The following is a 71709-nucleotide window of genomic DNA, read 5'->3' as shown; positions in this document are numbered from 1 at the left end:
TACAGCCTGTACTTCATTGTCCCCAAGAAAGGCGGGGGGTTGCGCCCTATCTTGGGTCTGTGTGTTCTGAACAGGCACCTACACAATAGCTGCCTTTCAGGTTGATCACGCAGAAGCGCATCCTGACGTCCATCAGGTGTCAGGACTGGTTCATGGCAATCGACCTGAAGGATGCGTACTTCATGTCTCCTTCCTCCCTCGACATTGGCCGTTCCTACAGTTCGCGTTCGAGGGACGGGCATATCAGTACAGGGTCCTCCCCTTCGGTCTGTCCCTGTCTCCACGAGTCTTTACGAAGGTTGTGGAAGCCGCCCTCCTTGTCAGTGTTGAACTGCCTGGAATATTTCAAGCAGTCAGCGGTCCCCCTGAAACAAATTCAGAGGCTCCTGGGCACATGGCATCCTCGGCGGTGGTGATACCCCTTGGGTTGATGCACATGAGACCGCTCCAACACTGGCTACAGAGTAGAGTTCCCTGGAGAGCGTCGCACACCGGCAGCAGGCGGATGGTCATTACGCCTCTCTGCCGACACATCCTAACCCCTTGGTCTTCAATGACCTTTCTACGGATGGGGGTCCCTCTCAGGCAGGTCACGAGGCACGTCATGGTGACGACAGACGCCTCCCTGCAGGGTTGGGGTGCCCTGTGCAACGGGCACGCTGTGTCGGGGCGATGGACGGGTCCCCGCCTACGCAGGCATATCAACTGCCTAGAGTTGTTGGATGTGCTACTTGCACTGAAGGGGCTACAACCTCTCATGCCGGACAAGCACGTGCTGGTCCGGTCGGACAGCACGACTGCCATAGCGTATATCAACCGCCAGGGTGGCATTCGCTCATGGCAGCTAACATGACTCACCCGACGCCTCCTCCTGTGGAGTCCGCAGGTGAGCAGATCCCTGCGAGCCACACATATCCCAGGCGACCTGAACCAGACAGCCGATGCGCTCTCTCATCAGTTGAAGCCTCGCGGAGAGTGGTGACTCCACCCCCGCGCAGTCCAGCTCATTTGGATAGAGTTCGGTCAGGCTCAGGTAGACCTGTTCACCTCCCTGGACACCACCCATTGCCCGCTATGATGCTCCCTGTCCGAGGCCCCCCTCGGCACGGATGCTCTAGCGCACAGCTGGCCGTGGGACAAGCGGAAGTGAGCCTCATTGCACAGACCCTGTGCAAGGTCAGGTAAGAGGAGCATCAAGTGTACTAGTTGTGCCATACTGGCCCAACCGGACTTGGTTCTCGGAGCTAATGATCTTGACGACAGCTCCCCCCGGCCGATTCCCCTGATGAAGGACCTGCTTTCCCAGGGGAAGGGCACGTTATGGCATCCCAGGCCAGACCTCTGGAACCTTCATGTCTGGCCCCTGGACGAGATGAGGAGATCCTGAGTGGCCTACCCCCTGCGGCGGTTAGGACCATCACTCAGGTTAGGGCCCTGGCCACTGCCCCTCTGCCCTCATCCTCTTAGGTGCCCCCCTCAACGCCACGTCCGGGCAGGCATCCATTCAAGATCCCCGCTTAAAGACGTCTATTAACACTCCACTAAACATCCTCTGATTCCACTTATCTGCTCCGTGTTTTCCCGCTCGCTCCCCAGTATCACTCACAGACAGTCTCTGTCGGAACGCTGGAGTGAAGACGACAGTATCAGAAGTTCATCCTATCACTGTAAGGACATTATTCATATTAAAGACAGTGCTTGCTAAGCAGAATAAATAATTTGATAGTTTGTTTTTTGTATCTTCATTGAGAATGTTTTGCTCCTGGTTTTCTATTATTGGTGCTAACTGCTAACAACTTGTACAAAATATCCATTCTCATAAGAAAATGAGAATTCTTGTCAAATCAAATTGATGTATCGATCTCATATGAATAGCACCGAATATGCTGTTATTGGCACAATTTGTAGAAAATGCCCTCACAAAGCTGACAGTTTGTCACACTGTAACTCCTGTGCAGTACATTTCCCCTTATCTATTTTCTCAGTTGAAACCAGTAATCTATAACTTATAGCCTATCATATAAATGACATTTTATTAAGACCATATTAAGAGTAGCCCAGATAGCAGGAGAGCATGTGAAAACCATTGAATCATCTGTTAATGTTAATGCATCAATACTCCCTGTAGCTCATTGGTTAGAGCATGGCACTATAGCAATGCCAATGTCAAGGGATTGCACATACTCAGAAACAAATGTATAGTATAATGCAATGTAATTCACGTTGGATGAAAGCGTCTGCCAAATGCATAAACGTAAATATCGCTTTTGCACCTGCAAATAATGTTGAAAAATTATTGTGACAATGCTGTATTGGCTATTATAAATGTTTTAAGAGTTGTACCTTAACATTGCACAACATAAAATATAGATTTACATATTTACTGAGTGCTACAGTGTCATAAGTTGAAAGACATCTCTAAGACCATGTAGTGTCTTCTCCTTCCCCAACCCTAAGTGCCCTTTTTTTGTTTCGGCCACTGCCCCTCAAAATGTCTGTGCACGGCCCTGCTTGTACAAGTAATTTATTTTTCCTTTACAAGGAATCCATCCCATGTTATAATCTCAGACATGGCCATGCACTAGTTTGGCCTTATTTATTGCATCGCATTTCTCCTTTGTGCTCTGCTAATTTAAAAACGCCTGTTATCATGTATATAATCAAATCATATTTTCCTAGTAAGATATGTAGTTCTTTTTAAAGAATAACAATTCTTTAGTTGTTTCACTTAAACAGAAAACAAAGTATATTTTGCTGACTATATTGCTTCTATCATGTTTCAGTTATGTAATATTGAGTATTTATTCATTTTTAATAATAAGTTGCCTAATATTGAGCTTTGATTATTAAAATCCACATGCAACTTAAATAATACATTAGCTGTTAAGACAATCATTTTTGATTTTTATATTTTTATAAATAAATTATAATTTTCTTAATTATACTATAATAATGCGTGGTGTGTTATCTGCATATCTTATATAGTCTGATATGCGATGTGTTAAAAATGTAATTTGGAAAACCTTTCAAAATAAAATTAAAACTAGGCCATTTCTTCTAAAATGTGAACTTAGTCTATGTGCTTGCATGTTTTAATAAACAATTACAGTGCATCTACATATTTGACCTTCTCATTACACCTATTTTATGACTAAAATTAACTAACATAGTTAGTTAGAATGAATTAATTTCCTTAGAACAACATGCCTCGGTTTCAAAGACAAGGCTTAAGACTAGTCCAAATATCTTAAAATATGTCAGTGGCATCTTTTTTGCCTTAAGATGCACATCAGTAATGTTTTTATGAAAGGCGTTTTAATAAACGTGACTTAATTAGACTAAATTGCCCGTGAAACCGGGCCTATATGTATCCATTTCAAAAACCTTCTGTTGTTCTTGTACAATAAATAAATAAGTTTACAGTTAATTTTTTTACTGTCTACCAATCAGTAATAAAACATGAATCAAAGGGACACAAGCTGTCAAACAAATGAACCATGAATGCTCCAATCCCTAAAGTAAAGAAACAAGTAGACAAAACAAATAAATTAAGTCTTAAGGGTAGCTAATGTATTGTTTTTGAACTTGGACAAGGCAACACGTTTCATATTTAATCGCCTATAGCCATGATTTAATTGGACATGAGTAGGTTTAAAGGAGTGATGTGGCTCCACCTTTCCAATTTGCCATTTCCCTAAGGGTGCAGGGCAGGTGTAACAACCTCTTAGACATGTGCTGACAAGTTTATGTTTCCATCTGAGGTGATTAAATAAGAACATAAGGTGTCATTCTGGAAAACAACAGCTGTATTAGCATTACATCATAATTAATTAACAGAATGACCTAGCATGCTAGACAGATGAGTGAAAGCTGAAATCAGAAACTGACAAGAAGTGCTTTGAGAATTGTCCTTTTCAATCAAAACATATTTAATGAATATGCGTCTGTTCAAGAGGTTGAACCCAGTGGGAAAAACTTCCCAAACAAAGCCTTGTCTAACCTCTTTGAAGTTTCTTTTCTTATACAGAAACCTTTTAACAATAAATAAGCAAGTTTGAATGTTGCTTTTTTAAAGTTCATGAAAGCCAAAATATGTATTGACCCAAAAACTGTTCTATATAAAGTTAAATGTTAATATGTCAGATTTTGTTGAAGGCAGTTTATGGTGAATTTAAATTTGGCATCAGATTTTATTTTGAGAAGTAATTTGTGTAAATAATCATTAACCTGTCAAAAAATGAGTCTTTTGAGAAGTCAAACCGAACAACAAACAAAAATGAGTAGGCCTAATGTGATGACCAGTGTTTTTGCATCTAGATTCATCCCACTATGAACATGAGAAAATCTAATGTTGTTGATGAATCACTAGAGGGCACTGCAGACCAGAACAGCAGGCAAACACACAGCTTGGTATAGTGTCAGTAAGAAGGACAGATTTTTGTGCAAGCAGACAGAACTGCCAACAATGATTTTTACTTTTCTTTTTTGACTCGTAACCTATGACATTTATACTGAGAAAAAATAAAAGTAATTGATTAATATTTGCATTGTTACTATTAAAGCTCAGTTGAATTTTTATTCATAAAATGCTGACTGGTCAGCAATGCAGTAATGCAGCTGCCATAGAGCAGGAAACAAGAGATAAGGAGCAAATGGTGTTAACTACATAACACAAATAGTTGTGTTAATGGCCTTTAAAGTTGCTTGGGGTATTCCAGAAAGCTGGTTATGTGAAATACCCGGGTAAGTTTAAGGCTAGGTTAGCTGAAAACCTCAACTTTCGGTTCCAAAAAACAGAGGTAACTTTCTGGGTATGTAAGTAACCATACCAACTCGCAATATTACAATTACATTTCCATTCTCACCTATCGCAATTCAGCATTCACAACTAATTTTACTATTAACTGTATTATTTAACCTTTTAAAATGAAATAATATTTAAATAAAATAATGTAAGCTGTTATTATTAAACTAATAATAAGGCTTTATGTAATTATATTGAATACTGTATATACTTTGAATTAGGTTTATTTAAACATCTCCAAATATCACTAGATGTATATGCACACCTTACAATTTCCAACAGTTAAAGGATGTTAATAGTGAAGAATTTTAACTCCAGAACAATTTATTGAGCAATTGCATATCATTACTCTTGTCCACTTATTAGGCAATATTTGATGCATTGGGTCAAATGGTCAGAGAGCCAGACTTAAAACTCAAAGGTTGCAAGTTCGTTTCCCAGGCTGGCAGGTTTCCAAGGCTTTATTAGGTGACCCCTAATGGGATCACCTATGGTATACTGTTCACATGTTTCAGTTCTTATTATAACTTTAAATCGATTTACATAATAAAATCCATCATACTGACTGTATTCCTTCAAAATGTCTTTCTTATCCTCAGCCTCTTCCTACAGTTTAGTATTGAAAGGCCTTTCTCCAAATTACAACTAGCCTTTCAGGATAGGCCTTTTCCATCTCTTTTAACATCTGGGAAGCCATGGTCTTTTAGCTAACAAAGTCAAACCAGCTTGAATGGCTGATAATTTCTAACATTAGCTAATTTCACAACATTCAGTATGCTCATCTTCTGTGCTGTTTGGATCACATTTATCCCAAACCTCAAGCTTTGGTTTATCATTCTGCATTTTTGCACCAAGATGTTCAGGCTCACAGGGTGATGTAACAGAAAACAAAGCAACATGTAATAGGAAACAAACAACATCTAAGTCTGAGTAAGAAATAAATATTTGCATGTTATTCTACACGTTTCATGTTGTTCATATGAAACAAATTGTTTCATTGTAAACTAATGTAATTCAATCATCGTTTCTACAAATGCAAGGCTATTTTGAAGGCCAGATCATAACTTCCTGCTTCTTTTTTTGTTGTTTATTTTTTGGTTTGCTGATCAATGGGTGAGGGTCAATCTGAATTGACAAGCTTTACTTAACTTTGACATTACAAACTGAACAACAAGATGATGCAAAGGCTCCACTGGCATTAAGTCACAGGGGAGCTAATTTAATAGTTGCCTTCACAAACATGGCAAACCACATAAGAAAGTAATTAAATAAACGCTGGAGGCTATACAATATTAATGTCATAAACCTCCAAGGGCTAAAAATGGTAAAAACAACTAAGGCAAAGAAAAACACCGGAAGCAACATATATTTTATTAGATTTCTTTCATTTATTTTGAAATGTGACAAACACAATTTGCCATGCATGTCAGGCCTGAATAAGGTAAAAAAATAAATAACAATAAAAGTGAAAATAAAATTAATAGAATGAAGAGGTTATAGGCTATGTATTAGTTATATACTTTAAAAAATGAATGTTTCCACAAAAAACATAAAAAATGCATTAAAAAGCTTCAAACTATACAGATTTTTAGCATTCACACTAGTATACTGTTTAATTTACAAATTAATTTCCCAGAAGGAAGCAAGTCATACTGAACATGCAATGGTTGAAATTGGTCACACACAAAATCTTTTGCATTTGGTTAAGAATACATTGACCACAAATTGTTCATTCCTAATCAGATTTATAAGCCTAAATTTAAGTTGACAGTGAAGGACAATATGTCACGGGTCCTCTGTTTTAAGATTTATCATTAGAATGTATTTTTGCATCAGTCCGCAAATTGGCTTATTTCTGACTAGAAAATTGCACTACAAAGTAAACTTAAAGTAATAGTTCCTTAAAAAATTAAATACTGTCAAAATTGTTAAAAACCTGAATCTTTATTATTACATATTTTGAGAAATGTCTCTGTGGTTTTGTGTTCATACAGTGGAAATTTGGGCCAGTGTTGTTTGGTTACCAACATATTTCAAAATATCTTATTTTGTGTTATGCAGAAGAAAATGTCATACAGGTTTGACATGACATTGGTAAACTGACACTGCCCTGTTGAACTGGATAGATAAAAATAGAATTTAATAAAAACAAGTACCACACATTTTTGTTTACTCTTGTAAATACAGTATTTTTGTTTATTTCAAACATTTAGGCAATTGGAACTAATTAGCATGACAATTCTGCATACTTGACCTGAGTCATGTCTTGACCTCTGAGGTCATTGGCTGCATTCTCAATCATTCATTCTTATAGTGATGTCTGTAAAAGTATAAATACTGTATCAGGTCATTGACATTTAGAAGCTCCATCTGAGGTCATTGGGATGCATATCTATCTTTACACAACCATTGTTTTTCATTGCCTTTATACTAAGGTCGAAAACGCTCTTTGTCGAATGATGGGAGACCCAAAGTACCCATTGCTGTTCAAGGAGGGAGACATAACTATCGGAGCACTTTTGTCAATTCACAGTAAAGAAACATCACCATCATTCGAGTTTACACAAAAACCTCAGATTCTGTTATGCTCTAGGTTTGTTACATTTTATATTATTTGAGAAAAGGCAGGGTGAATAATTCATTTAACACATGAATACATAAATATATTGAACTTTTTTTTACTACTTCTAAAATGTGACAGTGTAAATCTTAGAGACTTGCGGCTGGCTCAAACTATAATCTTTGCAATTGAGGAGATTAACAGAAGTGACACGTTGCTTCCAAATATATCTGTTGGCTACAAAATTTATGATACGTGTGCTTCAAGACTGTCTTCAATGAGTGCAACTATGGCATTGATGAATGGAGCGGCATTTACACCAAGAGAAACATGCAGTGGACAGACACCTATACATGCTATCATAGGAGAAACAGAGTCTTCTTCCACAATAGTTCTTTCCAGAACCACAGGACCTTTTAAAATTCCAGTGGTAAGAGGCAATAAACGTAAAAGTTTGACACAAGCACAGTTTTTCTGCATCAACATTTTACTGTTTCATATGCTTTCTTTTTCAGATAAGTCCTTCAGCAACATGTGAATGTCTCAGTAATAGGAAAGAATACCCATCATTCTTCAGGACTATTGCTAGTGATTATCACCAGAGCAGAGCACTTGCATACATAGTCAAACACTTTGGTTGGTCTTGGGTTGGAGCTGTGAACAGTGACAATGACTATGGAAACAATGGAATGGCCATATTTCTGAATACAGCACATGAGGAGGGCATTTGTGTAGAGTACTCTGTGAAATTCTACCGAACAGAGCCTGAAAAACTGCAGTATGTGGTAAACATAATAAAGCAAAGCACTGCTAAAGTCATTGTTGCATTTCTATCCCATGTTGAAATGGGATATCTGCTTGAGCAGTTGAGTATTCAGAAAATTACAGGCCTCCAAATGATTGGTGTAGAAGGATGGATAACATCAAAGAGTTTATTCACTCCAAACAGTTTTCATGTGCTCGGAGGATCGCTGGGTTTTGCGGTGAAAAACATTAACATCGCTGGATTTTCAGATTATGTTATAAAAGCATTTTGGGACACAGCTTTTCCATGCTCACAAGAAGATGGGAATTCATCTCAAGGTCAAGTAGATTGCAGTAGATATCAGGATCTACTTGTGCTAAAAAAGTATATTGAAGAACGACCTGAACAAACATATTCAGGTAACATCTATAAAGCAGTATATGCTGTGGCCTATTCACTACACAATCTACTCATGTGCAAAGAAAAAGAAGGTTGTGAGAAAGACCTGACAATACAACCACATCAGGTAAAACAGAAATAGAAAGAGAGTGAAGGTAATACTATTTTTGTTTATGCATTAATGTTTGTTAGAATTACTTTTTGCCAGGTTATTGAGGCTCTGAAAAGGGTCAATTTCACAGTTAAATTTGGAGATCGTGTGTGGTTTGACAGCACTGGTGGTGCAGTAGCCCAGTATGAAGTTGTGAACTGGCAGCAGGACTCTGATGGATCAATTCAGTTTAAAGCAGTGGGTTACTATGATGCCTCACTGCCCCCTGACCAGCGCTTTGTTCTTGATACCGAAATCATAATCTGGGCTGGAGGACAGGTAAATATAATGCTGATCTATCTAGCTTTGGTTCCTAAGTGTTATAACCAAAGTTTTATCCCAAAACACCCATTTTGATCGACTTGGTTCTAAGTGGACAACGTGAATGTATTTAAAACGAATGTCTTCCATGTAGAAGCCAAGGTCTGTGTGCAGTGAGAGTTGTCCTCCAGGCACTAGGAAGGCTGGACAGAAAGGAAGACCTGTCTGCTGTTATGACTGTATTCCATGTGCAGATGGAGAAATCAGTAATGAGACAGGTAAACTTCAGCCCAAATCAAAGTTTTATAGGAAACTGATTAGTTGCTTTTTTTGTATTTTTCTTTTACTGTTCAGGAAGCAGTTTCTTAGCAAAGGAGTTCAAAACTGAAGTTTCGATTTGTTTCTAATTCTTGCAAACACAACTTCCTTTCCAGATTCAAATAACTGCATGCAGTGTCCAGGGGAATTCTGGTCTAATGCTGAGAGAAATAAATGTGTGTTAAAGGCTGTAGAGTTTCTGTCATTCACAGAAGTTATGGGTATAGTGCTGGTCTTTTTCTCACTGTTTGGAGTAGGAATAACTGTACTGGTCACAGTCCTGTTCTACAGTAAGAAGGACACCCCCATAGTAAAAGCCAACAACTCAGAGCTGAGCTTCCTGCTGCTCTTCTCATTGACTCTGTGTTTTCTCTGTTCACTTACTTTCATTGGTCGTCCCACTGAGTGGTCCTGTATGTTACGTCACACAGCGTTTGGGATCACTTTTGTCCTCTGTATCTCTTGTGTTCTGGGGAAAACAATAGTTGTGTTAATGGCCTTCAAGGCCACACTTCCAGGAAGTAATGTCATGAAATGGTTTGGGCCTGTACAACAGAGACTCAGTGTTCTTGCCTTTACACTTATACAGGTTCTTATCTGTGTGCTTTGGCTAACAATATCTCCTCCTTTTCCCTATAAAAATATGATATATTATAAAGAGAAGATCATTCTTGAGTGCAGTCTGGGTTCTAATGTAGGTTTCTGGGCTGTAATGGGTTATATAGGACTACTGGCTCTATTGTGCTTAAATCTAGCTTTTCTGGCTCGGACGCTGCCTGATAACTTCAATGAAGCTAAATTCATCACATTCAGTATGCTCATATTCTGTGCCGTGTGGATTACATTTATTCCAGGTTATGTCAGTTCTCCTGGAAAATTTACTGTAGCTGTGGAGATATTTGCCATTTTAGCTTCAAGCTTTGGTTTATTATTCTGTATATTTGCACCTAAATGTTTCATCATCCTGTTTAAGCCTGAACAAAATACAAAACAACATTTGATGGGAAAAACACAATCTAAGCCCCACTGAGAAATAAACTGACAGGGCTATATTTGCATGGAAGTTGTCTATGGTTCATGTTTTTTTCATATTTGAGCATGTTATAATCAGACTACTGTCATATACAGTATATGCTGTTACACTGGTGCTTTACCACAAGGCTTTTTTGAGGGTCAGAAATACATATCTTACTTTCTGGCATTTGTTTGTGAGAGGGTGAAATTAAAGTGACATGCAGTAACACAAAGGACTTTCACATGTCACAACCTGAAAAACAGCTTGATGCAACAGCTCCACTGACATGTATTCACACGGGAGCAAATTTAATAGGTGCCTTCACAAAGCAAAAGAGAAACCCATTAATTAAAGCATAGCCGCAGGCTACAGGATGTTTATGTCATGGACATCTAAAGGGATGAATTGGTTTTTAAACAACTAATAAAATTAACAAACATATGATGCAACTGACTCTTAAATTAAATCTGGAGGGATTATACTGTTTTTGTGTTTTTCTGTTCATGAAATCTTGGAAGTGGTATCATTCAGGCCACATGGACTCACAACGCCTCTGAATGAGTCTTGTGGTTTGTGGCACCAAAATAGCCGATTCTTTAAACGGATACTCCACCCAGAAATGAAAATTCTGTCATCAATTATTTCCCCTTAAATTGTACCAAACTGTTGAACACAAAGAAAGATATTTGGGAAAATATTATAAACAAACATTTCTAGGACATCATTGACTGCCATAGTAGGAAAAATGAAAATGGTAGTCAAAGGTGCCCCAGAACTGTTTGCTTACCTATATTCTTAAAAATATCTAATTTTATAATGAACAGAACAAAAAAAATATATATATATAGAGGCCTATATATACAATCATTTTTCTTAATATGGTAGTCAATGATGTCCCAGAAATATCAGTTGATAACATTTTTCCAAATATCTTTCTTTGTGTTCATCAGAACAAAGACATTTATACAGGTTTGGAACAACTTGAGGGTGAGTAAACAGAATTGACAGAATGTTCATTTTTGTGTGGAGTAAATTTGAAGTAGCAAGGTGGGACCTAAACCGATTTGTTGGTCCAGCACATACCACACATGATTAAGATCTGAGGACTTTGGTGGCCAAGGTAAAACCTTCTTGAAGAAGCCATCTTGATGAGGATGACTGGCGTCTCTGAGGGGCTCGAAAGGGGCCGTACCAAGGCCCTGCAAGACCACATTAAGGTGCCAAGAGGGTACGGAGCGCGGTCGAGGTGGATTCACCCAATAGCGGCTACATACACTTTCAACGTGGATGGGGAGAGGTTACTCTATAGTCTCTCTTGTAGGAAGGCCAACACTGACCCGATCGAGCAATTCCGTGTGTTCTCCCTGTGGGAAGAACACCAGAACGAGAAGAGACGCCACTTATAAGCGTATAGACGCCTACTGGCGGGGGCTCTAGCCTGCAGGACGGTCTCTCTGAGCACCGGCAGCAAGCCACTCAAGGTCTCCTCGTCCCGTCCAGGGGCCAGACATGGAGATTCCAGAGGCCTGGCTTGGGGTGCCACACTGTGCCCTTCCCCTGCGACAGAAGGTCCTTCATCAGGGGAATCGGCCAGGGGGAACTGTCGTCAGAGCCACCAGGTCTGAGAACCAAGTCTGGTTAGGCCAGTAAGGCACAACTACCAGTACTTCATGTCCCTCTTCCGTGACCTGTGCAAGGAGGCTCACTGGGGGGAAGGCGTACTTCCGCTTGTCCCACGGCCAGCTTTGTGCTAAGGCATCCGTGCCGAGGGGTCTCATGCGCCTGGCCGAACTGCTCCCATATGAGTCGGACTGCGCGGGGATGGAGTTGCCAATCTCCGTGGGGCATCCCCTGATGAGAGAGTGCATCGACTGTCTGGTTCAGGTTACCTGGGATAAAACTGGCTCGCAGGGACTTGGTCACCTGCTGACTCCAGAAGAGGAGGCGTCGGGTGAGTCGTGACATCTGCCGTGAGCGTATGCTGCCTTGCTGATTGATGTACGCCATCAATGTACGCTGTCCGACCGGACCAGCACGTGTTTGTCCTGCACGAGGGGACGGAGCCTCCTCAGTGCCAAAAAGACAGCCAGCAACTCTAGGAAGTTGATGTGCCACCGCAGCTGGGGACCCGTCCACTGCCCCGATACTGCGTGCCCGTTGCACACGGCACCCCACCCCTGCAGGGAGGCATCTGTTGTGACCACGACGCACCTCAAAACCTGCCTGAGTGGAACCCATTACTCGGAGAAAGGCCAGATCTGACCAGGGGTTGAGGGTGCGAAGACACTGAGGCGTTACCGTAATGCGCCTGGTGCCGGTGTGCCACGCCGTCCAGGGAACACGACTCTGAAACCAATGCTGAAGCGGCCGCATGTGCATCAACCCGAGAGGGATTACCCCTGTCGAGGACGCCATGTGCCCCAGGAGCCTCTGAAAATGTTTCAGCGGGACCGCTGGAGTCCGCCTGACCAATTTCAGACAGTTCAGCACAGACTGCGCACGCTCATTGGTGAGATGCGCTGACATACGGATAGAGTCTAGTTCCATACCGAGATAAGAGAAACCCAGGGAAAAACTCTCTCTTTGTGAGAATGTGGGCGCCAGGCCCTGATAACGTAAGGTAAGGCCGGGGTCGGGCCCTATGTTAGTTTCCCCGGGTTCTTCCCATCAGGGCTGCTTAGAGGTCCTCTTAGCGGATTGCTGATGGGGGAGCAGATGCTTTCCTCCACGGGGGCCTGCGTCTCGGGTGGGCCGTCGTCTGGGAGGGCCCTGGAACCGGAGGAGCCGCCGCGGGTGGGCGGGGCTGCTGGGAAGCAGGCTGCACTCAGGACCGTGACGACTGATTGGTGGTCACGTCGCAGCAGGATCTGTTTGATCACCTCAGTCTGCTTCTGCACTGTGGAGAACTGTTGTGACACGTCCTCCAAACAGCCCAGCTTGTGAGATGGGTGCATCCAGAAGGCGGGCCTTCTGGGTGTCGCCCATCTGCGCAAGGTTGAGCCACAGATGCCTCTCTTGGACCACGAGTGTGGACATCAACCGACCCAAGGCACGTGCCGTGGCATTCGTCACCCGGAGCGCGAGGTCAGTGGCAGTGCGTAACTTGCTCATGCGAGTTGAGTCAGCCTTCCCATCGTCCAGGTCTTTCAGGGCTGTAGCCATAGCGTGTCGCCATGTCCAGCAGCATTGTAAGACATGAGTGTCAAAGAAAGTTTACAAGCTTTGGATGAAAGTCTAGGTCGACCCCTCTAGGTGGCAGCTGTCTGCGGGCACAGGTGCACCGCGACTGCACGCTCCACCTGGAGGATGTCGACATAGCCTTTGGTCGCCCCGCCATCCAGGGAAGTAACAGCCACCGAGCCCGCTAGCCTGCAACGTGCCGAGAACGGTGCATGAGACAGAACGCTGAGACAGAACTGCACCTATCCCGACATCGGATGCATCGACCTCGACAATGAATTGCCGCTCGGGTTCTGGAAAACAAAGCACAGGAGCAGAGACAAAATGGGACTTGAGGTTATCAAAGGCTACCTGAGCTTGGGAATTCCACCTGAAAGAAACCTTGGTGGAGGTCAATGTGGTGAGCGGAACAGCAATCTGGCCGAAACGCTGGATAAATCACCGGTAAAAATTGGCGAAATTGTGACGGCGTGGAATTCGCACTTCTCCGCCTTAACAAAAAGCTGATTTTCTAATAACCGCTGGAGAACCTCCCTGACTCGTTCCTGGAGAGAAGGGGGGAAAAATAAGAATGTCATCCAGGTACACATAAACAAACCGATTAATCATGTCTCCCAACACGGCATTGACGAGGCCCTGGAAGACGGCAGGAGAATTGGTTAAACCAAACAGGAGACCCAAATACTTGTAGTGTCCCGAGGGTGTATTAAATGCCGTCTTCCACTCGTCCCCTCTCGGATACGAACCAGGTGATAGGCATTGCATAGGTCTAGCTTGGTAAAGACCCGAGCTCTCTGCAAGAGTTTGAAGGCAGTTGACATGAGAGGCCAGGGGTACTTATTTTTAACAGTAATCTCATTCAAACCTCGATAATCAATACATGGGTGCAGGGAGCCGTCCTTCTGGACAAAGAAGAAGCCCGCACCTGCCGGTGAGGAGGAGTGGCGAATGAGCCCAGCTTGTAGACACTCGTGAATGAATTAATTCATGGCCTCTCTTTCAGGACCGGACAATGAATAGAGATGCCCCTTGGGCGGAGAAGTGCCCGGGAGGAGGTCAATGGCGCAGTCGTAGGGGCGATGCAGAGGGAGAGAGGTGGCTCGCGACCTGCTGAACACCGTGCGCAGATCGTGGTACTCCTCCAGGACCCCAGTCAAATCGGTGGCTTCGACCTGCAACACAGAAGGCACAGAGACAGGAGAAGGGGCAGAACCAAGACAAGACGCATGACAAGAAGAGCTCCAGGCCAAAATAGAATTCTTAACCCAATCAATGTGAGGATTGTGCTGTGACAACCAAGGATGCCCTAATATGAGGGGAGTATTGGGGGAATCGAGGATGTACAGCTCAATACACTCACACTGATTCCCAGAAAAGAAAGAGTCTTACGTGAGGGGTGACGTGAGTTACGGTTACGGCTTGGCGAGGAGCTTAACTGGGATCTTCCACCGGCTTGCTGTGGCTGCATTGAGAAAATTTCCCTCAGGTCCTGAGTCGAGAAGCACTCGACCGGTGTGACCAGCAAATGAAATCCGGAATGGCAGCAGGTTGCGGGAGACAGGAGAGGTAATAGGAATGGTGCCCATCCGGACTCTCCGCATTACGGATGGGCGGGATCTTTTAACGGGCACTGTTACTGACACGGATTTCCCACATTAGAAGCAAAGTCATCCTAGCAGACGCTGCTGCTTCTGCTGCGGAGACAAACGTGAGTGTTCTAGTTGCATCGGTTCATCATCGGTGCCTGCTCCGACTGTTCTCTGAGGAGTGTTGGCGTCCCGGACAAGCCAGGAGGGCGGTGAGGCGCCGGCGGTTGTTAATCTGGCTCTCGACCTGAAGACACAAGTTGGTGAGAGCTTCCAGATCCCGAGGTGCGTTGAGAATGGCGTTCGTCTGCGATGGTGGAATTCAGCCCGTCGAGGAATCGAGCGCTTAGCGCCCCTTCGTTCCATTCGCAGATGGCTGCTAGCATCTGCAATTTGATAGAGTAGTCCGTGATCGAATTCCTGCCTTGAGTCAAATGAGAGAGCTGTGCCGCTGCCTGCTCACCTTGGGCCGACCGGTCGAACAGCCTCATCATCTCTGTTCGGAACTCCCCAAAGGAGTGACAACACGGAGCGTGGGCATCCCATACGGCAGTCCCCCATTCACGTGCTCGACCCGTTGGAAGAGTTAAGACAAATGCCACTATCGCCTCTTCGGCATGGCTGGAGAGAGAACACCAGAGTGCACTGCGAAAGAAATGGTCGGCAGGCATTGGTATCTCCGCTGTAGATCGGAGGACTATTGATGTGAGGCTCCGACTCCACTGAAAGTCCTCGTGGCAAAGAGCTGGCAGCAGCCCGGGTTATGGTGAGCTCTCGTCGTAGTTAAGCAATAGCCGGAGTGAAGAGAGCAGGATGGTCCGGGACACCAAAAGAAACATGGGAAAACAGAGCTTGAGAACAATGGAACTAGGCACTGGAGACTTGGACTAAAGGAATACTACCAGAGAGTTAAATTAGAGACTTCCCAACTTCAAACGAAAACACACCCACACAAGACACAAAGCCGTGACAAGACTGAGATCACGACAAGTACCAGAGAAAAAAAGGTCTTAAATTGAAATATTGTGTATAAAGTTATAAGAGAAAACAATTAATAGTATGATAAACCATACAACAAAATATAGAGTTCTTTCATATAAAGAAGAATTCACAAAGCAGTGTTTGTGAGTCTTTCAGCATTTGATAGGCATTACATTTCAGAATAAATAAAAGTTTGTTCTGATTTTAGAATCTGATTGGCCGAGCTGCATTTCTGAAGAGCTGATATACAGAAGTGATATTTCTGTTACACCTTTAATCCATTTTATGACTTGAATTAAACAAACTGACACAACTTTGAGTGGTTCGGGTAGATTTTATGTTCACCCTCAGTGGATGTATTGTGGTGACTGATCGGTGTATACCTGGACTATTCGAACAATATAAACACAAGCAAATGTTTAGGTGCCACTGTGTAGTAAATCGTCTTGATTACGGATGTAACGTCTTGGTTACGGATGTAACCTCAGTTCCCTGATGGATGGAACGAGACGTTGTGTCGAGCCGACAGATGGGGTTCGCTCTTGAGAACCTAGCGGACTGAAGTAGTTAACCGCAAGGTGGGAGTCCACCTAGGGAGGTCATGGGTTACTGAGGTGGGAACCATGCATGAGGATACATCAGACGGAACCACCCAAGGGGGGGGTTACCACGTCTGGAGCACAAGGTCCGGTTAGAGCTATGTGGTAGATAACTCAACTGTTCCCCGGCCTAATGGGGCAGGGCTGCTCTGCCCAGCCTTCCCCCCAGGAAGGTGCTTAATGATGGATGGAATGCCTGTTCTTTACCCAGTGGGGAAAGAAGGGAGGCGGAAATAGCCGCTGACCCACCTAAGGAAGGGGGGAAGGGCTTTCGCAGGCGTACGGCCTACCGGCTGCCGGTCCTACATGTTGCCATGCAGAACACGGGCTGTCACCGGTTCTACACGGAGGTTGTATAACCTCGCGAAGGTGTTGAGTGTAGCCCAACCCGCAGCTCTGCATATGTCTGTCAGAGAGGCGCAGGTGGAGTGAGCTCTCACTGCTAATGGGCAAGGGCAGTTTTGGGATTGGTAGGCCGTCGTGACAGCGTCCACAATCCAGTGCGCCAACCTCTGTTTGGAGATAGCCCTCCCCTTCTGCTGTCCTCCGAAACAGACAAAGAGCTGATCCGAGCTCCTGAAGCTCTGTGTGCGGTCTAAGTAGAGGCGCAGTGCACGTACTGGACACAACACGGACGGGGTTGGGTCTTCCTCCCCAGTGGAGAGCACCTGTAAGTTCACCACCTGGTCCCAAAAAGGAGTGGTGGTAACTTTGGGCACGTAGCCGGGCCGAGGTCTCAGGATAATGTGAGAATCCCTGGGTCCGAATTCTAGGCAGTCAGGGGACACTGAGAATGCTTGACGGTCCCCTACCCTCTTGATGGAGGCGAGCGCCATCAGGAGTACCGTCTTCATCGTGAGATGAGAAAGAGCGGTATCTCCTAGGGGCTCGAAGGGGGGCCTGATGAGCCATCAAGGTCCCAAGAGGGTATGAAACGCGGATGAGGCGGATTCCGCCTTCTCGCGCCCCTAGGAACCTGATGACCTGGGATGCCATAACGTGCCCTTCCCCTGGGAAAGCAGGTCCTTCGTCAGGGGAATCGGCCAGCGGAGAGCTGTCGTCAAGAGCATTTTCTCCGAGAACCAAGTCCGGTTGGGCCAGCGTGGCACAACGAGTAACACTTGATGCTCCTCTTCCCTGACCTTGCACAGAGTCTGTGCAATGAGGCTCACTGGGGGGAAGGCGTACTTCCGTTTGTCCTGCGGCCAGCTGTGTGCTAGGGCATCCGTGCCGAGGGGAGCCTCGAAAAGGGAGAACCAAAGCGGGCAATTGGTGGTTTCCAGGGAGGCGAACAGGTCTACCTGAGGGGAGTGAGGGCGGCTTCCATAATCTTCGTAAAGACTCGTGGGGACAGGGACAGACCGAAGGGGAGGACTCTGTACTGATATGCCTGACCCTCGAAAGCGAACCGTTGGAACGGGCGATGACGAGGGAGAATCGAGACTTGAAAGTAAGCGTCCTTCAGGTCGATTGCCATGAACCAATCCTGACATCTGACAGATGTCGAACCACCCGGGGGGTGGTTCGATGGCTGGCAGTGCGGGTCTCTCGCCGGGGGCGGACCCCCGGGGAGGAGACTGGCTCAGCTGGTTTGCCTGCCTGGCGATGCAGCTCCACGCACCGTCGATTTGAGAGTGCTCAGGGCTGCAATGTATATTCGATGTTGCGCCTCGCCAGGACGCAACGTCGAGTAGCCGAACACTGTCTTGCAGAGGGTGAGAGCGGCTGTGAGAAACACCCAGGGAGATTGGAAACTCTCTTTGTGAGAAAGTGGGTGATAGCCCCCCCGGCCATGGCGTGGAGAGAGGAGGCAGCTTGGCCCGCAGCAGCGTAGGCCTTCGACACCAGTGATGCCGAAGTCCTACACGCTTTGGACGGGAGTTTTGGTCGGCCTCTCCAGGTGGACGCCGCCTGCGGGCACAGGTGCACCACGACTGCACGTTCCACATGGGGCACGTCGACGTAGCCTTTAGCTGCCCCACCATCGAGGGAAGAAAGAGTGACTGAACTGGTCTGACGTGTACGAGCCGAAAAAGGGGCGTTCCACGTCTTCGTCAGTTCCTCATGCACCTCTGGGAAGAACGGAACCGGGGTTGGGCGCGGCTTGGAGTCGCGTTCAGAGCCCAAGAACCATGTGTCCAGCCGTGAGCGCTGGGGGAGAGGCACTGGAGTGCACTCTAACCCAATGCTCACGGCGGCCCGGGAAAGCAGGCTGACATCTCGAAATCCGCTTCTTCCTGAGCTCGACCCCCGTGGGGGGGAGCTGCAAGAAATCGTCGGCATCGGATGTTAGCAAATCGCTCTCCGATGCTGCGAAAGACATCTCATCTTCTTCACACAACGTTTCCGAATGCGTGAATGAGGATGCAGACGGTATGGTACCACCTGCTAGGGAACGGTCAGGCGAGCGAGACGGGGTGTGAGCGATCCGCTAGCGCTTGGCTAATGGATTTACGCTCGCAGTGGCCCCCATATCACCCTCACCGCTCGCCTTGGCGGACGGTATGGCCTTAGCCATTCTCTTCATGGCCCGGGAAGCATGCACCATGACCGCAACGTCTGAATGACCATCCGCCAGCAGTGAGGGCAAGATGAGTCAACGAAGGATGCCTCAGTGTGCTGGAGACCCAAACACTTGAGGCAGACATCGTGTCCATCCCCCTCCTCGATGAGGGTACCGCACCCATGAGAACAGTGGGACATGCCACGCTGGAGAAATTTGCTCTTTTAGATATCTCGAAAACCTCTAGAACCGCCGAGACACCCAGGGGAAGTTTGCCGCAGGAAGGGACAGTCCGCTGCACCACGTCGTAGAACCGGCAGTCTGTGTTGCTAAGTAGTAGCGAAGGTCTGCAATCCACGAGCGAAGGCTTCGAAGAACAAAAGGTGAATGAATGAGGCACGCCATCTCCCTTTTATACCCAGATATCCGGGGGCGGAGTCCGGCATGCAAATTTCATTCGCCAATTTCATTGGGCTTTTCTAAGTAGTCGGAAGTGATTGGTTCTCAAGGACGAACCCCATCTGTCGGCTCGACACAACGTCGAGAGACCGACAGAAAGGGAACATATGTTTAGGCCACAATGGATTTGTCTTTGGCAGTTTGGGACTCCTAAACAACAAGAGCAAGAAACAAAGGTTTTGACAGGTTTTTAGACCAGGAGAATAGATAGAATAGATAGTTCTTATTTGCTTTGCATTGAACAAGAAATAGTGATGCATTGAACAAGATGCAAAAGGAGTATACAGTACAGTAGAAATAAAGATATATACAAAAAAAATTCCCAAACAAGCAACCAACTAATCAAGCACAGAAGTGTAAATATTAAACTTGCTTTGGACTAGGCAAAGTTTGAAAGACTATTAGAGGCTATTACAGGAGATCGCTTTCAACTGACACTGGGAAACTTTTATGCATTTTGGCTCTTCATTTACGAAAGAACAATGTTTTGGGGAACTGAAAACGCAAAGGAAAACGGGTCTCAAAGTGTAAGGTTTTGAAAACGACAGCGTTATCTTCTACATGTAACTTCAAAGCTGAAACTTTCTGAAAATTCTGACGTCATACATGAATATTCACATTACAATACTGACGGCTTCCAGTAGGCTACTGTGCGTCTGTGCTACGTGCCATTAACATTTCTCCAGCAAAAAGTAGATTTACTGCAACACTATGATGCGGATAGATATTATTTACATAGACCAAACTTTAAACACAAATACACACAGACAAATGGTATTTAAAAACAGGCTATGCATATGTGCGCAGGCATGTAGAGTTTCTTTACAATATGACATTGCCATCCACTGGTCTGGCATGCGCACTACAGTGTTTTTACTTGTTTTCACGAAATCAAGTAAACACAGATCGTTTTGACAATGGCTTCGTTTATTTGTGAAACTTTTATAAAAAAGCTAAGGAAAAACTTTTCTATTCCATTTTTGTTGCATAAATGTGCTCTTAGACACTACACTCTTAAATCATCGCTTCATGATGCCATAGAAGAACCTATTTTGTCTAAATGGTTCCATAAGCAACATTTAACATCTGAAGAACCTTTCTGTTTCACAAAAGGTTACTTGTGGTGAAGAAGTTTCTTCAGATTATAAAAACGTAAGAAACAGATGGTTCTTTAAAGAACCTTTGACTGAATGGTTCTTTGTGGAACCAGAATGGTTCTTCTATGGCATTGCTGAGTGTATGTTATCCAAATCTGAGAGTACACAAATGCCAATGTTCAATGGTTTAAGAAAATCTGATTAGTTTTGATTGTAATTTTGAACTAGTTGACCTGGCTCATGCTGTGCCCTAGGAGGTCATTGGCTACATTTGCAATCATTCAACCATGTTAATTGTGCCTACAAAGCAAATGCAAATACCGTATCAGTTTAGTTGCATTTGCTAACCACAGCTGAGCTCAGTCTTAGGGATGCTGATCTTTCTATACACACTCCTGATTTTCCATCATCCTTATGCGAGGGCGGAAAACACTCTTTGCCAAATGATGGGTGACCCTAAATACCCTCTGCTGTACAAGAATGGGGACGTAACTATTGGGGGACTTTTTGCAATACATAGTAAAGAAACCTTATCTTCATTTGAGTTTACACAGAAACCTCAGGTTTTATCATGCTCCAGGTGTGTTTTATAGGAATTCAGCCAATGTATTTAAATTTTTTTTGAAGTATTTAAATGAAGTTATAACATCTTGATTCAAGTATTTTGTTATGATATTTTTAGGTATCAGTCATATATAACATTTAAAAAAGAACAGGAACAGATACTTAATATGTTTAATTATTTGGTTACTATTTAGCCCAATGCTTCCTTGTTTCCACAGTGTGAATCTAAGAGACTTTCGTCTGGCTCAGATCATGACATTTGCTATTGAGGAGATTAATAGAAGTGCAATTTTGCTCCCCAATGTTTCTATTGGCTACAGAATCTATGATACCTGTGCTTCAAGATTGTCTTCTATGAGTGCAACTATGGCAGTGATGAATGATCAGGAGTTTGCAGAAGAAGACAAATGCAATGGACAGACTCCTATACATGCTATCATAGGAGAAACAGAGTCTTCTGCCACAGTGATGCTGTCCAGAACCACAGGACCTTTTAAAATCCCAGTGGTAAGAGGCAATAACATGTAGAGTTTGACCCAGTTAACTACATGACCATTTCACTATTTTCTGTGCTTTCTTTCGTCAGATAAGTCACTCAGCAACATGTGAATGTCTCAGTAATAAGAAAGCTTACCCATCATTCTTCAGAACTATCGCTAGTGATTATCACCAGAGCAGAGCACTTGCATATATAGTCAAACACTTCGGCTGGTCTTGGGTTGGAGCTGTGAACAGTGACAATGACTATGGAAACAATGGAATGGCCATATTTCTGAATACAGCCAAAAAGGAGGGGATATGTGTAGAGTACTCTGTGAAATTCTACCGAACAGAGCCTGAAAAACTCCAAAAAGCAGTAGACATAATAAAAAAAGGCACTGCGAAAGTGATTGTTGCATTTATTTCAGTTTTTGAGATGGGATTACTTATTGAGCAGCTACGCATTCAGAACATTACAGGCCTACAAATTATTGGCGTAGAGGCATGGATAACTTCAAAGAGTTTGATTAATCCAAACACTTTTCATGTTCTGGGAGGGTCACTGGGGTTTGCAGTAAGAAAAATTGCTGTTGAAGGGTTTTCAGATTATGTTACAAAAACATTTTGGGACACAGTTATTCCATGTTCACAGAGCGATGACAATTCATCTAAAACTGAACTAAATTGCAACACATATCAGGATCTACTTGTGTTGAGAAATTACAATGAAGATGTGTCTGAACAAAGATTTTCAAGCAATGTCTACAAAGCAGTTTATGCTGTGGCTTATTCATTACACAATCTACTCAAATGTACAGAACATGAAGGTTGTGAGAAAGAACTGACAATACAACCACAGCAGGTAAAAAGGCAAAGAGAATGTGATATTAAAAGAAAAGGGAACCCCATTACTGTTTCTGCCTCAATGACTGCTATTTTAATATTTTGCTAGGTTGCTGAGGCTCTGAAAAAAGTCAACTTCACTGTAAAGTTTGGAGATCATGTGTGGTTTGACGACACTGGTTCAACAATAGCCCAGTATGAAGTTGTGAACTGGCAGCAAAACAAAAATGGATCAATTCAGTTTAAAGCAGTGGGTTACTATGATGCCTCACTGCCCCCTGACCAGCGCTTTGTACTTAACACTGAAAACATCATCTGGACTGGAGGACAGCTGCAGGTAAATGATAAAATACAACGTTTAATTTGTTTTAAAAGTGAAAAAAGCAATGGCAAGTGTTTTTAAAAAAAATAATACAACCTTTATTTCTTTATTCGATTTTTAAAAGAAATTGTATGTGTTTGCTTGTAGAAGCCAAGGTCTGTGTGCAGTGAGAGTTGTCCTCCAGGCACTAGGAAGGCTGGACAGAAAGGAAGACCTGTCTGCTGTTATGACTGTATTCCATGTGCAGATGGAGAAATCAGTAATGAGACAGGTAAACTTCAGCCCAAATCAAAGATTCAAAGAAAACTGGTTAGTTGCTCCTTCTGTGCTTTCCTTTTCCTGTTCAGGCTACAGTTTCTGATCAAAGGAGTTCATAATTAAAGTACTTCAATTACCTCTAAATATGGTAATCATATCTTTCTTTCCAGATTCAAATAACTGCATGCAGTGTCCAGGGGAATACTGGTCTAATGCTGAAAAAAGTAAATGTGTGTTAAAGACTGTAGAGTTTCTGTCATTCACAGAATTTATGGGTATAGTGCTAGTCTTTTTCTCACTGTTTGGAGTAGGAATAACTGTACTGGTCACAGTCCTGTTTTACAGTAAGAAGGACACCCCCATAGTAAAAGCCAACAACTCAGAGCTGAGCTTCCTGCTGCTCTTCTCATTGATTCTCTGTTTTCTCTGTTCACTTACTTTCATTGGTCGCGCCACTGAGTGGTCCTGTATGTTACGTCACACAGCGTTTGGGATCACTTTTGTCCTCTGTATCTCTTGTGTTCTGGGGAAAAACAATAGTTGTGTTAATGGCCTTCAAGGCCACACTTCCAGGAAGTAATGTCATGAAATGGTTTGGGCCTGTACAACAGAGACTCAGTGTTCTTGCCTTTACACTTATACAGGTTCTTATCTGTGTGCTTTGGCTAACAATTTCTCCTCCTTTTCCCATTAAAAATATGAAATATTATAAAGAGAAGCATTTTTGAGTGCAGTCTGGGTTCTCTGTGGTTTCTGGGCTGTACTGGGTTATATTGGTCTCTGGCTCTCTGTGCTTCATTCTGGCTTTTCTGGCTCGGAGCTGCCTGATAACTTCAATGAAGCTAAATTCATCACATTCAGTATGCTCATATTCTGTGCTGTGTGGATCACATTTATTCCACTTATTCAGTTCTCCTGGAAAATTTACTGTAGCTGTGGAGATATTTGCCATTTTAGCCTCAAGCTTTGGTTTATTATTTTGTATATTTGCACCTAAATGTTACATCATCTGTTTAACCTGAACAAAATACAAAACAACATTTGATGGGAAAACACAAAGCATCCTACTGAGAAATAAACACATGATGGGTAAAAACAACATGTGTTAATTTTGTAGTTGTGTGTTAGAAAGCATGTCGCAAGAGCATGCACAACACACGCACACGCACACACGCACACCACACACCACACACACCACACACACACACACCGCACACGCAAGCACAGCAACGCACACACAGCCCGACAGAACGCAACAAACACCACCACACGCCACCCAACCACAATATACTGTATACCATCAATAACTTCGATTTACTAAAATAGACCATGTGATTTCATGGTTAAATTTTAGTTAAACTAATTATACTATTGTACAAATTCAGGATATGTGTTATGAACACTGGACAATCAATCACCCACTATGTAGCTGTATTTGACATTTTCAGTTAATCGCAATGTTCTTCAGGTCTATGAAATAAGGGAGTGTGTCTTCGATACTAAATAAAAATGATGCCATTATGTTTAATTAATGGTCGAAGGTTATTTCTTACAAATGACCTCAGTGGGATTTGATATTTTGGTTGTTTGTGAATAGTAAACTTTTAAAAATAAAGGTGCTTAAAAGGTTCTTCGCAGCGATGCCATAGGAGAACCATTTTTGGTTCCACAAAGAACCATTCAGTCAAAGGTCTTTTAAAGAACCATCTCTTTCTTGCTTTTTCATAATCTGAAGAACCTTTTTTGCCACAAAGAACCTTTTGTGAAACAAAAAGGTTGTTCAGATGTTAAAGGTTTTTTATGGAGCCACAAGGTTCTTCTATGGCATTGAAGAACCGTTTGAAGCACCTTTTTTAAGCATGTACTGCAGCAACAGTGGAGTTGCTAGGCACTTTTTAGGTGGGCTTTAGCCGATTCACACATACTCACGTATGCAGTACAGATCCGTCAATGGCCATTGTGCTTCCACACATACTACGTTTGCAGCGTGCTAGCGGTCCGCATCTTCTGTGTTGATTCAGTCAACAATGGGTAACAATGGGTGTTTCCAATATATGATTAATCGAAGTGTAAGTTTTTAAAAAGGGTTTATGAAACGCCATTTTCTTCATTGTGATTCTCTGTTTTATGTTTAGTGCGAGTGGTTGATAGATATAAATAACAACTTCCATGTATCCAGATGACTTTGAATTAAGTGTAGGACACAGAAATAAAATTATAAACCCTTTCAGGACTAAACATGTTATGTCCTCATGTAGACAAGAAACTGGAAACTGTAAATCCTTCTTATGTACTTTATTAACAAGCACTAACAGTCAGCATAATATGCAGGCACATGTTCAGTATTCTTCTCACTAGTCTCTCTCCTTCCTATGCACATCTATATAACTCAGGAAGCTTGAGTGCCATCTAGTGGTGCATTAATGTAACAACACCACAAAACACAATAGCTGAAAAGAACGAACTATTTAAATGATATTTTATCTGTAGTTTTGATGTTAGGATGGTACTTCAAAACATTTGAGGCTTACGTGGGGTTTTATTAGCCCACACTGAAAAAATATATATTTTAAACGAACTTAATTAAATTATGGACGGTGGTTCCACACAACAGAAATATGTTATCTCTACTCAAATGCTTAATGTATGATGAACTAAACTGAACTGAGTAAACTTAAACAACCATGTCCAAATAACTTAAATCAAATAAGTTCATCCTACTAAATGTATTTAAGTAGAGATAACATGTCTCCATTATGTGGAACCACTGTCCATAATTGAATTAAGTTAGTTTAAGGTAAGATATTAGCTGTTATTTTTAACACACAAAAAAGCTAAATAAAGCTCTTATTGTTCGGAGTCAGCCAGATGTTGGTTTTGTTAAACTTTCGGCATACACCAAGTACCTGCTTTTTTTATTAAAGCAAATTTAAATCTGGTTAGCAGGTGCTCAACCCAAGCACATGCTCTACACTTTACCACAATGGTAACCCCCCAAAAACATTAACATACCAGAAACTCTTTTAAATACAAACATATAGAATATAGAAATATAGAATATATAGAAAATAGTATTAAACATGAACAAATATCCCTGTTTCATCATTTCGATAAAAGATGTATGAAATAACATTTTATTGCAACTTTTACTCTCCCTATTCAGCCCCGTGCAAAGCATGATGGGAAGTGGAAATCCTGTTCCTAGTTAATAATGGTATTTTAATACAACTAAATTCATTTATGTTGTGTTAACTTGATTTATTTTAGTATATTGAACAAGCATCAAATATGATTTTGATCTACTGGATTGAAACATGTTAATTTAAAATGTAAACATTTAGTTAAGCCAAAGCATTACTGTTTTTAGTCCGTTTAACACAATGCAATTGTGTTTGAACATAAAACCTAACACAATGGTGTTAAAACTAAATTAATTGTTTAAATAAAGTGAACAGTATCGTAAAATCATTTTTTTGAGTTTATAGCCTATTAAAAGAGTTTCAAAATAACTTACCATCCATTCCAGTGGCCGATAAAACCGCCTCTAATGCATTTTCTTTAGCATCCATGTCTCTATAAAACAGTCCTGTGGGTCATAAATCAATTTGTATTTCTCTACCTCAATAATTAGCCACGTGTCATCCATCACGCTGCCGTGTACTTTCTGGACCACCTGCTTGTCACTATCTGCATAGAAGCACCTTCCTCATTTATTATATGGATTTGTGGCTGTTGTTGTTACTTTGAATTATAAATGCATGTTGCAGCTTGATTGATTTATTAATGTACTATTAATTTTAATAATTAATAACTTGTCTTTATTCTTCATATTCTTTCTTAATTATTTATTTTAGTAATGTACAGTATGTGGTGCTTAAAGAGTGGCTATAAATATATATATATATACATAGGCTGGGTCCCCCTAGTATTGAAAATCTAGAATTGCCCCTGTGCAGCAATATGAATAAAAATGAGTTTTGGAATAGATTAAAGATTATACTTTTATTACAGATTAATCAGTGGCTGGTTGCATAAACTAGACTAGTCTTAGAAGTTAGTCATCATTTTTTTTGTTCATAACTTCTTTAAATCAGTTACATAAAAAGGTAGATTGGGCTAATTGAAATATGAAAAATTTGACTGATTAGTTATAACTAATTGCTAGTCTGTGAGAATAGTTGTTAAGATGCAGTCTTAATTTATAGCGGCTAAGTTTATGCAACTGGGCCCAGTTGTTTAAAGTAAAGTGGCTAATATAAATTAATAAAATCTTAATTTATCCTAAACATGTCAAAAAAATATCATTCCAGTTAGTTGAGTTATGTCAAAAAGAGTTTGTGTAGATTGACATAATGTTCTAATGTATGGCATAGATAGCCATTAGCGATTCTGCTTACGTGTATTGGTATAGTTAACAGACAATATTTAAAATAAAAAATAAACAGATGTAACATTAAACCAAACCAAAAGCAGGTTGTCACCGTTGAAGGTCAACAAGGTCAACTACTGGTAAATTAATGATTTTCAAATAAATGTTGTGGAAAGATTAGGGGTGTCACAACATACCTATTAAACACTACTGATGTTGCATTTAATCTATACATATATGATCATATCGTAAATAATTCAGCACCCGTTTTGCGCCAGAAGCCACAATGGTTACAAACTCTTTCTCTCTGTCTCCCTACAGTCATATTCCGAGTTAGAAAAAAAGAAAAGAAAAAAGATTGATTTTAAACAGATAACATTATTTATTTCTATCACTAATTTTTTGTGTATTAAAAATCTGATATCATGACTACCCCAGGAAGAATGTTTAATTATTGTATTGAATTGACATAGCCCATGTGTTTTCTGTAATTGAATGGTTTAAGAATAGTATGAATCACATGTGTACATTTATAAAAAAAAAAATCTGCAATTGCACAGCTGATCAATTAGTTCAATGTGTTAAAACGTTTGTTAAAATGTGTTCACAGTGGTTATTATTATTATTGCAGGAGCTTTTCCATTGTAGCAAAATCAATTTAGGAAATGCATAATTGACTGATACACTTCACTAAAATCAGCCATACTTGTTGCTTGTCTTGTACTATTTATCCATTTAAACATACACTATATCTTGTATGAAACATTATTTGTCTATCCTCTGTTTATTTACTCTTTGACCTTTGTTTGTGATCAGTGAGAGTGGTTCACACTGAAGTGACTGAAGCAGAAACATGTTGATCCTGTTCCAACCTGTAAACGAAGCTGATGCAATGTGTCATGGCTCTGCCTCATTTAGTCATGTTTTTCTTGGTCCTGTGGCAGAGCCATGACAAAGCCTTTGGTTTTGTGTGAGAAAACCATGGGGTGTTTATCTTTTGACACTCCATGTGTTTTCTCATGTCTTGTCATTGGCCCCGCCCCTCTCGTTTCATGTATTGTTTCCCACCTGCTCTGTGTCATTATCCCTCGTTTGTCTTGCCCTATTTATTGCCCTCTTGTTTCATTGTCCTGTGCTCTTGCGTTGTATGTGTATCATGCCTGTCAATGTTCCTGTGGTCAATTCTACTGTTTGCTGTACCTACCTGTAGAAGGTGTTGTATTGTTTGCCTCCACTGCCTTGCTTGTCGTTGTGCCCTAGATCGTGGTCGCTTTATAGCCTGTATTTCCCCTTCCGTGTTTAGACATTGTGTCAAGTTGTATTTTGTTATTCTTTTGCCCCATCGTGGGAAGTGTTTTGTTCGTTTAGTATTTTAGTTTGTCTTCATGATTGACACCCCCTCGTGGGTTTTTGTTTTGTGTTTTTGTTTATTATTAAAAGTCTTGTGTTAAGACTTGTGTTCGCATGCCTGCAATTGGGATCTTCCGCTACGAATCGTGACAGAACGCAAGAGCCAATACTGAGCCCAGCAGGCAGCTCTGTGGAAATGGGGAGCCGGGCTAGGGAGACCCACCGCCTCCTTTCCCTCTGCCAGGGAGACACGAACATCTGGGTGTTCGCCAATCAGTTCTTGGCAGTAGCAGAGCGACGCTGCTTCGGGGAGGAGGAACTCAAGGTAATGTTCAATGGTTGCCTCGCGGAACCTCTCTCCCGGTCGGAGATGCGGATGCTGAGACCCCTGGACTTCTCGGAACTCGTTTGTTACGGTAACAATCGGGATCCGCCTGGGGCCTCAGCATGTCTTGCCTCTCCGATCGTCCTGGAGACGATTCCGGAGGAACAGGGCCTTAACATTGGTACCATTACCTTGGGTCCCTCCGAACCACCCGCCTTGGTGCATTATGCTGACCTCCTCGGCGACACCCGTGGCCAGCGGAGACGAAGGGAGTCGTGGGACTCCCAAGACGTTAAGAAAACGTCTTGGTTACGGATGTAACCTCAGTTCCCTGATGGAGGGAACGAGACGTTGTGTCGAGCCGACAGATGGGGTTCGCTCTTGAGAACCTATCAACTTCTGACTAGTTTAGAAAAGGCCAATGAAATTGGCAAATGAAATTTGCATGCCGGACTCCGCCCCCCAGATATCCGGGTATAAAAGGGAGACAGCGTGCTGCATTCATTCACCTTTTGGTCTGAGGAGCCTGAGCATCCCTCGACCGCTGCGGCGGGCGGCCAGCGTTGTGGCAAGAAGGACACAAAGTCTCGTTCCCTCCATCAGGGAACTGAGGTTACATTCGTAACCAAGACGTTCACTTTCTGTCGGTCTCTCGACGTTGTGTCGAGCCGACAGATGGGGTTCCTATGGAAAACGCCACAGCGCTGTGCCGCGTCACAATCTCCAGCGGAGCGACGTTGACTGGCCTGGGCGAGTCAGACGTGAGCGCTAGCGCGAAATTGTAACCGTCCAGTGGAGAGATAGGGGGTCCCAGAGCTTTTGAAGAAAAGGTGGGAAGCCCCTGCCACCGGCCATCATGGGCGGAGGCCTTGATTCTCTTACAGCGAGAAGCTGCCCGGCACCGTAATGGCCAATGGGTAAGCATTAATCCCCCCGCGGAAAAGACCCCCACTACAGAGACCACTATTCTGCCATCGGGAGGAATTAGTGGAGACACCACATGGTCTCACCAGTCAGGGGAGAACTCATGGGAAAACGTGCGGACTGAAGCAGTTAACCGCAAGGTGGAGGTCCACCTAGGGAGGTCATGGGTTGCCGAGGTGGGAATCATTCATGAGGATACATCAGACGGAACTGCCCACGGGGGGGGGGTATGGGGGATACCACGTCTGGAGCACTAGGTCCAATTAGAGCTATGTGGTAGATAACTCAACTGTTCCCCGGCCTAAGGGGGCAGGGTTGCTCTGCCCAGCCTGCCCCCAGGAAGGTGCTTAGTGATGGATGGAATGCCTGTTCTTTACCCAGTGGGGAAAGAAGGGAGGCGTAAATAGCCGCTGATCCCCCTAGAGGAAGGGCTTTTACAGGCGTACGCCCTACCGGCTGCCGGTCCTACACGTTGCCCTGCAGGACGCGGGCTGACACCGGTTCCACGCGTAGGTATTAGAACCTCGCGAAGGTGTTGTCCGCAGCTCTGCAGATGTCTGCCAGAGAGGCGCCCTGAGCCAGTGCACATGAGGAGTGTGCCTCACTCCTAACGGGCAGGGGCAATCTTGAGATCGGTATGTTGTAGCGACGGAATCCACGATCCAGTGCACCAGCCTCTGTTTGGAGACAGCCCTCCCCTTCTGCTGACCTTCAAAACAGACAAAGAGCTGGTCAGAGCATCTGAAGCTCTGCGTGCGGTCCAAGTAGAGGCGCAGTGCGCGTACTGGACACAACACGGATGGGGTTGGGTCTTCCTCCCCGGTGGGGAGCGCCTGCAGATTCACCACCTGGTCTCTCGGGAGAGTGGTGGGAACTTTGGGCACGTAGCCGGGACGGGGTCTCAGGATAACGTGAGAATCACCGGGCCGGAGTTCTAGGCAATCTGTGGAGACGGAGGGTGCTTGTAGGTCCCCTACCCTCTTGGAGGTGAGCGCCATCAAGAGAGCCGTCTTTATCGTGAGGTGAGAAAGAGCGGCAGCTCCGAGGGGCTCGAAGGGGGGGGGCCTCTTGAGGCCCGCCACCAATCGCAAGAGGGTATGGAGCGCTGATGAGGCGGTCGCCTTCTCGCGCCCCTTAGGAACCTAATGACCAGGTCGTGCTGTCCCAGAGGCTTCCCAGCAACTGGGTCGTGATGAGTGGCCGCAGTGGCTACATACACTCCCAGTGTGGAGGGGGGAGAGGTTACTTTCCAGTCTTTCTTGAGGAAGGGACAGCACATTCCCGATCGAGCAACTCCGCGGTTCTTCTCCCCGAGAATAGCACCAGGACGAGAAGAGGTGCCACTTATGGGCGTTTAGCCGCTTAGTGGCCGAGGACCTAGCCTGAGTGATGTCCCAACTACCGCAGGGGGTGGGCCACTCAGGATCTCCTCGTCCCGTTCAGACATGGAGGTTCCAGGGGTCTGCCTGGGATGCCGTAACGTGCCCCTTCCACTGGGAAAGCAGGTCCTTCACCAGGGGGAGCGGCCAGGGGGGAGTTGTTGTCAAGAGCCTTAGCGCTGAGAACCAAGTCAGGTTGGGCCAGTAAGGCGCAACTAGTACCACTTGATGCTCCTCTTCCCTGACCTTGCACAGGGTCTGTGCAATGAGGCTCACTGGGGGAAGGCATACTTCCGTTTGTCCCACGGCCAGCTGTGCACAAGGGCATCCGTGCCGAGGGGTGCCTTGGTCAGGGAGTACCAAAGCGGACAATGGGTGGAGTCCGGGGAGGCAAACAGATCCACCTGTGCCTGGCCGAACTGCTCCCAAATGAGGCAGACTGCATGGGGATGGAGTCGCCACTCTCTGCGAGGCGTCAACTGACGAGAGAGCGCATCAGCTGTCTGGTTCAGGACGCCTGGGGTGTGTGTGGCTCGCAAGGAGCTGATCACCTGCTGACTCCAGAGGAGGAGGCGCCGGGCGTGTTAGCTGCCGTTAGCGAATGCCACCCTGACGACTGATATACGCCACGGCAGCTGTGCTGTCTGACCGGATCAGCATGTGCTTGTCCTGCACGAGAGGTTGTAGCCTCCTCAGTGCAAGTAGCACAGCCAACAACTCTAGGCAGTTGATATGCCAACGCAGGCGGGGGGCCTTCCACTGCCCCAGCACTGCGTGCCCGTTGCACACGGTACCCCAACCCTGCAGGGAGGCATCCGTTGTCACCACGACGTGCCTTGACCACTGCCCTAGGGGGACACCTGTCCGCAAGAAGGTCATGGGAGATCAGGGGGTTAGGGTGCGTTGGCAGAAAGGCGTGATGACCATACGCCTGCTGCCGGTGTGCCACGCTCTCCATGGAACCCGACTCTGTAGCCAGTGTTGGAGCAGTCGCATGTGCATCGACCCGAGGGGGACCACCCCCGCCGAGGATGCCATGTATCCCAGGAGCCTCTGAAATTGTTTCAGGGGGACCGCTGACTGCCTGAAAAGCTGAACAGCTTCAGGCAGTTCAACACTGACTGGGTGCGCTGTCATGGAGACAGAGTCGAGTTCCATACCTAAAAAGAGGATGCTCTGCACAGGGGAGAGCTTGCTCTTTTCCCAGTTGACCTGTAGCCCCAACCAATCTAGGTGCCGGTGCACCAGGTCCCTGTGTGTACACAACAGATCTCGCGAGTGTGCCAAGATAGCCAGTCGTCAAGATAGTTCGGCACCCACACACCTCTTTCCCTGAGGGGAAGGAGGGCGGCTTCCACGATCTTCGTGAAGACACGTGGAGACAGGGACAGACCGAAGGGGAGGACCCTGTACTGATATGCCCACCCCTCGAAATCAAACCGCAGGAACGGCCGATGACAAGGGAGGGTCGAGACATGAAAGTACACGTCCTTCAGGTCGATTGCCATGAACCAATCCTGACATCTGACAGACGTCAGGATGCGCCTCCGCGTGATCATCCTAAACGGAAGCTTGTGTAGGTGCTTGTTCAGGACACGCAGATCTAGGATGGGGCGCAGCCCCCCGCATTTCTTTGGGACAATGAAGTACGGACTGTAGAACCCGTTGAACATCTTGGCTGGTGGTACGGGCTCGATCGCTCCCTTCGCCAGAAGGGTGGCGACCTCGGCCCGAAGCATGGGCGCATCCTTGCCTCTGCTGAGGTAGAGCGGATGCCCCGAAACTTGGGCGGCCGTCTGGCGAACTGGATCGCGTAGCCGAGACGGATCGTACTCCCTAGCCAACCTGACGGCCTGGAAAGCCGAAGCCACGCTCCCAGGAACCGAGACAGGGGGACTAGGGATTCGATCTGCTTCATCGTCCCCGCAGGGGGTGGTTCGATGGCCAGCAATACGGATCCCTTGCCGGGGGAGGGCCCCCGGGAAGGAGATCGGCTGTGGAGCCGCGCTCAAACCCAAGGTACCATGTAGCCAGCTGCGAGCGCTGGGAGAGGCAGTGCAGGCACTGCAACCCAACGCTCACGGCGGCCCGGGAAAGCATGGCTGACATTTCGACGTCCGCTTCTTCCTGGGCTCGACCCCCCGAGGGAGCCCGAGGAATTGTCGGAGTCGGATGGCAGTACATCTCCCCCCGATGCTGCAAGAGACATCTCATCATCACGCATCATGTCTGAATACGTGATTGAGGAACAAGATGGTGGGACCGTCTCCTGGGGAACGAGCGAGACGAGGTGCGAACGGTCCGTGAGCCAATAGTCCTCATACCACCCTCGCTGCTTGCCGTAGCGGGCGGCAGGGCCGTAGTCCTGCCCTCACGGAACGGGGAGCAGACAAGGTGGTGTAGGTTACAGGTTCAGACACCTGTAACGCAATGTCTGAATCGTCAACCGCCCGCAGTGCGGGCAGGACGTATCCACAACGTCTGCCCCAGCGTACTGGAAGCAGAGCATGTGAGCGGAGCTGAGCGGTGAGAATTTCTGCTCCCTGCTCACGTGGGTGTTCGCGCCCCCCGCTCCAACGCTCAAAGTCGCACAAGACCGCTCTGCTCAATTCCGCTCCCCGCTCAGCTACAATTTCATCCCGCTCCGGTGAAATTTCTCCACGCTCGCTCAAATTAAAAATTCCTCTGCATGCCTAACACCTGCCGTTTTCAATCGAAGCCTTACCCCTCGTTTACACTGCACACATCTGCGGAACGATACGGCTCCGACGCGGCTACCGGAACTGATCAAGGTCATTCTAGTCTATGCTTCAGCTGCAATCGGTGCCTCGATCCTCTTCAGGGGAAGCTGGAATTCAAAATACGTGTTCAGTGCTTCACGTGAACCTACGTGCATCACGCATCATGTCAAAATACGTGCCTGCTGCAGATGCGTCGAAAGCGTTTATGATAAAAGAGACGCTCACGTTCAGAAGACACTGCATTAACACTTAACTCTGATTGCACATGAGACTAAGCAAGTATCTAGCAAACGCGAGCGTCTCTTTTATTAAAAACCCTTTCAACGCGTCTGCAGCAGGCACGTATTTTGACATGACGCGACACACACATGACAGGGCTAAATACATGTTTTCCCGAGCTTCGCATTACTGCTTCCCCTGAAGAGGAGTCACGGATCGCCACTTCTATGCTTGTGTTTACACCAGACATCTCTCCTTCACAACGAACGATTTTTGAAATGTAGGCTGACAGTTTTGTTAATTGTTGAAGGCACAGGTGAATTCTGGGTGGATTTGTGCATGCCCTAGACTCGTGGTGTGAGCGGTATCGGAGCGGAACCGGAGCGAGACAGAGCGATCGCTCCGGCCTTTGGATAAAAACCCACTCCGCGCTCTGACTATATTTCACGCGCTCCGCTCCCCACCCGCCGCTCCCCACCCGTCTGGAAGCAGACATCGTGTCCGTCCCCCTCCTCGATGAGTGTGTTGCACCCATGAGAACAGCGGGACATGCCACGCTGGAGAAATTTGCTCTTTTAGAGGAAAAACTCTTCTGGAACTAATGAGACGCCCAGGGGAAAGTCGCTGCGGGAAGGGACCGTGCGCTGCACCACGTCATAAGATTCCGGCAGTAATTCGACGTAGAGATTGAAGTCTCGAAGTCGATCAGTGTGAAGGCTCCGAAGAACAAAAGGTGAATGAATGAAGCACACCGTCTCCCTTTTATACCCGGATATCCGGGGGCGGAGTCCGGCATGCAAATTTCATTTGCCAATTTCATTGGCCTTTTCTAAACTAGTCAGAAGTTGATAGGTTCTCAAGAGCGAACCCCATCTGTCGGCTCGACACAACGTCGAGAGACCGACAGAAAGGGAACAAAGGATTTCTTTGAGTAACGTAACCCACTAAAAACAAAACATATAGCCAGAGGAACAAATTAATTTTTGTTCAATGACGTCTGCTCAGTTCATGGTGGCTCTGACCTTGGTGACGTCAGGCCCCTTTAATCAAGCCAAGCAAGGATCATATATTTCATATTATTATGATTGTAAGTCAGGATCCCAACACTCTAAAATAAATAGTGCTATATAGCACTAAAAGTGGTTCTTGGCTCGTAATCATAGAGGAACCACTTTTAGTGCTATATAGCACTATTTTTTTAGAGTGTTGGGATCCTAACTTACAATCATAGTACCATATTTTGGTTCTTAAATTGGTCACCCCAAAGAACCTCTGAAGAACCACTGAAGCACCAAGATATGGTGCAATATAGCACTAAAATGGTTACCCTATGATTACGAGCCAAGAACCACTTTTAGTGCTATATAGCACCATTTTTTTCTTTTTAGAGTGAAGAGTTAAAGCAATTTATTATGTTAATCTTTTTTCTACTTTTTGTTTTGTTTCATTTTACAAATGTATCCCACACTACAACCTTAATTCAACAAACAAATAAAAAATAGTATAGAAGTACTAGTGTACATTTAATTTAGATTAACTACGCTCTTAAAAATAAAGGTGCTTCATGATGCCATAGAAGAACCTTTTTGGTCTAAATGGTTCCATACAGAACCTTTAACAATAAAATAACCTTTCTATATATTTCTATATTCAATAAGGTTCTTTGTGGTGAATAAAAGGATCCTCAGATTATAAAGAGGTCAGTATATAGATTTTTAAAAAGATTATTATATAACATGTTATGTAAATCTAAGTGTGCAGGTAAACTGAACATTAATATGTTGGCACATTTATAATTTACTACATTTTGAATATTTGGTGAAAATTAACTAATACACTCTTAAAAAAAAGGTGCTTCAAAAGGTTCTTCGATGCCATAGAAGAACCTTTTGGTTCCATAAAGAACCTTAAACATCTGAAGAACCTTTCTGTTTCACAAAAGGTTCTTTGTGGCGAAAAAAAAGGTTCTTCAGATTATAAAAAATTAGGAAAGAGATAATTCTTTAAAAGAACCTTTGACAGAATGATTCTTTGTGGAACCAAACATCATTCTTCTATGGCATCGCTGCATGTGAAGAACCTTTTAAGCACCTTTATTTTTAAGAGTGTAGACTGGCTTGTCCAAAAAAATTTGTAAATTGAGTTTGAGATTTAGTTTCGCTCAGAATGCATTTTGTGTTTGCAACTATTAAAGTAAACTCTAACCTCCCCCTTCTTCACCTTCCTCATGCTCTGCCCTGTGAGGTCACTGCTTATATTCTTAATCATTCATCCATGTTCATTATGTCTATAAAAATGCTTAGACTGAATATGTTCAACATCATTTTGGAGCTGCAGTTGAGCCTTTGGAATGCTGATCTTTCTTTACACGTACCTACTTTTTCATCAACTGCAGGCAGATGGAGAAAACACTGTTTGCCGAATGATGGGAGACCCAAAATACCCACTGCTGTCCAAGGATGGAGACATAAATATTGGTGCCCTTTTTTCAATCCACAGCATAGAAACATTGTCTTTATTTGAATTCACAGAGAAACCTCAACTTCTATCATGCACCAGGTGTGTTACATTGGAAATGTAGAGCAATAGAACAGATTAATAAGATTTTTTATTGTTTAATATTGTTGCTATTTAGCCAAATGGTTTAATGTGTTCACAGTGTGAATCTAAGAGATTTTCGGATGGCTCAGATCATGATTTTTGCCATTGAGGAGATAAACAAAAGTGAAACTTTGCTCCCGAATGTTTCTATTGGCTATAGAATATATGACACATGTGGATCACGACCGACTTCTATGAATTCAACAATGGCTTTAATGAATGGTCAGGAGTTGAAAGCGGGGGATAAATGCAATGGACAGGCTCCTATACATGTACATGCTATCATAGGGGAATCGGAGTCTTCTGCCACAGTGATTCTGTCCAGAGCAACAGGACCTTTTAAAATCCCAGTGGTAAGAGGCAATGGCAGCAAAAGTTTGACACAATTAGCAGACAAATTATTGTTACTATTTCATGTGGTTTTCTTTGTTAAGATAAGTCACTCAGCAACATGTGAGTGTCTCAGTAATAGGAAAGAATACCCATCATTCTTCAGAACTATTGCTAGTGATTATCATCAGAGCAGAGCACTTGCACACATAGTCAAACACTTCGGCTGGTCTTGGGTTGGAGCTGTGAACACTGACAATGACTATGGAAACAATGGAATGGCCATATTTCTGAACACAGCACAGGAGGAGGGCATTTGTGTAGAGTACTCTGTGAAATTCTACCGAACAGAGCCTGAAAAACTCCAGAAAGCAGTAGACATAATAAAACAAAGCACTGCTAAAGTCATTGTTGCATTTCTTACTAGTTTTGAGATGAAGAATCTACTTGAGCAGTTAAATATTCAGAATATTACAGGCCTACAAATGATTGGTGTGGAGGCATGGATAACAGCAGAGAAATTGATCACTCCAAATAGCTTTCGTGTCCTTGGAGGATCACTGGGTTTCGCCGTAAGAAAAATTTATATTGAAGGATTTTCAGATTATGTTGTTAAAGCATTCTGGGACACAGCTTTTCCATGCTCGGAGAAAGATAAAAATTCAACTCAAGGTCAATTAAACTGCAACAAAAATCAGGATCTTCTTGTGTTTAAAAATTACAATGAAGATGTGCCTGAACATAGATATTCAAGTAATGTCTACAAAGCCGTGTATGCTGTGGCTTATGCACTACACAGTCTGCTCAAGTGCAAAGAAAAAGAAGGATGTCAGAAGGGCCTGACAATACAACCACATCAGGTAAAACAATTAGCTAGAAAGATAAAGACAAAATGTAATTTCATAGTCTATTAGTGGCAACATGTCTCATTTAAATTATTTATTTTCACTAGGTTGTTGAAGCTCTGAAAACGGTCAATTTTACAGTTAAATTTGGAGATCATGTGTGGTTTGACAGCACTGGTGGTGCAGTAGCCCAGTATGAAGTTGTGAACTGGCAGCAGGACTCTGATGGATCAATTCAGTTTAAAGCAGTGGGTTACTATGATGCCTCACTGCCCCCTGACCAGCGCTTTGTGCTTAACACTGAAAACATCATCTGGGCTGGAGGACAGCTGCAGGTAATATGTTTTGTGGTCTTCCCAGAATAAAATTGGGCTTCCAAACATTTATCAAATCTCTGTAATTGCTCAGAGTTCTGGACAGAAAATGATGTTCCCATACACAAAAACATGAATATTTGTAGCATACTCATTGACTTCTCGTGGCTTTGAAATAATCTAATGTAATGCTTATCTATGAGATATTGCATACTATTTACTGATGGGAATATACATGTATATATGTACTCTTTAATAGAGTATATTGAAAATGACATTATGATATTAACTGACATTGGACATTCAGAGCAAAAGGGCATTGCTCAAGTACAATGACATCACAATTGAGTTTAACCAAGCAAGGCAATGGCAAGGAGCATCATTGAGCAGGCAAAAAAGAGGGCAATGAACTGTGTCAAGCAGAATTAACAATATGTTTCTGTAACATCATTTTTTAATACATTTTCTGATTACAAGCAGTATTTACTGTACAACACATTACCTTACAATAGCTCATAATGCATTGTTTCATGCATCAACACAGTTAACTAGAATAAAGTGTTATGAATAATGTTGACAAATTGTGTTTATTATTATTATCATTATCACTATGCCATTTTTTTCTGTGTAGAAGCCAAGGTCTGTGTGCAGTGAGAGTTGTCCTCCAGGCACTAGGAAGGCTGTACAGAAAGGAAGACCTGTCTGCTGTTATGACTGTATTCCATGTGCAGATGGAGAAATCAGTAATGAGACAGGTAAACTTCAGCCCACATCAAAGATTCAAAGAAAACTGGCTAGTTGCTCTTTTTGTGTTCTCCTCCTGCTGTTCAGTGTGCAGTTTCTTATCAATGGAGTAAATAAATGAAACAATTTTCATATTGTCTCTAACTATAGTGATCACAACTTCCTTTCCAGATTCAAATAACTGCATGCAGTGTCCAGGGGAATTCTGGTCTAATGCTGAGAAAAATAAATGTGTGTTAAAGATTTTAGAGTTTCTGACATTCACAGAAGTTATGGGTATAGTGCTGGTCTTTTTCTCACTGTTTGGAGTAGGAATAACTGTTCTGGTCACAGTCCTGTTTTACAGTAAGAAGGACACCCCCATAGTAAAAGCCAACAACTCAGAGCTGAGCTTCCTGCTGCTCTTCTCATTGAATCTATGTTTTCTCTGTTCACTTACTTTCATTGGTCGCCCCACTGAGTGGTCCTGTATGTTACGTCACACAGCGTTTGGGATCACTTTTGTCCTCTGTATCTCTTGTGTTCTGGGGAAAACAATAGTTGTGTTAATGGCCTTTAAGGCCACACTTCCAGGAAGTAATGTCATGAAATGGTTTGGGCCTGTACAACAGAGACTCAGTGTTCTTGCCTTTACACTTATACAGGTTCTTATCTGTGTGCTTTGGCTAACAATATCTCCTCCTTTTCCCTATAAAAATATGAAATATTATAAAGACAAGATCATTCTTGAGTGCAGTCTGGGTTCTAATGTAGGTTTCTGGGCTGTAATGGGTTATATAGGACTACTGGCTCTATTGTGCTTAATTCTGGCTTTTCTGGCTCGGACGCTGCCTGATAACTTCAATGAAGCTAAATTCATCACATTCAGTATGCTCATATTCTGTGCTGTGTGGATTACATTTATTCCAGGTTATGTCAGTTCTCCTGGAAAATTTACTGTAGCTGTGGAGATATTTGCCATTTTAGCTTCAAGCTTTGGTTTATTATTCTGCATATTTGCACCTAAATGTTACATCATCCTGTTTAAGCCTAAACAAAATACTAAACAACATTTAATGGGAAAAACACAAAATAAATCCTACTGAGAAATAAATTACATTACCATATGAAAATTGCAGTAGCTTTCATTTTTCCAATGCATTGTAAAATAAATAAAATGTTAATTCAAAGCAATTAGAAATTAAATGACAATGACATCTCTTAATAACCCTAGCTGAAAAAAATCCATATTGTAAATGTAATAACATTTTGTTCATAAAGATGTTGAAAATAAACATGGATTGTTTGTAAAATAAACATATTTATTTATCAGCCAATAGCTCAGAAAGTTGTAAAACTGCATGAAAAATTCTGCTTCAGTATAAGGCCATACATGTATCTCAATTTGGCTAGCTAACTACCTTGTCATGAGATGATTTGCCATACAATTAAATATCATAACATGGTTAACTGTAACTGTGCCAAATTATATCATATATAATCATGTTTCCTAATCTGATTTAGCCACTAAGGTGCCCGTAGAAACAAAGCTTTAAGACTTTGATCTGTTTGAAAAAATCCTGATGTTAAAACCACAATATGGAATATTTGAATACTAGATGGCGCACTTTCGAAACAACACCAAAAGGCGAAGCAAAATGATGTTATGTAAGAGATTGGAATTATGGGTCATGTCGTTTTCACCATCCAGCGTATGGAGATCGCCCATCATGTTCACGGACAAAGTAATGAATGAATTATATTTTGTCATCAACGTAATGAATTAGTTTGCAAGAAACGTGGAATGTAATGCTACTAGCCCACGACTGATATTGGACTTTGTCAATTGATTTGGTAGCGTAATGCTACACAGTTTTACGTGTTTAAAACAGTCATACAGTCATCGTTTAAAAAATAAATTTGAACAACCCACAGTATTTACAAGTAACATTACTGGCTACATATTTTTGTGCGACATATACCGCATTTCATAGGGTAACTGCATTCATAACTATTCAAATAAACTGTGCATGAGTATTTCGTGTACAATAACATTTTATTTGCTTACCTGTCTATTAAAGGGGTCATATTGCATGGCTAAAACGAATATTATTGTTTGTTTTAGATGTAACACAATGTGTTTACACCATTTAAAGTTTAAAAAACGTTGTATTTCCACATACCTTGCATGTTTGTATCTCCTCTTTGCCCCGCCTCTCTGAAACGCGCTGATTTTTTACAAAGCTCATCGCTCTGAATGCGAGGTGTGCTATGATTGGCCAGTTCACCATTGCGTAGTGATTGGTCAAATACTGCAAGCATTTCACGGAAATGTAACGCCTCTTACCATATTCGGAACATCAGGTTCCAAAGCAATTGTACTGACAGACGATACAATGAGATTTACAATTACGCCCACCTTAACTACGTGTAGATTTGGGCGGTCTTAGTCAAATCATGTTACGAAGTTATGTAGATTCGCCGGGGTGTGGTTACACGAGGCGTTTCAGGCAAGTCTGGTTGAGCAATCGCTTTTAGATAGAATGCATCTTTTGTTCCCACACTTTCATTTGTGCAATTGTACGTGTCTAATACATGCATGGGCAACTTATAACACACCAAAAACACAGAAAAACATGTACTTCTGCCATATGACCCCTTTAAAACACATGCGAGAGCGGAGTCTCTATCGAGTACAGTTTGGTCGCGATGCTCTCTCCAATTAGAAAACGCCATGCGATATTAATCCTTTTCTTATTTCTTTGTTTGTCTATAAGCCTGCTTGCCTCATTTGGTATACGTTTAGGCTTTTTTGGGGTTTCCTTTACTCGCCAAAGCGTAATCGTGATCCATAATAACAAAACAACAGATGCTGTATAACCACTTCTGCGTTTGCATGTTGCCTTAGTTTCTACAACCGGAAACTGAGGGTAGTGAGGAGCAGCGGATATTAAGTCACTGATATGCGACAAATACAAGCGAGACAAGGGACGGGCCATTTAAATAGGAATTTCTCTGGATTTGCACATTCTTGTGAACATTTGGGATAATGTAAGTACACAACTGCAGCGCTCTAGAGTGCGACCAATTTGGTCGCACATGCGACCTTATTTCTCAATGGTGCGACTAAGAAAAATCTGAGGTTGCACAGGTGCGACCAGCCGTTCGAGGGAGAAAAAAAGTCTCCGCGACTCTGAAAGTCTTCCTGTGATTCAACAACAGACTAAACCAGTGGTCTAAACCAATCAGAGATAGTGAAGGGCGGACCCCCCTCTGATTGGCAGTGGTCCAGATTTTCCTGTACGTGTGTGTACCAGAGGTCGCGTTAACTGAAAATTCTCTGTCATTGACAGATTTTTTTTACCAGTGACGGAAAAATCTGAAGGCCGTCCGTCCGTCCGTCATTTTGACGGATTACAATGAGGGCAATTTGTAACTCCCGGTTTCCCTTCATTAGAGCGTGATATGCTCGCGAAGGGACGTGCATGTTTTCACCTGTCATTGTTACTGACTAGACATACTGTATGTGATGCGATCTGGGAAAACCCATCGGATGTCGCGCTGGGACGCGGGAAAGACAGTTCACCTATCAAAGTAAACCACATAACATGTAATGAATGAATATAATATACAAGTTTCACTTTTTGAATGGAATTAGTGAAATAAATCAACTTTTTGATGATATTCTAATTATATGACCAGCACCTGTATGTGATGCGATCTGGGAAAACCCATCGGATGTCGCGCTGGGACGCGGGAAAGACAGTTCACCTATCAAAGTAAACCACATAACATGAAGAATGAAGGAGTAACAATGCACATTTCCCGCCAGTCCTGTGTAAACTACGGCATGCAAAGTTTTTTATACAATGTTTTCGTGAGATGACAGAGCTCCCCGTCTGCAGCACCGGGAGTTATCTGAACGCAAAACATACAAGGGAGGATCAAAAGTCCAGACACTATGCACATGATAAACAACGTAAAGCTGGCTTCACTGCTTATTAGTTGTTATCCGTAATGTTTGCTAGTTTCCTTGTGTAGTGATAATGGCAGAGCTCTCATTCTTTAAATGTGCCCTGCACCATTTTCCTTACTTTTATTGTATTCAAACTGTTTTGTACAGTATTTTTAGACTTCAACACTGGGAAATGTTTTTTTTTTTTTAATTATTAAATTGTTATTAGAGTAAGTCTTTTACTACTCTAAAGTGACTTTTACTTGTGATACTGGACTGTTGTGATTTTATTTTCATCACTTAACTTTAAAACCGTTTTCCTCCAAATTCCGTTCCTGAAAATCATAGCGCTTCAGCCGACCTCAGCCATAACTTTTGTTACATACACAAGGTATGAGCAAAATAAAAACTGATTTGGAAAGGGCTTGAATATGGTATCAAAAACTGTAATATATAAATTTGCACCATGTGTTTGGTTTTCCCAGATCGAATCACATATGTACATAAACATTAAAACATTAAATATATAGATGAATAAAAACAACAACGGCATTATTGGGCATTCAGTTGTATTAAAATCCAACAAGTTCCGATACGCAAGTACAGTGTGATGACGTCACGGACATACTAATTACCACCTAACGCCACCTTGCACCATAGTACATTATGATGGATTTTTTACGAGCCTGTCAGTCAAAATGACGGACAATAAAAAGTCTAGCGCAACCTCTCGTGTGTACGTGTGACAATGCGTGTGCTGCAGTCAGACAGAGAGGTGAGGAGCCTATAGGCCCGTCAGTTAAACAGAGTGGATGTAGCCGCAGATGATGAGAGAAAATGAAAAGAACGATTGACAACTTTTTAGTGAATAATGTTAAGTTAAGGCCTGATCCGTCCGAAAATCATAAGCAATTCTCTGACATGGAGCCATCAACCTCCCAGGTTATGTCAGGCCCTGGTCCATTTATCTTGAGATGTTTTAAGTTTAAATTTCAGTTCAGTGAAGCACTTTAAGCACCAACACTTTTTCAGTAAGTTACCTTTCTTGTAGAATTGTGCTTCAAATAAAGAACTTTATGTTGACCAGATTGTTAGTTAATCATTTACAATGTCAACAAGTCAATTTTGCCTTATAGACAGCGATTTAAAAAAAAGTGAACTGGTAAAACTGCGGTGTTAAATGTGATGCGGTCGAAAATTTGGGGGCACCTAACTTTTGTGGTTAGTCTAGAAGTTAGTCTAGAGCCCTGAACTGCATGAAATATATCACACTGTGCATGTGATTTTTGGATATTTCATAACAAAATTATTCCATATTGTGGCTTTAAGACTTCAGTGGTATGTATATATCTGCAAGAAAATTTAACAGGTGCCTCCAAAACAAAACAAACCCACATTTAGTGCACACTCGTATTTGAGTGTCCTTATACAGATCATAGTCCCAGATCATGAGGGCTCTTGTAGTGTCAGTTTTGGGCCCTTCTGAAATGGCAAGAATCAGTTGTTTAGCAAAATAAGGATCATGTCCATGTTTGGCATGTAGAGAGTATTTGTGTATTAAACATCTAATGAATTAAATATTTAACTCAACCAGACTAAAGGTATCTAAACTGTAAAACCTGGAATATAGTTTATAATAATTCAACAAAGAGAAGGCTTTATTAGATATTAGATGATACATCTAATAGCTAATAAATCTGAGTGTAATGCAAAAAGTACATTTTGCAACATCTACAGTTTTGCAATACATTTACATTTAGTCATTTAGCAGACGCTTTTATCCAAAGTGACTTACAAATGAGGTAAACAATGGTATAATACATGGTAATACCATCAGGAATGCAGACTCATCGGGTTGAAAAAAGGTGACAATGATGCGAGACCCCCCCCAACGCTATATATATAGTCATAGTTTATATATAGTTATATATATAATTATTACAATTTGTATTTCATATTATTCAGTGCACATAATCAGTCCATGGTCTGCTAAACTTGACCACATGAAGAGTTTATTTGCAAAACCAGATAACTCTGTTTTTGTTCATTTTCATAAATCATGTTTATTGTGTTTTTCTAGACAATCACATTATAATGTAGCGCATCTGTAGATAGATCGGCTGTGCAAAACATTACAAAGCAGTCTGACATCGGCTCCGTGCTTTTATTAGCACATTTAACGTTGTGGCGACTGATGGGTGACGTGACAGACAACTGGTTGTACGATTCCTTTTACACATAAGGGCTTCTCCGTAAATGAGGTGATCGTATTTTGGGTGCAAAACAACTGAGCGCCTGTGAGAGTGGAACTTGTAGTTGTAGAGGTCGGCCACACATGTGTATCAGTAAATTTGAAGTCAAAATTTGAAGTTGCAAACTTGTAGATTTTTTTTCACTCCCGCAAACACAACACAACAATTACGCCTTCTTGAATCCTTCAGTGCAAGTGAACAAATCTAGTTCTACAAATCACAAACTAAGATACTTGTGCACTCACATCTTTTGCTACGATTGCTGCAGTAAATACTGTATAGTGCAAAATAGGGCTGCAACTAACGATTATTTTGATAATCGATTAGTTGGGCGATTATTTTTTCGATTGATAAAATTGAGTTGATTCAGGTGTCATATTAGAAGCAACTGACAATAGTCTATCCCAAACATTGGAGCGAGGGGAGGGTCGCCAAGGAAATCATTTTTTTTGTGCCATGAAAAGTGAGATATTTGTCATTCAAATGTAGTGAAGTACAGTAAAAGGTAAACAGAAAAAGTAATACTTAAGTACAAATACTCAAAAAGTGTACTTAAGTACAGTACTCAAGTAAATGTACTTCGTTACCCACCTCTGAACTAAATAAACCACCAAATCAGGGTATTTAGCCTATTATGTACTTTGCAAAGTGCAAACGCCACAAATTGGATTTTACTAATATAATCTTTAATTTTGTCATTTAAAACACCTCTCCCCTTTAAACTTTAAAACTGCGCAGCTTGAAGAGATGCATGCAAAACACGTCTGACTTTAAAACTGCGCACCTCGCGCTGCACGGAGAGACGCATCCATGGAAAGACACGTGTGGCTTTAAAACTGCGCACCTCGCGCTGCACGGAGAGACACGTGTGACTTTAAAACTGCGCACCTCGCGCTGCACAGAGAGACAAGTGTGACTTTAAAACTAAGCACCTCGAGCAGCACGGAGAGACACGTGTGACTTTAAAACTGCGCACCTCGCGCTGCACGGAGAGACACGTGTGACTTTTAAACTGCGCATCTCGCGGTTCACGAAGAGACGCATCCACGGAGAACCACATCTGACTTTAAAGCTGCGCACCTCGCGCTGCACCAAGAGACGCATCTAAAACGGTAATTTTAAAATGGAAGAAGATGCGCTTGATTTATAACTGCGCAGCTCGCAAGTGACGTCACAGACCAACTATCGATAAAATCGATAATAATCGATAATGAAATTCGTTGTCAACGAATTTCATTATCGATTATTATTGATTTTATCGATTAGTTGTTGCAGCCCTAGTGCAAAACCCATTCATACACTTCATGCAGTGAGAGTTGAATGCTTTTCAAATATTTTCTCACAAATGAAAAGTTTTATTATTCTTGGACATCTTTCTGACACAAACACAAGGACATAACTACAACTGCTTGAATCTGCTGCTGTGAGTCTCTGACACAAGTTCGCAAACTCTCTCATTTTGCACCACATATCTGTGTGATGTATAGAGCAAAAGTGATTTGTGCACTTGCAGAGGCCAAACCAGCTAGTTTTGACGCCCAGCAGGTGGCGCCCTAACGCGCAAGTAATGGAAAAGTCCACTAGAATCATCACAAGCTGCTTTTTTTCTGAAATCACTAATCGTCATAGAATACATTGGTTTAGTTGAAATGAGTATGCTGGTCAGCTACATTGACAATCCCTTACGAAAATTAAACATGGTTCCCTTTCTGTCAGTCTCTCGACATTGTGTCGAGGACAGACTTCACTGCAAGTAGCAACTACAAGACTGCCGGCTCTACGACGTCGTGCAGTGGACTGTCCCTTCCTGCGGCGACTTCCCCTGGGCGTCTCGGCAGTGCCAGAAGTGTTCGAGTTTTTTTCTCTAAAAGAGCAAATTTCTCCAGCGTGGCATGTCCCGCTGTTCTCATGGGTGCAACACACTCATCGAGGAGGGGGACGGACACGATGTCTGCTTCCAGCATGTTGGGGCAGACATTGTGGATACGTCCTGCCCGCACTGCGGGTGGTTAATAGTCGGAAGCGATAGGTTCTCATGAGCAAACCCCATCTGTCGGCTTGACACAACGTCTCGTTCCCTCCATCAGGGAACTGAGGTTACATCCGTAACCAAGACGTTTTACTACAGTGAGACAAAAAACATAGTTAGTGTAGTAAAACCATGGCTACAACAAAAAAAACATAACTATGGTTTTGAAAACTGATTTAATACTCATTAAATCATTTATATTTAACAGTTTATATCTTCATTTAATGGAAGTAGGGAGGCTAGATAGCATGCTAGAGAGGGGAGAAGGCGCTTTCACAGGCGCACGCCCAAACCAGATACCTGTCTTCGGTAGCGTCTAACACACGGGCTGACACTGGTTCCACGTGGAGGTTGTCAAACCTTGCGAAGGTACTGGGCGTAGCAAATGTCTGCCAGAAACCCAGGGCAAGCATGGCTGACATCTCAGCGTCGGCCTCATCTTGAGCTCGCCCGCCGGGGGCGGCAGCTCAGAGAGGTCTTCCGCATCTGATGCCAGGAGGTAGCTGTCCGATGCAATGACAGAGAGTTCGTCCTCATCTCTCTGTGGAGTCTGCCCGCTATGGGACGGTCTACCACCGCCCATCGGGGACGAGCCAGGTAAGCGTGCTGGGGTATGGGTGGTCCGCAAAGCCGAAGCCGACGGAACGACAGCAATGACAGAGAGTTCGTCCTCATCTCTCTGTGGAGTCTTCCCGCTATGGGACGAGCCAGGTAAGCGTGCTGGGGTATGGGTGGTCCGCAAAGCCGAAGCTGACGGAACGACATCCATAGGAACCCCCAAATCACCCCCACTGCTTGCCGAAGCGGCAGTCGAACTCGCTTCGGAAGCAGACGGGGTGGCGGCAGCACTCACAAAGAACGTAGCCAGCCATGACCGCAACACCTTAATCGCCATGTTCTCGCAGACAGAACATGCTGGATCGACAAACCCTGCCTCAGCATGCTTGACCCCAAGCATGTGATGCAAATGTCGTGCCCGTCTGACTCAAGGATGAGGCTGTCACATCCAAGGACTCAGCTGCGAGACAAAATTTGCTCTTTTAGGTCTGTAGCTCGCTGCCGAGACGCCCAGGGGAAGTCCGCTCTCAGGAGGGAGAAGTCCGCTGCTCTGCGTCGTAAATCCAGCAGTACGTGAAGAGTCTCAAAGAGATAATGCTTGACAGTCATATGCCACGCAGGTTCCGAAGAACAAAGGATGAATGAATGACCGCCGCCATCTTCCTTTTATTCCCATATGCACGGGGCGGGGACTGGCGTGCGTGTGCCATTCACCAAGCCCATTGGCGTTTTAAAATTCCTCTCAGAGATGAGATCAAACCCCAGTCTGTCTCTAAACACATCATCGAGAGACTGACTGAAGGGGAACCATGGTTACTACACTTGTACCATAAAAAAACATGGTTAATTTTTGTAAGGGGGATCATCCCTCTTGAAACAAGTACCGTGTTGCTCTCAGGTAACAGTGCTCATTGCTCATCTAAATAAAACAAATATGAAACAAATGTGAAATGGTTTCACACACCTGCGAAGACACACCCTGATCTGTCATTTTTCTATAAAGTTAGACTGAAGAAAATACAAGAAATAGTTTAATATGACGGTGTCATTTAATATGAGACGATTGAATAGCAAACTTATCAGAGCAGGCGCTATCTACCTTTTGTGAAATAAGAATGGCTATACCTAATTCAGAAACACTGATCCATTATGAATATTTTTTTATAAAAAAGTAAAACGTCTCGGTTACGTTTGTAACCTCGGTTCCCTGATGGAGGGAACGAGACGTTGTGTCGAACCGACAGATGGGGTTCGTCCCTGAGAACCAATCGCTTCCGACTACTTAGAAAAGGCCAATGAAAATTGGCAAATTAAATTTGCATGCCGGACTCCGCCCCGGACATCCGGGTATAGAAGGGAGACGGCGTGCCTAATTCATTCACCTTTTGTTCTTCGGAGCCTTCGCTCAGGATCAACAGACTTCACTACAAGTAGCAACTACAAGACTGCCGGCTCTACGACGTCTTGCAGTGGACTGTCCCTTCCTGCGGTGACTTCCCCTGGGCGTCTCTGCGGTTCCAGAAGTGTTCGAGTTTTTTCTCTAAAAGAGCAAATTTCTCCAGCGTGGCATGTCCCGCTGTTCTCGTGGGTGCAACACACTCATCGAGGAGGGGGATGGACACGATGTCTGCTTCCAGTACGCGGGGGCAGATATTGTGGATACGTCCTGCCCGCACTGCGGGCGGTTGACGATTCAGACGTTGCGTCACGGGTGGCTGTGTTCCCACGGGTGGCTGTGTTCCCACCACCTCGTCTGCTTCCCGTTCCATGACGGCAGGACTACGGCCCTGCCGCCCGCTACGGCGAGCAGCGAGGGTGATATGAGGATTACTGTGAGCGCTAATCCGTCAGCCACTGTCTCGCGGACCGTTCGCACCTCGTCTTGCTCGTCTGACCATTCCCCATGAGACGGTCCCACCGTATTGTTCCTCAATCACGTATCGGACACGGTACGTGATGATGAGATGTCTGTTGCAGCATCGGAGGGTGACTTACTGGCATCAGACTCCGATGATTCCTTGAAGCTCCCTCCCTTGGGGGGTCAAGCTCAGGAAGAAGCGGACGTCGAAATGTCAGCCATGCTTTCCCGGGCTGCCGGCATTGGGTTGCGGTGCACCGCACTGCCTCTCCCAACGCTCGCAGCGGGATACACGGTACATCGGGCTTGAGAGTGGCTCCAAGCCGTACTCGCCCCCAGTGCCGTGTTCCCCCGGAAGTGCATGAGGAACCTAGTACGACCTGGAACACTCCCCTTCGGTGTGTAAACGTCAACTAGTTCCATCACCCTTTCTTCCCTCGATGGTGGTGCAGCTAGAGGATACGTCGATGTCCCCCAGGGGCTTGACCTATGCTCCCGTCCAAAGCACGTAGGCTTTTCGGCATCTGAGGTGTCAAGAGCTTACTCTGCTGCAGGCCAAGCTGTCCCCTCTCTCCACGCTATGGCCATCCTGCAGGTCCATCAGGCCAATGCGCGGAGAGAGCTCCACGAGGGTAAGACCAAACAAACGCTTATGCAGGAACTCCGCGGCGTCACCGACCTCGCTCTACGGGCGACCAAGGTGATCGCACGGGCCCTGGGTGGGGCGATGTCCACACTTGTGGTCCAGGAGAGACACCTCTGGCTGAACCTTGCACAGATGAGTAACGCCTAGAAAGTCCGCTTTCTCGATGCACCCATCTCGCAAGGGGGGCTGTTTGGTCATACTGTCGAGCTGCAGTTCTCAACAGTAAAGGAGCAGACAGAGGATATCAAGTATATCCTCCCCAGCCGCGACTTGACCGCCCTCTGGCCGCCGAGATCCTGTGCACCGTCTGCTTCCCAGCAGCCCTGGTCCTCTTCGAGACATCGAAGAGGAGACCACCACCCCGTCAGCAGCCATGGCGGAAGCCACAATGAATACCTCCGGGCCCGACCCCAGCCATTCCATTGCTGGTGGTTGATCTGGGACGGTTCCTGCCCCGACCCAACAGCCCACTTCTAAGAGTTTTCTCTCTCTCTGGGCGTTTATCACAGCCGCTCTCACCCTCTACATGACGGTGTTCGGCAACTCGACATGTCACGGCGAGACCCAATGTCGAGGATAATCAGCAGCCTAAGCACTCTCAATCGACGGTGCTTTGTGCCACATCATCGTCTGGGTATTATCACAGCCGCTCTCACCCTCTACACGACGGTGTTCGGCAACTCGACGTTGCGGCAAGACCCAATGTCGAGGATAATCAGCAGCCTAAGCACTCTCAATCGACGGTGCTTTGTGCCACATCATCGTCTGGGTATTATCACAGCCGCTCTCACCCTCTGCACGACGGTGTTCGGCAACTCGACGTTGCGGCAAGACCCAATGTCGAGGATAATCAGCAGCCTAAGCACTCTCAATCGACGGTGCTTTGTGCCACATCATCGTCTGGGTATTATCACAGCCGCTCTCACCCTCTGCACGACGGTGTTCGGCAACTCGACGTTGCGGCAAGACCCAATGTCGAGGATAATCAGCAGCCTAAGCACTCTCAATCGACGGTGCTTTGTGCCACATCATCGTCTGGGTATTATCACAGCCGCTCTCACCCTCTGCACGACGGTGTTCGGCAACTCGACGTTGCGGCAAGACCCAATGTCGAGGATAATCAGCAGCCTAAGCACTCTCAATCGACGGTGCTTTGTGCCACATCATCGTCTGGGTATTATCACAGCCGCTCTCACCCTCTGCACGACGGTGTTCGGCAACTCGACGTTGCGGCAAGACCCAATGTCGAGGATAATCAGCAGCCTAAGCACTCTCAATCGACGGTGCTTTGTGCCACATCATCGTCTGGGTATTATCACAGCCGCTCTCACCCTCTGCACGACGGTGTTCGGCAACTCGACGTTGCGGCAAGACCCAATGTCGAGGATAATCAGCAGCCTAAGCACTCTCAATCGACGGTGCTTTGTGCCACATCATCGTCTGGGTATTATCACAGCCGCTCTCACCCTCTGCACGACGGTGTTCGGCAACTCGACGTTGCGGCAAGACCCAATGTCGAGGATAATCAGCAGCCTAAGCACTCTCAATCGACGGTGCTTTGTGCCACATCATCGTCTGGGTATTATCACAGCCGCTCTCACCCTCTACACGACGGTGTTCGGCAACTCGACGTTGCGGCAAGACCCAATGTCGAGGATAATCATCAGCCCAAGCACTCTCATTCGATGGTGTGTTGTGCTACATCATCGCCAGGCAGGTAAAACTGAAGAGCCGATCTCCTCCCCGGGGGCCACCCCACGGCGAGGGATCCACACTGCCAGCCATCGAACCACCCCCGGGAGGTCGATGAAGCAGAACGTACCCCTAGCCTCCCTGTCGGTCCCTGGGAGCCTGACAAGAGCTTCCCAAACCGTCACGGTGACTACGGGATACGGTCCGTCTCGGCTACGCGATCCAACTCCCCAGACGCCCGCCCAAGTTTCGGGGCATCCTCGCAACCTCAGTCAGAGGCAAGGATGCTCCCTTGCTTCAGGCCGAGGTCGCCACCCCTCTGGTGAGGAAGCGATCGTGCTCGTCCCTCTAGCCGAGATGTTCAACGGGTTTTACAGCCCGTACTTCATCGTCCCCAAAAAAGCGGGGGTCGCTAGATCTGCGTACCCTGAACAGGCACCTACTCAAGCTGCCGTTCAGGATGCTCACGCAGAAGCACATCCTGGCATCTATCAGATGTCAAGATGGATTCATGGCAATCGACCTGAAGGACGCTTACTCTCATGTCTCAATTCTCCCTCGTCATCGCCCGTTCCTACAGTTCGCTTTCGAGGGTCAGGCATATTAGTACAGAGTCCTCCGTTTCGGGCTGTCCCTGTCCCCACAAATCTTCACGAAGATCGTGGAAGCCGCCCTCACTCCCCTCAGGGAGAGAGGTGTGCGGGTACTAAACTATCTCAAAGACTGACTCATTTGACACACTCGTGAGATCTGTTATGTACACACAGGGACCTAGTGCTTAGGCACCTAGATCGATTGGGACCACAGGTCAATCGAAAAAGAGCAAGCTCTCCTCTGTGCAGAGCATCCTCTTTTTTGGTATGGAACTCAACTCTGTCTCCATTGCAGCGCGACTGACTCAGAAAGCGCTCAGTCAGTGTTGAACTGCCTGGAATATTTCAAGTAGTCAGCGGTCACGGGGCGTGTCGTGGTGATGACAGATGCCTCCCTGCAGGGTTGGGGTGCCGTGTGCAACGGGCACGCAGTGTCGGGGGTGGATGGGCCCCCGCCTGCGCGGGCATATCAATTGCCTAGAGTTGTTGGATGTGCTACCTGCACTGGAGGGGCTACTACTTCTCATACAGGACAAGCAAGTGCTGGCCTGGTCGGACAGCACAACTGCCATAGCGTATCAACCGCCAGAGTGGCGTTCGCTTACGGCAGCTAACACGACTTGCCCGACTCCTCCTCCTGTGGAGTCCACAGGTGAGCAGATCCCTGTGAGCCACACATATCCCAGGCGACCTCATCACCATATTACATATCACCACGACACGCCTCGTGACCTGCTCGAGAGGGACCCCCGTCCATAGAAAGGTCATAGAAGACCAGGGGTTAGGGTGCGTCGGCAGAGGGGCGTAATCACCATCCACCTGCTGCCGGTGTGCCACGCTCTCCAGGGAACTCGACTCTGTAGCCAGTGTTGGAGCGGTCTCATGTGCATCAACTCAAGGGGTATCACCACCGTCGAGGATGCCATGTGCCCAGGAGCCTCTAAAATAGTTTCAGGGGGACCGCTGACTGGTTGAATTGTTCCAGGCAGTTCAACACTGACTGAGCGTGCTCCCGCGCTATAATGGAGACAGGGTTGAGTTCCATACCAAGAAAGAGGTTGCTCTGCACAGGGGAGAGCTTGGTCTTTTCTCGGTTGACCTGTAGTCCCAATCGATCTAGGTGCCGAAGCACTAGGTCCCTGTGTGTGTACATAACAGGTCTCTCGAGTGTGTCAAAAGAGCAGTCCTTGAGATAGTTTAGTACCCGCACACCTCTCTCCCTGAGGGGAGTGAGGGCGGCTTCCACGATCTTCGTGAAGACTCGTGGGAACAGGGACAGACCGAAAGGGAAGACTCTGTACTAATATGCACGACCCTCGAAAGCGAACCGTAAGAACGGGCGATGATGAGGGAGAATCAAGACATGAAAAGTAAGCATCCTTCAGGTTGATTGCCATGAACCAATCTTGACATCTGATAGATGCCAGGATGCGCTTCTGCGTGAGCATCCTGAACGGCAGCTTGAGTAGGTGCCTGTTCAAGGTACGCAGATCTAGCAACCCCCTTTTTGGGGACGATGAAGTATGGGCTGTAAAACCCGTTAAACATCTCGGCTAGAGGGACGAGCACGATCGCTTCCTCTCCAGAGGGGTGGCGACCTCGTCCGAAGCACGGGAGCATCCTTGCCTCTGACTGAGGTTGCGAGGATGCCCCGAACTTGGGCGTGCATCTGGAGAGTGACCGCGTTGCCGAGACAGATCGTATCCCATAGTCACCGTGACGGTTTGGGGAGCTCTTGTCAGGCTCCCAGGGACCGAGACAGGCAGGCTAGGGGTACGTTCTGCTTCATTGACCTCCCGGGGGGTGGTTCGATGGCTGGCAGTGCGGATCCCTCACCGTGGGGGGGCCCCCGGAGAGGAGATCGGCTCTGCAGTTTTTCCTGCCTGGCGATGATGTAGCACAACGCACCGTCGATTGAGAGTGCTTAGGCTGATGATTATCCTCGACATTGGGTCTCGCCGCAACGTCGAGTTGCCGAACACCGTCGTGTAGAGGGTGAGAGCGGCTGTGATAATATTCAGACAATGATGTAGCACAACGCACCGTCGATTGAGAGTGCTTAGGCTGCTGATTATACTCGACATTGGGTCTTGCCATGACGCAACGTCGAGTTAACGAACACCGTCATGTAGAGGGTGAGAGCGGCTGTGAGAAACACCCAGAGAGAGAGAGAAAAAACCTTTAGAAGTGGGTAGTTGGGACAGGGCAGGAACCATACCGGATCGACCAACCAGCAATGGAATGGCTGGGGTCGGACCCAAAAGGTGTTCTCGATCTCCCTGGGGTCTTCCCATGAGGGCCGCTACGGCTTCCGCCGTGGCTGCTGATGGGGTGGTGGTCTCCTCTTCAATGTCTCCCGGGGGGCCACAGAGTGGGAGCACCGGAACCGGAGTTTCTAAGAGGACCAGGGCTGCTGGGAAGCAGAGGGTGCACAGGATCTCGACGGCCAGAGGGCGGCCAAGTCGCGGCGGGGGAGGATATGCTTGATATCCTCTGTCTGCTCCTTTTACTGTCGAGAACTGTGGGTCGGCAGTATCACCAAACAGCCCCCCCCTTGTGAGATGGGTGCGTCGAGAAAGCGGACTTTCTCGCATTACCCATCTGCGCAAGGTTTGGCCTGAGTTGCCTCTCCTGGACCACATGTGTGGACATCGCCCGACCCAGGGCCCGCGCGGTCACATTGGTCACCTGTAGAGCGAGGTCGGTGACGGCACGCAATTCCTGCATAAGCGCTGGGTCGGTCTTACCCTCGTGGAGCTCTCTCAACGCCTTGGCCTGATGGACCTGCAGGATGGCCATTGCGTGGAGAGAGGGGACAGCTTGGCCCGCAGCAGAGTAAGCTCTCGACATTATGGATGCCGAAAAGCCTACGTGCTTTGGACGAGAGTCTAGGTTGAGCCCCAGGGGGACTCGACGTATCCTCTAGCTGCCCCACCATCGAGGGCAGAAAGGGTGATGGAACTAGTTGACGTGCACGCGCCGAAGGGGGCGTTCCAGGTCGTACTAAGTTCCTCATGCACTTCCGGGGAAACACGGCACTGGGGCGAGTACGGCTTGGAGCCGCTCTCAACCCCGAGGTACCATGTATCCAGCCGCGAGCATTGGGAGGGGCAGTGCGGGCACTGCAAACCAAAGCCGGCGACCCGGGAAAGCATGGCTAACATTCGACGTCCGCTTCTTCCTGGGCTCGACCCCCCAGGGGAGGGAGCTCTGAGGAATCGTCGGCGTCAGATGCCAGTAAGTCACCCTCCGATGCTGCAACAGACCTCTCATCATCACGCACCGTTTCCGAATACGCGGTTGAGGAACGAGACGGTGGGAACGTCTCATGGGGAACGGTCAGACGAGCAAGGCGAGGTGCGAACGGTCCACGAGCCAGTGGCTGACGGATTAGCGCTCACAGTAATCCTCGTATCACCCTCGCTGCTCGCCATAGCGGGCGGCAGGGCCGTAGTCCTGCCATCACAGAACGGGAAGCAGACAAGGTGGTGGCTGAGTCCCGTGGGAACACAGCCACCCGTGACGCAACGTCTGAATCGTCAACCGCCCGCAGTGCGGGCAAGACGTATCCACAAGGGCTGCCCCAGCATACTGGAAGCAGACCTCGTGTCCGTCCCCCTCCTCGATGAGTGTGTTGCACCCACGAGAACAGCGGGACATGCCACGCTGGAGAAATTTGCTCTTTTAGAATGCAGACGGGTGTGGCACCATTTGTTAGCTCGAACACCTCTGGAACCGCCGAGACGCCCAGGGGAAGTCGCCGCAGAAAGGGACCGTCCGCTGCACCACGTCGTAGAACCGGCAATCTAGAGTTGCTAAGTAGTACCAAGAGTTGATCTTCATAAGCGAAGGCTCCGAAGAACAAAACGTGAATGAATGAAGCACGCCGTCTCCCTTTTATACCCGGATTTCCGGGGGCGGAGTCCGGCATGCAAATATCATTCGACAATTTTAATTGGCCTTTTCTAAGTAGTCGGAAGCGATTGGTTCTCAGGGACGAACCCCATCTGTTGGTTCGACACAACGTCGAGAGACTGACAGAAAGGGAACTATGGTTTTTGAAGACCTGTTATTTTGTGGTAACCATGGTTTTACTACAGTAACCATATTTTCTTGTTTTAACTGCAAGAAAAATGTGTTTTTTTGTTTGTTTAACTGTAGCAAAACCATGTTTAATTCTCGTAAGGGATTGTCAATGTAGCTGACCTGCATACTTATTTCAACTAAACCAATGTATTCTATGACGATTAGTGATTTCAGAAAAAAAGCAGCTCGGGATGATTCTCGCGGGCTTTTCCATCACTTGCGCGTTAGGGCGCCACCTGCTGGGCGTCAAAAAAGGCTGGTTTGGCCTCTGCAAGTGCACAAATCACCTTTGCTCCATACATCACACAGATATGTGATGCAAAATGAGAGAGTTTGCGAACTTGTGTCAGAGACTCGCAGCAGCAGATTCAAGCAGTTGTAGTTATGTTCTTGTGTTTGTGTTAGAAATATGTCCAAGAATAAAACTTTTAATTTGTGAGAAAATATTTGTCAAGCATTCAACTCTCACTGCATGAATTCACATAAACTCGTCTGTCAACACTTGCTTTTGGTGCAGGTGTGTGAATGTGTTTTGCGCAATATTTACTGCAGCAATTGTAGCAAAAGATGTGAGTGCATGAGTATCTTAGTTTGTGATTTGTAGAACTGGATTTGTGCACTTGCACTGCAGGATTCAAGAAGGCGTATCTGTTGTGTTGTGTTTGCGGGAGAGGAAAAAAATCTACAAGTTTGCGACTTCAATTTTTATGATACACATGTGTGGCCGACCTCTACAACTACAAGTTCCACTCTCTCACAGGCGCTCGGTTGTTTTGCACCAAAAATACCTTCATATTGATAGCGGTTGTAACAGTGTCTTAACGCACTTACCCCATATTATGTTTCTTGGGTCTGCTCCATTCCTCAATGCAAACAAACCAGTGCACCTTTACCTGTTTACCTGTACCAGTGAAGGTTGTGTTAAAGTAAGCCACAAATGCGCAGTCGAGTTGCTGCGTAATTCGACTACATCTAATATTGCTTCATGAGTTGAGTATGTGCGCTCAATCTGCGCAGCATTCAAAACATAACCCGCAAACTGGACAGTGATTTGACATCATTACCACAACACCTGGACATGATTCTCATAATTTCATTCACTGCGACCCTGTCCAAAGACTCAGACCCGCTCACCCCGATTTTCAAAACTCATCGTATCTACATGAATCACAATAATGACCCATTTTGCATCCAAAACGACGAATTTCACCAAAAGGGGACGAGTTGGCATCCCTTATCATAACGTAACAAAATCAAACTCAGATTTTAAATTTGCCAATTGTCGTACAGAATACATGTGATATGACCAAAAGGAAATTTTTATTGTGGTTAATGCAGTTATTGTACAAACATGTAACCTGAGGCGACATTTTGTACAATGCCCTCCAGACATCACCTTTGGCCACCACTGTGTTTTTTATTTCTCTTAATAGACATTTATTGGTTGGAGTTGATAAATGTACAGTATAGACACAGGTGCACCTCTTAAGCCACTTTCTGTTATTTAATTGGAGCCTGATTGGCCCATACACATTGGTGTTTTGTAATATGTGACCCTGGACAACAAAACCAGTCTTATGGGTCAATTTTTCGAAATTGATATTTTTACATAATCTGAAAGCTGATTAAATAAAATTTCTATATATATGAGTTGTTAGAATAGGACAATATCTGGCTGAGATACAACCGTTTAAAACTCTGGAATCTGAGAGTGCAAAAAAATCTAAATATTGAGAAAATTGCCTTTGAAGTTGTTAATCAGGGGCACTGTGGCAGACCATCCACTCACAAAAGGAAATTTACAAAATATCTTCATGGAACATGATCTTTACTTAATATCCTAATGATTTTTGGCATAAAAGAAAAATCGATAATTTTGACCCACACAATGTATTTTTGTCTTTTACTAAAAATGTTCCCGTGCTACTTAAGACTGGTTTTGTGATCCAGGGTCACATATGTAGCAGTGAAAATAAAGGATTTCAAAATACTAACATCTATCCAAGTGCATGTATGTGGAATTTTTGCCTGTCTCATGATGAAGGATCCATTCATTTTTTTCCTTCTAAACACCTGATGACCTGATTCATGTCCTGCCCCATGAGGTCACTGGCTACGTTCTTAACCATCCATCCATAATAATTGTCTATAAAGGTCCATATACTGTATCAGCTCAGCTGCATTTGGCTGCAGGTAAGCACAATCTTCGGGATGCTTATCTTTCTCCACACACTACTGCTTTTCCATTGCCCTGATGCATATGCTAAACATACTCTTTGCCGAATGATGGGAGACCCAACATACCCGCTGCTGTCCAAGGAAGGAGACATAAGTATTGGAGCAATTTTTGCAATCCACAGTAAATTAACATTGCCTTCATTTGAGTTCACAGAAAAACCGAAGTTTCTAACATGCTCCAGGTTTGTTGCATTGAAAACTATTTAAGATACATTAATTATTAATACACACAGATTTAAAAAGGAAACCTATTATAGAAAATAATCATATATAATTAAAAAAATACATAGTTTTATTAAAGCAAAGTGTCAAAACACCTGTAAGGTTAAGATGTTAAATAATTAACTATTTGTAAATCTCAAGTATACAAAAGTGTTTTTTTATTAAGCTGCTGTCACCAAAATTATTTAATGTTTTTACAGTGTAAACCTACAAGATTTTCGTGGGGCTCAAACTATGATTTTTGCGATCGATGAGATCAACAAAAGTAATTTGTTGCTCCCAAATGTTTCTATTGGCTACAGAATCTATGATAGCTGTGGTTCAAGACTGTCTTCTATGAGTGCAATTATGGCATTGATGAATGGTCAAGAAATTGCAGAAGGTGACAAATGCAATGGACATTATTTCACAAATGCTGTTATAGGGGAACCACAGTCCTCTGCCTCAGTGATTCTGTCCAGAACCACAGGACCTTTTAAAATCCCAGTGGTAAGAGGCAATAGAAGCAAAAGATTGACATAATCACTAAACTGTTTATAAATTATATGTGCTTTCTTTTTCAGATAAGTCCTTCAGCCACATGTGAATGTCTCAGTAATAGGAAAGATTACCCCTCATTCTTCAGGACTATCGCTAGTGATTATCATCAGAGCAGAGCACTTGCATATATAGTCAAACACTTTGGCTGGACTTGGGTTGGAGCTGTGAACAGTGACAATGACTATGGAAACTATGGAATGGCCATATTTACTGATACAGCAGAGAAGGAGGGAATTTGTGTAGAGTACTCTGTGAAATTTCTGCGAACAGATCCTGAAAAATTAAGAAGAGTAGTAGAAACAGTAAAACTTGGCACTGCAAAAGTGGTTGTTGCATTTATGACTAGTTTTGAGATGTATAGTCTACTTGAACAGTTAAATATTCAGAACATTACAGGCCTCCAAATTATTGGCGTAGAGGCATGGATGACTTCAAGTAGTATGATTGCTCCATACAGTTTTCGTGTCCTGGGAGGTTCACTGGGGTTTGCAGTAAGAAAAATCAATATTGACGGATTTTCAGATTATGTTATAAAAGCATTCTGGGACACAGCTTTTCCTTGCTCACAGAGAGACAGGAATGGATCTCAATATGAAGTACATTGCAGCAGATATCAAAATCTACTTGCGTTTAAAGATAACAATGAAGATGTGCCAGAACAACGATATCCAAGCAACATCTACAAGGCAGTGTATGCTGTGGCTTATGCACTACACAGTCTGCTCAAATGCAAAGAACAAGAAGGTTGTGAAAAAAATCTGACAATACCACCAGAGCAGGTAAAACAAGCTAGACAAATTTAACACTAGAACCGCCAGAGTTCGATGTATACTGTACCTAAAACCGCCAGCAGGTAAAATTTGCCCATGCACATGAATATTGATTTGATATGGCAATACAACTTATGATGTCACTGATTTAAATCATCACAAAGTAATGTATAGAGACATAAAATGTCTAAAACATAATCATAAAAAATAAAGGAATGAGGTAAATTTGACCCAACAGCGCTTACACTTTAGGTATGAATGCCCTACTTTTTAATCTGGTTTTATCTAAACAATTATTAACAAAAGGGGATTGTAAATAACACAATTTTAGTGAAAGTCGATGACTGGGAGACTTTTATTAAAAATCTGTTATGTGAATTTGAAAAAACATCCATGGGTAAATTTTACCCCGTGGCGGTTCTAGTGTTAAAAGGGCCCCATTATTTGTGTTTAACAATGGCTTATAATGCCTCAGCGATAACCCAGAATTGTTTTCACTAGGTGATTGAGGCTTTGAAAGAGATAAATTTCACAGTAAAGTTTGGAGATCGTGTGTGGTTTGACAACACTGGTTCAACAATAGCCCAGTATGAAGTTGTGAACTGGCAGCAAGACAAAAATGGATCAATTCAGTTTAAAGCAGTGGGTTACTATGATGCCTCACTGCCCCCTGACCAGCGCTTTGTGCTTAACACTGAAAACATCATCTGGGCTGGAGGACAGCTGCAAGTAAATTAAAGTTTTTTTCTTCAAAGGAACAAATAACATGTTACCTTAAATAGCTCACATCATATATTTGTTGAATTATTTCGAAGCCAAGGTCTGTGTGCAGTGAGAGCTGTCCTGCAGGCACTAGGAAGGCTGTACAGAAAGGAAGACCTGTCTGCTGTTATGACTGTATTCCATGTGCAGATGGAGAAATCAGTAATGAGACAGGTAAACTTCAGCCCAAATCAAAGATTCAAAGAAAACTGGCTAGTTGCTCTTTTTGTGTTCTACTTCTACTGTTCAGGATGCAGTTTCTTAGCAAAGGATTTCAATAATAAATTAAGTTATTTTATCTCTAACTACAGTGATCACAACTTTCTTTCCAGATTCAAATAACTGCATGCAGTGTCCAGGGGAATTCTGGTCTAATGCTGAGAAAAATAAATGTGTCTTAAAGGCTGTAGAGTTTCTGTCATTCACAGAAGTTATGGGTATAGTGCTGGTCTTTTTCTCACTGTTTGGAGTAGGAATAACTGTACTGGTCACAGTCCTGTTTTACAGTAAGAAGGACACCCCCATAGTAAAAGCCAACAACTCAGAGCTGAGCTTCCTGCTGCTCTTCTCATTGACTCTGTGTTTTCTCTGTTCACTTACTTTCATTGGTCGCCCCACTGAGTGGTCCTGTATGTTACGTCACACAGCGTTTGGGATCACTTTTGTCCTCTGTATCTCTTGTGTTCTGGGGAAAACAATAGTTGTGTTAATGGCCTTCAAGGCCACACTTCCAGGAAGTAATGTCATGAAATGGTTTGGGCCTGTACAACAGAGACTCAGTGTTCTTGCCTTTACACTTATACAGGTTCTTATCTGTGTGCTTTGGTTAACAATATCTCCTCCTTTTCCCTATAAAAATATGATATATTATAAAGAGAAGATCATTCTTGAGTGCAGTCTAGGTTCTACTGTTGGTTTCTGGGCTGTACTGGGTTATATTGGTCTACTGGCTCTCTTGTGCTTCATTCTGGCTTTTCTGGCTCGGACGCTGCCTGATAACTTCAATGAAGCTAAATTCATCACATTCAGTATGCTCATATTCTGTGCTGTGTGGATCACATTTATTCCAGCTTATGTCAGTTCTCCTGGGAAATTTACTGTAGCTGTGGAGATATTTGCTATTTTAGCCTCAAGCTTTGCTTTATTATTCTGTATATTTATACCTAAATGTTACATCATCCTGTTTAAGCCTGAACAAAACACAAAACAACATTTGATGGGAAAAGCACAAAATAAGTCTTACTGAAAATAAAACATTATTTACTTTGCAGCAATCATTTCCCCATATACTAGTATACATTTTCCCCTCGTATACATATATATTATCAAGTCTAAACCTACTAATGGGTAATAATGGAACAATAGTCTAAACAGCGGATTTACCCTATTTACAAAATGGATCTGCATTTTCATGGTTTAAATAAAAGATTTATGTTTTAAGAGACGATACAAATAAATAAAATCTCACCCCTGTTCTGGTAAAAAAAAGTATGTGCACAAATTGCAGGATTTTATAGGAGTGATGCATAGCATTAGTTTACTATGATGTCTTTAGAGACCTTTTCAGGAAAACAATACGTAAATATAGTTTACATTTTCACATGAAATAAAATACTGTAGTATTTATGTTGTCTGAAACATACACTGAAGACATACAAGTTCAAGATGCTTACTCGTCAAATCTCAAATTCCACATGAAGCATTGGTTTGTTACAAAAAAAGGACACATAACATATAATATGATTCTGCTCAAACACAGGAAGTTTCCCAGGTTTGCTTACAGGGTGAATCAGTACCAACACTGGGTTCTTTGTGTCAGGCTTCGCCATATCACCTTAACATTAATTTTCTGTTATCTTGATTGAGATACATTTGCCTGGAAAGAAATGATAAACAAAAAATAAACTAGCAGATTTCCATCCTACTAAGAATTTGCAGAATTTACATCCTTCTTAAGTTGATCACTGAGACTTGTTTCCCCACTAAAATATAATTAAAAACCACAATGAATTGTAAATAATGTTTTAAGTATAGAAACATATTGAGTCTCCCCTTCCTTGCCTCACAGGTGGTTGTGGTATAGCTGTCATATTAGTCATGACAAGAAGTGATGATAGAAGTTATGTAATTTTCTATGAGTCTTAGTAATTATAACATTACCTAGCTTGTTAAGTGGCTTTTATTCATAGAATATAGAGCTAGATGCCGCATTAGCAGCTGTTTCTATGGGCAGCTATACAGTACATAGATCGTCCACCATATTGCAACAGAGTGAGCCGGTCTGTGAACCAGTGTTGCCAAGTCTGCCATTTTTCTGTGGAATTGGGCTACTTTTAAATTGTTACTGAGGGTTGTTTTTTTCCTCATGTTAAGAGTGAATGGATTCATTCTTAATGTGATTTTATTCATGAAAGTTCTGTTATTTGGAAGAAACATTAGGTGTAACCGGATCTACACGCCCTGCCTCGAACCGGGTCGGTCCGGCATGGGACTCGGGCGCTGTAACGAGGAGGCTTAAGACCGCAGCCTCTAGCGTCTGTCGTTAGAGCTCCACTTGAGGTCAGGGAGTGAGGTTTACACACTGCACAGCTCTTCACTAGCTGGCCTCCGTTACATAAGCAAGTGATTTTTGACTTTCTTCCTTAGATCTGGCAACCTGATCCCACGGGAATTGTAACTATTTTACGAGATGGATTATTCATATTAGCAACTTTATTTGCCTACGGTAAGAGTGTACGGTAAATACGTTTTCATATTTACATCACTACATTTATGCATTTGGCAGACGCTTTTAATAAATAAAGCGACTTACATTGCATGATACCATACATTTGTATCGGAGTACGTGAAAAATTATATAAATAAATGTTTTTAACATCTTATTGATTTTCTATTACTACATTGCTTTACCAAATCATAATAACATTGCAATTTCACAAAACAAGAACTGCAAATTCTGTTTCTTTTCTGAACATTTTAATTTATGCAAAATAAATCGACTATAAATAATTATGAAATTAACAATAAAAACGAAATTCAGCAAAACATGCATTGCGCCAACAATGCGTTTTCAAAGACCGCTGCGATCTGTTTAGTGAGAGCACAGAGTACATTCACACGATTTATAAAGGAAGGTTTTGTCACCATATATGGTTCATTGGGGGCGTTTCCGAATGCAAATGACCATGAATGTGAACGAGCATGGCTCTTAAGAACATGTGGGATTTTTCAACAATAATTACTTATTGGTGTGCGTAAGAACCGTGTACGCACGTTTGACAAATAATGATTTTTCCGTGCTTAGACGCAGTCTAAATTTCATAAATGAGGCCCCTGGCTCACACCATTCCAATATGACAGACGACCTACATATAGCGGCCACAGAAATGGCTGCTAATGCGACATGTAGTTATATATATCTATGGTTTCAGCGGCAACAACCTAAACAAAAGTTATGTTGCCCAAACTTAACTTCCTGTAGACCTCCACAAAGAATCAATATCTGTTGAGTATTAAATTTACAACACAATATACAATACATACAATGAATATATAATACAATATTCATATAAATTAATATTAATATGAATTAACTATGAAATAAATTGTTATATTATAGCCACTAGCCAGACTGAGAACCAGAAACAGACCGGATGTAATGAATGGACATGTGAACTTCAGGCCAGGCGCCCATAGTTACTGTAGTAAAGCCATGGTTTTTGCCAATAGTAATCAATACACAAAAAAAAACATGGTTAATTTCCGTGAGGGTAATTACAAGTACAATTTTTCTGTATTATTTGTGTCCCTTTCAAAAATTGCTCTCGAGAAATTGTGTCAATTGTTTACCCGAAATGTACACACAAATGCTTTGCTTTAGGGCTGGATGGGTGTTAGTCAGAAACTGTATTTCACCTTATATGGCTAGTGATGAGAATGAAGAAATAAACATGTTGCAATCTGGCTCATGCCCTGCCCTATGAGTTCATTGGCCACACTCTAAATCATTCAACCATATTAATTTTGTTTATAAAAGCGCAAATGTGTTATTAGTTCAATTGGATTCAACAGCTGCATTTTAGCTCAATGTTTGGGATGCTGATCTTTACATACACACTGCTGCTTTTCTATCATTTTTATGCAAACGCAGAAAACACTCTTTGTCGAGCAATGGGAGACCCTAAATACCCGCTGCTGTATAAGGATGGAGACATAACAATTGGAGGACTGTTTGCAATCCACAGGCAAGAAACACTGTCTTCATCTGAGTTCACAAAAAAAACTCAGCTTCTGTCATGCTCCAGGTTTGTTACTTTCAAAACTTTTAATAAGCATTAGAGGCAGACAATGTATTACAAAAACATCTGTTCATGTTTTATTTTTTTCATGTGTATGAAGTCTATAAACAGATTATGTATGAAACATGAATTTTTAAAATATCAGAACAAATATGTTTTCCACCTCATTTAGCATACTGGTTTAATATTTTCACAGTGTGAATCTAAGAGATTTTCGGATGGCTCAAATCATGACCTTCGCCATTGAGGAGATTAACAAAAGTGGAACATTGCTCCCAAATATTTCTATTGGCTACAGAATCTATGATACCTGTGGTTCAAGAATGTCTTCTATGAGTGCAAATATGGCGGTGATGAATGGAGAGCAGTTTGCAGCAGAGGACAAATGCAATGGAGAGACTATACATGCTGTAATAGGAGATACAGAGTCTTCAACAACAGTGACTTTGTCAAGAACCACAGGACCTTTTAAAATTCCAGTGGTAAGAGGGAATAAAAGTAAAAGTAATTTTACACACAACAAACTTATGTCTGCTTGAATTTGTCCTATGTTTTTATTTTTCAGATAAGTCCCTTAGCTGCATGTGAATGTCTCAGTAATAGGAAAGATTACCCCTCATTCTTTAGAACTATTGCTAGTGATTATCACTACAGTGAAGCACTTGCATACATAGTCAAACACTTCGGCTGGTCTTGGATTGGAGCTGTGAACAGTGACAATGACTATGGAAATTATGGAATGGCCACATTTCTGAAAATAGCCCAGGAGGAGGGCATTTGTGTAGAGTACTCTGTGAAATTCTACAGAACAGAACCTGAAAGAATAAAAAAAATTGTAGATGTAATAAAACAAGGAACCGCAAAAGTGATTGTTGCATTTATTTCCTTTCTTGATATGGGATTACTAATTGACCAGTTAAGTACTCAGAACATTACAGGGTTCCAAATAATTGGTTCAGAAGCATGGATAACTGCAAAAGATTATATCACTCCAAGTAGCTTTCGTGTGCTGGGGGGATCACTTGGGTTTGCTATAAAAAAAATCCATATTGAAGGGTTTTCAGATTATGTTATCAAAGCATTCTGGGACACAGCTTTTCCATGCTCACAGAGAAAATATAATTCATCTCAAACTGAATTAAATTGCATCATAAATCAAGATCTCCTTGTGCTGAAAAATTACAACAAAGATGTACCTGACCAACGATATTCCAGTAATGTCTACAAAGCAGTGTATGCTGTGGCTTATGCACTACACAATCTGCTAAAGTGCAAAGAACAAGAAGAATGCAAGAAAAGCCTCCCAATACAACCACATCAGGTAAACTAGCAAATAAAATAATTAAACATATTGAGAGTGCTAGACATAGAGAAGAAAGCCTTCAGAGTGTTAAATAATAAAATTTTTTACCCTAGATTGTTGAGGGGCTGAAAAATGTCAATTTCACAATAAAGACAGGAGATCATGTGTGGTTTAACAGCACTGGTGCCACTTTACCCCAGTATGAACTTTTAAACTGGCAGCAGGACTCTGATGGATCATTCCAGTTTAAAACAGTGGGTTACTATGATGCCTCACTGCCCCCTGACCAGCGCTTTGTTCCAGACAATAATAACATTATCTGGGCTCGAGGACAGCTGCAGGTAAATTACATTTTACTGATTTTCCTAAGAGGTTTGTTGAAATTGGTACAGAATTTACATTTTTTATTACATTTTAAACTAGGCCTGTGTGAGTCTAATGATTCAAAGGATTTTTTTTGTCTAGAAATATTCAGCATACATTACTTAAAAAGGTGGTTTTCAAAACTGAAATATTCTGTCTTAAAAATATTGCCGTCTGTTGATTCTTGACATGTATTAAATATTGTACATTGTTGTTTTTCATGCAGAAGCCAAGGTCTGTGTGCAGTGAGAGTTGTCCTCCAGGCACTAGGAAGGCTGTACAGAAAGGAAGACCAGTCTGCTGTTATGACTGTATTCCATGTGCAGATGGAGAAATCAGTAATGAGACAGGTAAACTTCAGCCCAAATCAAAGATTCAAAGAAAACTGGTTAGCTGCTCTTTTTGTGTTCTCCTTCTACTGTTCAGGATGCAGTTTCTTAGCAAAGGAGTAAATAAATGAAATAGTTTCCTTTTGTTTCTAACTATAGAAAATCTCTTTCCAGATTCAAATAACTGTATGCAGTGTCCAGGGGAATTCTGGTCTAATACTGAAAAAAATAAATGTGTCTTAAAGGCTGTAGAGTTTCTGTCATTCACAGAAGTTATGGGTATAGTGCTAGTCTTTTTCTCACTGTTTGGAGTAGGAATAACTGTTCTGGTCACAGTCCTGTTTTACAGTAAGAAGGACACCCCCATAGTAAAAGCCAACAACTCAGAGCTGAGCTTCCTGCTGCTCTTCTCATTGACTCTGTGTTTTCTCTGTTCACTTACTTTCATTGGTCGCCCCACTGAGTGGTCCTGTATGTTACGTCACACAGCGTTTGGGATCACTTTTGTCCTCTGTATCTCTTGTGTTCTGGGTAAAACATTAGTTGTGTTAATGGCCTTCAAGGCCACACTTCCAGGAAGTAATGTCATGAAATGGTTTGGGCCTATACAACAGAGACTCAGTGTTCTTGCCTTTACACTTATACAGGTTCTTATCTGTGTGCTTTGGTTAACAATATCTCCTCCTTTTCCCTATAAAAATATGATATATTATAAAGAGAAGATCATTCTTGAGTGCAGTCTAGGTTCTACTGTTGGTTTCTGGGCTGTACTGGGTTATATTGGTCTACTGGCTCTCTTGTGCTTCATTCTGGCTTTTCTGGAACGGAAGCTGCCTGATAACTTCAATGAAGCTAAATTAATCACATTCAGTATGCTCATATTCTGTGCTGTGTGGATCACATTTATTCCAGCTTATGTCAGTTCTCCTGGAAAATTTACTGTAGCTGTGGAGATATTTGCCATTTTAGCCTCAAGCTTCGGTTTATTATTCTGCATATTTTCACCTAAATGTTACGTCATCCTGTTTAAGCCTCAACAAAATACAAAACTTAATTTGATGGGAAAAACACAAACAAAGCACTATTGAGAATGCAGTTGATGATACAGTTTCTTGTAAGAATTATTGTTGCAGTGCAACTGTGACCTTATTTGTTGACCGCACATAAACTGTTTCTTAAAGACTGTTCCACATGTACGTACACTATTTGTTTGTTTCATTGACCAAGCCGAAAAATGTAGTTTAAACTCTGTCCAATAAAGACCTTAAGAGTTTTTTTTATGGATTTTTTCTTTGATATGCAGCATCCTTGAAAAAGACATATTTGTTGTTTTGGCTGAGTGTATAGAGGTTATTGTAACAGTGTAATGTGAGGAAATCAACATGCATGAACAGGCATACAATTTAGGGTTATATTTAATCCAACACTTAGGAGATAATTGGATAAACTTTAAAGTACACATCAAACGAATGCAAGCACGGAGAGTTAACTTTTAACTTAAATAGTGGTATTAGGACTAACTAAAAGGACTAAATGGTAAGCAGGTAAACATAAGTTTGAGTGCAGAAACCTAATTAAAACCTTTTCACTGTCTGTGGCCATTTTTGAGCATACATGTAAACATGCATTATCCAAACGAAAGTGCTTATAATTCATGCTAATTCATCCTACAGGTTATTATTCATGAATGCTTTGGAATACACACTTAAGTCTGATCTCCTTTAAACGCTACTCCTTAAATATTAAAGAAAATGTAATGAATGGGGCAGGCACCCATTCATCCAGCCACTGTCCTCTTCCAAAGACTGTTCATGAAATACTTACTCATTGCTCTCTTCCTTTTTGTTCACATAAAAGCAATGCTGTTTCATTCATACATCACCTACTGGCAGTTGGACTATGTTTATATGACTATGTATATATGCCAGTAGAAAATCGATTTAATCATACACTAGACATGATTATATCTCACAGAGCCGATCGTAGCTATATAGATATTATACATCAAAGCGACGATGTCACCGATTGCCATCTTATAACATGTACAATGCGCACTGCAGAAATCAGCCGTATAACTCGTTATCGACAGGGTAGAACAATTACCTCGACTACTAAAGATAATTACGCAAATAGCTTGCCAGATCTGACTCCTTTAATAACCATACCAATAAATACAGAATCGCTCTATGACATGACCAGCAACTTCAGCACTATTTTCTCTAACACATTAGAAACGTCTTGGTTACGGATGTAACCTCGGTTCCCTGATGGAGGGAACGAGACGTTGTGTCGAACCGACAGAATGGGGTTTGTCTTGAGAACCTATCATCTTCTGAGTATTTAGAAAAGGCCAATAAAAATTGGCGAATGAAATTTGCATGCCGGGCTGCTCCCCGGATGTCCGGGTATAAGAGGGAAGCCGGCGGGCTCATTCATTCACCTTTGGTCTGAGGAGCCTAAAGCATCCTCCCCCGACCGCTGGGGTGGGCGGCCAGTGTTGTGGCATGAGGGACACAACGTCTCGTTCCCTCCATCAGGGAACCGAGGTTACATCCGTAACCAAGACGTTCCCTTTCTGTCGGTCTCTCGACGTTGTGTCGAACCAACAGAATGGGGTTCCTATGGAAAACGCCACAGCACTGAGCCGCGTGACAATCTCTGCGGAGCGACGTTGACTGGCCTGGGAGAGTCAGACGAACACGCTAGCGCGAAATTATGACCTTCCAGTGGAGAGGAAGGGGGACCCAGAGCTTTCCACATAAAGTTGGGAAGCCCCCTAACGCCGGCCGTAACGGGCAGAGGCCTGATTCTCTAAATGGCGAGAAGCCGCCCGGCACCGTAAGGGCCACTGGGTAAGCATTATTCCCCCCTGGGGGGGAAAAACGCTGCAGAGGCCACTACCTACCGTAGGGAGGAATTAGTGGAGACACCACATGGTCTCACCATCAGGGGAGAACTCATGGGAGGAATGTGCGGACTGCAGGAGTTAACCGCAAGGTGGGAGTCCACCTGGGGAGGTCATGGGTTGCCAAGGTGGGAACCATTCATGAGGATACATCAGACGGAACAGCCCACGGAGGGGGGGTTACCACGTCTGGAGCACTAGGTCCGGTTAGAGCTATGTGGGAGATAACTCAACTGTTCCCCGGTCTAAAGGGGCAGGGCTGCTCTGCCCAGCCTGTCCCCTGGAAGGGTACTTAGTGATGGATGGAATGCCTGTTCTTTACCCGAGGGGAAAGAAGTGAGGCGGGATCGCCACTGCTCCCCCCGGAGGGGGAAGGGCTTCCGCAGGCGTATGCCCTACCGGCTGCCAGTCCCACACCTTGCCAGGATGCGGGCTGACACCGGTTCCGCGCGTAGGTATTAGAACCTCACGGAGTTGTTAGGCATAGCCCAACCCGCAGCTCAGCAGATGTCTGCCAGAGAGGTGCCCTGAGCCAGCCACGAGGGGTGTGCCTCACCCCCAACGGGCAGGAAAAAAGATCGGTATGCCCTAACGAGGGCATCCAAGATCCAGTGCGCCAGCCTCTGTTTGGAGAGAGCCCTCCTGCTGACCTCCGAAACAGACAAAGAGCTGCTCAGAGCTTCTGGGCTCTGCGTGCGGTCCAAGTAGAGGCGCCGTGCGCGTACTGGACATAGCACGGATAGGTTGGGTCTTCCTCCCCGGTGGGGAGCACCTGCAGGTTCACCACCTGGTCTCTCGGGAGAGTGGTAGGAACCTTGGGCACATAGCCGGGGCGGGGTCTCAAGATAACGTGAGAATCCCGGCCCCGAGTTCTAGGCAATCTGCGGACACGGAGAGTGCTTGTAGATCCCCTACCCTCTTGGAAGTGAGTGCAATGCGGAACACCGTCTTTATCAAGTCTGAGAAAGAGCGGTAACCCCGAGAGGCTCGAAGGGAGCGGGGCCTCTTGAGGCCCGCCACCTAGGTCGCAAGAGGGTATGGAGCGCGGATAAAGTGGTCACCCTC

General features: G+C 43.9%; 4 protein-coding genes and 1 pseudogene across 4 annotated transcripts; all 5 read left to right on the top strand.

Moving 5' to 3' along the window:
- The first annotated feature begins 7185 nt into the window (after positions 1-7185).
- LOC130562942 (extracellular calcium-sensing receptor-like) lies at positions 7186-10268 on the top strand. The gene is made up of 6 exons (XM_057348282.1): positions 7186-7397; positions 7506-7794; positions 7880-8635; positions 8717-8938; positions 9075-9198; positions 9355-10268. The coding sequence occupies exons 1-6, from the start codon at positions 7189-7191 to the stop codon at positions 10266-10268; spliced, it is 2514 nt and encodes an 837-aa protein (XP_057204265.1). The 5' UTR covers positions 7186-7188.
- A 10749-nt stretch (positions 10269-21017) lies between these two features.
- On the top strand, positions 21018-24196 carry LOC130562939 (extracellular calcium-sensing receptor-like; annotated as a pseudogene).
- Positions 24197-36782: 12586 nt separating this feature from the next.
- Positions 36783-40351, top strand: LOC130562938 (extracellular calcium-sensing receptor-like). Its single transcript, XM_057348278.1, has 6 exons — positions 36783-36991; positions 37092-37386; positions 37468-38223; positions 38316-38543; positions 39154-39277; positions 39438-40351. Exons 1-6 carry the CDS (start codon positions 36783-36785, stop codon positions 40349-40351), a joined length of 2526 nt encoding a protein of 841 aa, XP_057204261.1.
- An 18756-nt stretch (positions 40352-59107) lies between these two features.
- On the top strand, positions 59108-62692 carry LOC130562940 (extracellular calcium-sensing receptor-like). Its single transcript, XM_057348280.1, has 6 exons — positions 59108-59334; positions 59575-59863; positions 59938-60693; positions 61186-61413; positions 61500-61620; positions 61779-62692. Exons 1-6 carry the CDS (start codon positions 59126-59128, stop codon positions 62690-62692), a joined length of 2517 nt encoding a protein of 838 aa, XP_057204263.1. The 5' UTR covers positions 59108-59125.
- A 2831-nt stretch (positions 62693-65523) lies between these two features.
- Positions 65524-68827, top strand: LOC130562941 (extracellular calcium-sensing receptor-like). The gene is made up of 6 exons (XM_057348281.1): positions 65524-65750; positions 65941-66226; positions 66310-67065; positions 67161-67388; positions 67637-67760; positions 67914-68827. Exons 1-6 carry the CDS (start codon positions 65533-65535, stop codon positions 68825-68827), a joined length of 2526 nt encoding a protein of 841 aa, XP_057204264.1. The 5' UTR covers positions 65524-65532.
- Positions 68828-71709: the final 2882 nt, after the last annotated feature.

Source organism: Triplophysa rosa, linkage group LG12, assembly GCF_024868665.1.
Source record: "Triplophysa rosa linkage group LG12, Trosa_1v2, whole genome shotgun sequence".
Taxonomy (NCBI): domain Eukaryota; kingdom Metazoa; phylum Chordata; class Actinopteri; order Cypriniformes; family Nemacheilidae; genus Triplophysa; species Triplophysa rosa.
This window is presented reverse-complemented; position numbering and strand designations above follow the sequence as displayed.

Coding starts and splice junctions, on each gene's coding strand:
- LOC130562942 (XM_057348282.1), top strand. CDS start 7,189: ATGCATATCTATCTTTACACAACCATTGTTTTTCATTGCCTTTATACT. Junction 7,795..7,879: donor GACCTTTTAAAATTCCAGTG/GTAAGAGGCAAT, acceptor TTTCTTTTTCAG/ATAAGTCCTTCAGCAACATG. Junction 8,636..8,716: donor TGACAATACAACCACATCAG/GTAAAACAGAAA, acceptor ACTTTTTGCCAG/GTTATTGAGGCTCTGAAAAG.
- LOC130562938 (XM_057348278.1), top strand. CDS start 36,783: ATGCTGATCTTTCTTTACACGTACCTACTTTTTCATCAACTGCAGGCA. Junction 36,992..37,091: donor CAACTTCTATCATGCACCAG/GTGTGTTACATT, acceptor ATGTGTTCACAG/TGTGAATCTAAGAGATTTTC. Junction 37,387..37,467: donor GACCTTTTAAAATCCCAGTG/GTAAGAGGCAAT, acceptor TTCTTTGTTAAG/ATAAGTCACTCAGCAACATG.
- LOC130562940 (XM_057348280.1), top strand. CDS start 59,126: ATGCTTATCTTTCTCCACACACTACTGCTTTTCCATTGCCCTGATGCA. Junction 59,335..59,574: donor AAGTTTCTAACATGCTCCAG/GTTTGTTGCATT, acceptor ATGTTTTTACAG/TGTAAACCTACAAGATTTTC. Junction 61,414..61,499: donor GGGCTGGAGGACAGCTGCAA/GTAAATTAAAGT, acceptor ATTATTTCGAAG/CCAAGGTCTGTGTGCAGTGA.
- LOC130562941 (XM_057348281.1), top strand. CDS start 65,533: ATGTTTGGGATGCTGATCTTTACATACACACTGCTGCTTTTCTATCAT. Junction 66,227..66,309: donor GACCTTTTAAAATTCCAGTG/GTAAGAGGGAAT, acceptor TTTATTTTTCAG/ATAAGTCCCTTAGCTGCATG. Junction 67,761..67,913: donor AGAAATCAGTAATGAGACAG/GTAAACTTCAGC, acceptor ATCTCTTTCCAG/ATTCAAATAACTGTATGCAG.